The following is a 72,089-nucleotide window of genomic DNA, read 5'->3' on the forward strand; positions in this document are numbered from 1 at the left end:
TATAACATATGCCCTGTACCATGTGTATCATATTTATGCTTGCATCATGTGTTTCTCATTACTATTATCTCTGTCCTGCATCATGTGCTTTTAAATAGCATCATCTCTGCCCAAAGTCATGTGTTTTTAACAGTATTATAGTTGTCCTGAATCATGTCTTTTATTTAGCTCTATATTTGCTCTGTATAATGTGTATATACTATTAACATATTTGCTCTGCATCATGTACTCCTATCATGTGTTAGCCTAGGTTCATGCACTATGAATTGTCTCCCCATAAGTATTATTACTCATATACCACCATCTGTTTCATATGTAAACCAAAAGTTCATTGCTAATAATTATTTGCAACTTATGTTATTATCTGTCTTAAAACTGCCCTGCATCATGTGTTTTAATTAGTATACGCGCGTGCTTTATATCTGGCAATGTTACACGCGTGCTTTATATCTGGCATGCACCATGTGTTTTCACTAGTATCGCAGCTTTATCTCTGCTCTGCATCCTGTGATCTTTTATTACACGTTTTTATATGTCACATAGTATTACATCTGCCCAGCATTATATGTTCTAACAGCATCACATGAATGCATTATTAGTACTCTACTTAGCAGTCTGTGAGTATGTTCTGTGTATTTTAAGTGTGTTGTTATGTGTATTATGTCTTACATTTTTATGCCACCTCCACCCCCTTTTTTTTTTTTTTTTTTTTTTTTTAGATTTCCTGTAACAACCACTGTATTCCTAAAACTTTCAAATGTCATACACATCACTTGTAATGTAGACTATGTCAACCGCCCTTGTATGGCCATGTAACTTTCTTATTAAGATTCAAATATACTCCCGAGGCAGCCTGATGAGGCTCCAGGGAGTTGTTGCCACTAGATAGTGGAGGACGCGGGGCATATGCCTGTTTACCTATGTTAAACATCAGGCGCCCTCGTCCTCCGTCACCTGTCACCTGTCCACGTCCTCCATCGCATGTCGCATGTCGGTACCACAGAAGACTCCCCTAACCACCATGCCGTCTGGGCCGCCCTTCGAAGTGTTCCTCATGATGGAGCTTTTGTTAAGGAGGTAGATCTCGATTTTTTTATACATGCCTTTTACGGGATTCGAACATGGATCCTTTATAGCAGTCAGCGTCACTAACCACTATCCCAGTTCGGCAGCGTAGTAATATATATTAAATTTGAAGAATACGGGCAATATATGTAGTGTCTTCTTTTTATGAAGGGAAAGGGATGCAGCAAAGAATATCTGCATTATAAGTTCACTCATATTATAATGTAAATAAGAAGTATTGAAAAGAAAAGGATATTTTTAATGTAGGAGAAGATCAGAAAAATGTATGCTCTTAAGGAATTTTACAATTCACGATAATTAAAATCACTTCAGCAACATGCAGTGATATAACTAATATTTCTAAATGCTTGACTTATAGTAACAAATCTGCTATATTAATATAGCTTTAATAAGGAACGAAAATCTGGAAAAAAAAAAGAAGTACTCAATTGCATCTAGTTTTCTACCATATGAGGGTAACGTTGCTAATAAGGAAAATTAATTATATAAGGTTTGGTTGTGTAATTGCGGCAAAGTCTCGAGGGCTATTTGCCTAAGTGAAGGGATGCCTTCGTGGATGACTTTCTAAGGAAACTTGCTCGTATACACGTTACATATGGTGAAAACACCGATGCAACCAGCCCGTTTGCGGAATTCGAACCTCGGACCGAACTACCAGTGCTCAGCGATTTTACCGCTCTGCCGCTGATAGGTTAATTATATAAGGAATTGAAAATTCTTTAACATTGTTAATCATCGATTTCTTATTTGAAATCCTTTCTTATTGCGTTAATATTTTTTTGTTTCGATTTTTCAATTCTTCGCTTATGTTTTTCAAGGTTTTTAAACGCTTGGCTGCAAGCCCAAGTTTGTACCAAAAAGCTCTCACCGCATTCGTAACTCCGGAACCAACACATTCATCTGTTACGTATTGCGGCGTTTGTTGCTCCCCATGTGCTCTATTGTAACAAATAGAAACTTTCTGTGACTTCATAATTGAACATCGTTACCTAACTTTGATTTCAAACTTATAAACTATCATAAAAAGGAAATTCAGTTACTTTCGCTTGCAAAGACAGATCAATCATTTTGAGGTGGTGTATTTAATTATGGCAAAGCACACTAGGGCTATCTGCCTAAGGGGAGGGATGCCTTCGTGTAGGACTTTCTAAGGGAAACTGGCTCGTATACACGTTACGTATGGGGAAAACCCCGAAAGCGTCCATGCAGCCAGCCCGTTCGCGGAATTCGAACCTCGGACCGAACTACCAGTGTTCAGTGACTTCACCGCTTGGCCGCTGGTGAGCCCAATCATTTTTGAGAAAACTATTCATGGACATTGTCTAGAATGAATATTATGGACTCGCCATTAAGTTCTGAAATTAATATAATAGTAACACCACGCGAGATTTAATCCATCTGATGTCTTCAAACACAGAAATAGACACTGCAGTAAAGGTTGTTACATTTCTTTTGATTTCTTAAAGGCACAGTGGTTTTCCCCATGTGTAATGTGTATACGAGCCAGTTTCCCTTAGAAAGTCCTCCACGAAGGCATCTCTCCCCTTAGGCAGATAGCCCTCGAGGCTTTCCTATAACCACACACACACACTCTTAAAACACAGAATATATCTCAACGTCCCATACCCAGCGTTATATAAAAAATGATGATCCAGACAATTTTAACGCATTTTTCTTTAATACGAGTGTGATACACATGTATATTTAATACTCAGTTTAAAAGAAAAAATCTGAAAGGTTTCGAATTTTAAATTACGTCTAAAGGGGCGTTTTTTTTAACGCTTTGCGTGTTAACTTTATTTATTAAATATCATGTTCTTCGCATTTAAACCATAAAATTCAGTTCAGCAATATCGGAAAATGGTTTTAAAATGAGCATATCTTAGAACTTCCAATACGAAGTCTCACGCGCTGGAGATAAAAATGTTTTATTCTGTACAACGTTGCCATTGCTCGCTTTGAAATCCTTGAGTTTGTTAATCCAAAATTCGTTAAAGTTTAACAAAATATGAAATCTCTACATATAATAAAAGAAAAAGTCTGTGTGGCTTCCGTTCGCGTAAGCTAATAGGCCCAGGGCTATGAAATTTAGTATATAGGTGCATATAGACAAGAGTCAGTGTACCTCCAAGCGATTTTTTCAAAGTTCGAATTAGATTGTGTTTTATTTTATCTTTTCGATTTTATTGCATCATTTTGAATAGTTTCATTCTTTTAGAAATGTGGTTTTGGCACCAGTTTTTCATCCAATTGTATACTGGACTGTTGAAAATCAGTACTGTTGCCACTTGGAAAAATGAGGGCGATAATTCTGTGCAGTTTTTTAATTTAATATTTCTCTTAGATGCTGGACTTTTGTTGAGAGAAGGCTACGGGAAGTTGGTTAATTTATTTATTAGGGTAATTAATACTTGTGTTAAGTGATATTGCTTATTTAATTGTAATTTTGTTATATGTAATACATTTTTAAATTCATGTTTTTGTTTCTTTTATGAAGTTGTTCTGCAGAGTAAAATTCTGTGCAGCTTTTAAATTTAACGTTTGGTGTTCACTTCAGGCATTTTTTTGGTACATTTAAAAGCCAGACGAAGGCTGGCCGTATAGCTGCTAGTAGATAATAAAACCAATTCTAAATTTATCACAATGCGAGAAACATACATATATTTATGCAGATTCTTCATTATTTAATTTCTTTAAATATAATACAGGGCGATAATATTTGGAGGCAAGAACTTAAAAAGTGAAACAACGCTTGTAGTGAATCAACGCAAAATGTCAGAATAAAATTAATAGTCATTCTGGACAAATTTTCTCTTTGGGCTAAAAATGTTTTAGCCTTTCAGTTAATATATTCTGTGAGTAAACATAAAATAAACAAAATAGAAAAATATTACGTATAATGGACTGATGCAGGGGAAATAAATACCTACGATTGCACTATGTATGCAAAATCAATCACTTCTTGCGCAGTTTTTGCACATATTTTTTATCTTAGCTTGTATGCATCTTAAAATTACGCGTGTATAATTTATTTACATAATTAGAGAGATGAGAGCTTAACACAAAAGTCTTGGGTAACTTGCGCAACAACTTTTTGATACTATGTTCTGGCTAGGTATCAGTATTAATTCAGAAACTCTGCTTAAAGCGAGAAAATTTGTATGTGAGGAAAGAAGCGCTCCTGCTAAAGTATTATAGCTCTTTTCAGATTTTAAATCGGAATAAAGTCATTGGCCCAGTCCTTTCTTGATCGGAATCTAATCATCAGAATTTTGAAGATTCTGTTATGAAAATTTCCAGGTGCACGCAAATTGGTGGTGGAGTTCCAAATAGCTCTTATTGCAAATTCGTGGTAGAAAATTAGTGTGCCTGTGTTGCAACGATCATAAGCTTTTCCTGCCAGCTTTGAAAGTTCTTTGAGGCGCTTTTTCTTTTTCTGATAATAACCAAAGCATATGTATCCTATGACCAGGTAGGATCTTTTCTTTTGTAGGCACACTGAAAATGGAAGAAAAGCAGATGCACTTTTCTTTCTTTGGATGTTTGTTCACCAGATAGAGAAACACCTTACAGTTTACGTTGTACAAGAAACAGAAGGACCCAGATGAATAATTCTGGAACCACTAGTCGGGTTGGGCAGTTTTATTTTATATTATATCTGACAGATTCATTATTCCTAATTAGTTCAATTACAACTTAAATTTCATTCTGAATAACTAAGATATATGCCTTCACGTTATTTTCAATTTAAATCAATAAATATTATTTACTTATCTAGTAGATGCATTGCGCCCGAACTAGTAACTTTTGTACTCTGTATTTGTACTTTTTACTGAGGTGCTAATTTTCTTTTTCTTTCTATAACCTTTTCACGTCAAGAGAATATTCGCGCAACATTCACTTTGATTCAACATTCACTTCGTCATTTGTTTTTTTTTTTTCAAAGCCTACTAGCGGCCGAGCGGTAAAATCGCTGTACACTGGTAGTTACGACCTGGGTTCGATTATAGGCAAACGGGCAAACGTGCATGAGCGTTTTCATAGTTTTCCTCGTGTGTAACGTGTTTCCCTTAGAAAGTCCTCCACGAAACATCCCTTTCTTTAGAGAGTTAGCCCTAGTGTGCTCTGCCATAATCAACTAAACCAAATCAAACCTGTCCTTTTAAGTTGATCGTGAAAGAAATTCTTTGTGTTTTTTAATGTTTTTATTTTTGTAAGCTGCAAATATCAATAACTTTATTTTAACTTGCCGTCAATTTGATTGCCAAAATCTAAAAAACAGAGTGGTATTAGTTTAGATTTTCGTTCTAAACTATATCTTTATTTGGTGGTATAAATGGTATGTTCAGTGTGGTATGCATTTTATTTCAAGCTTATACAGCGGACATCCGAAGTTAACAAATTTACCCAAGAGGATAGAGCATCATATAGTCCATGTAATCCATGGGAAATTATAGTCCAGTTATAGTACAGGGGGTTACAGCTGACCAGTTAATAGAAGAAATCCTCGATCGTCATCTGAAAAAAAAAAGAAATCATCAGCTGAAAAAACCTTGCTCTGAAAGTGAATTAAATAATACATTTAAAAGTTAATTTATCGCTGTTTTTTTTTTTTTTTTTTTTTTTTTTTTTTTCAAATCATAATACATCTAGAAAGAATGGAAAGGGGGACGAAGTCTCAATCATGTATCACGGAATTATGAGGAGAAAGTGATAAATCTTGCGTAACACAAACGATAAAAAAATATTTAAAAAATCTGAAAGTTTTCAGATTTTATATTACGCCCAAAGGGGCTTTTTTTTAGCGTTTTGTATGTTACCTTTATTTATCCATTATCATGTTCTTCACACTTAAAACCATAAAATTCAATTCAACAGCAATATCGCAAAATAATTTTAAAATAGCATCTCTTTAGAATTTATCGCGGCGCTGGATATTTTTTTTTTCCGTACAGTGTTGCCTTTGCTCGCTTTGAAATTGTTAATTTTGTTAATCAAAAACTCATGAATTCTCTACAAAATATATTGTAGAAAATAAAGCAAATTCCAAATTTGGGCTTCCAGATGCCCATATTCAGGTGGAGAAGTACGTTATTCAGAATTTGATGGCTCTAGATACCGTTGTTTTATCACAATGCGAGAAACATACATACATTCATGCGAATTCTTCATTATTTAATTTCTTTAAATATAATATAGGGCTGTAATATTCGGTGGCAACAATTTGAAAAGTGAAACGCCACAAAGTGTCAAAGCAAAATTTATAGCCTTTTTGGGCTAACAATAGTCGACTACTTTCAGTGTATTCAAAATAAAAGTAAGCAGGTGAGAAATTAACAGCACTTTCGTTTTAAAAGAAAGAAAGAACATTTTAAAGGAAATAGGTAGTATTCATGTTATCCCATAGGTAAAACCATGACACTTCCGATGCATCCAATCGGTTCACCATCAATTGAAAGGACATCCAACTCCGCATTCAGCCGTTTTACCTCTCGTCTAGCATTGTGTAAAATTTTATGATTCAATTTACGTCACAATTTTAAGTTGGTGTAAAACAGATTATTACTTCCATCATTATTTTTACTGCACTCGTCTGGGTCATATATACAATATGTAATCAAATTGATGTGGATAACTGTTTGTATGGCTCTAAAATGATTAAAATATGAGAGATCTTTTTACAGTAAACGATTTCTAGCTTTGTTGTATTTTGACCCAGTTTTTCAAGAATTAAATTTCTGTCAGTTTCTATTTAATATTTCATTTTCAATTACTGTGTATTAACAATTAAAACATATTTCTTTAGCTTTTTATAATTTCATTCACTATTTTATATTTTCAGATTGGCAACTACTATGTTCAACTCCAATCTGCATTTGACTTTCCAATCTGCATTTTGTAAATTTTTTATACTTGGAGATAGCGATGTATCAAAAAAATCTCCTTACGTTTTAAGGTTTTTAAATACCACTCTAAGAATATTAACAGTTATTTTTTTTTTACTATGAATTTCTAGAGCAGTAGATTCTACGACATATTTCTTTTAATTGAGACTTCAAGGTTGGAAGATCTTCTTTGCTGCATTGTACACTTATTGCATAGTTACGTTTTAATTAGGGTCACAACTTCCCTGAAATCTAACTATATAGTAGATTACTAAAGGTGTTAAGGCGGTAAGAATCAACATAATATGCTTAAACCTTCTTCTTCAGCTGCAGAAATGTAAATGACGAAAGAGAAGCCCGTGCTCAGGCGATAACAACGAGAGGAATGAAGTCAAGCTACTGCCGCTATCCATCAATGGAATATAGAAGCAAATATGAAAAAGATTTCCTTAAAGGCTAAGGGTAAGCATGGATTGGAATTGGAATCGTTAACTAGGCCTGAACAAGATTTTTGTGAATGTGAAATGCCTCTAAAAAATCTAATTCGTCAACGGAAGATGCCTTTTGAGTAATTTTAGTTGCTAAAAAATGGAAAATAGGATTTTCGGACCAACAGTATTGGGCAGCAGAAGATTTATATGTTTCTTTTTTCCTAACATATGCCTCATGTTCCTTAACGTGAATTTTTAAGTGTCTCTTAGTTTGATCAACGTTAATTAAAGCACATTGGCAAGGAATCCTATGTATATATACCCTAAGAATTTGTATTCAGAATAGGGTCTTTAAGTATGGAGCTGAGAATTTCATTGATAGAAGAGAAAATGACCACAAAGTGGAATTTCTATAAAATATGTGCAATTTTATAGCTGATCGTGAAAAGAAATTACTCAAAACAGAATTTTTTATAATCTCCTAAAACAATAAGATGCTTTTTGATGTCTTGAGATGAAAAATATTTAACCGCTTGGTTAATAATATTAGGTAAAAAGCCTTTGTCACTATCAACTGCTTTTAAGTAGTTTAGTTCTTGGTCAAGAGCCGACTGAGAGGAGTTAATTTGAAGTGCCCGGAAAATAAAGGAATAAAATGAAACTGACCTCTGTTTTAATTGAATGTTAATATCAGAAGTATATTGGACAGCAAGCAGATAACTACTGTACACAGTAGTACTGAAGTTGGATATGCTGCGTGTGTCCAAGATATCAAGGAACGGAAGGGAAGATGACAAGGACGTCTCAAATTCAAAAATTTATTGACTAACAAGATAAATGGAATTCATTATTGAAAGAACTTTAATTAAATTATCTTTATTACAAGGAATCAGAGTAAAGGTATCGTCAAAGTAGGAAAGTTTAAAATTTCAAATAATTTGTATTATAGTAATTCACATAGACATCAGCAAGGATAGGACTAAGAGGGTTTCCGATGGCTAATCCCTCAGTAGATTATACAGATTACAGAGGAAATCCGATCTTTAGGGGTTACCTATTACATTATTCTTCTTATTTTTCACTATTTGAGACAACTTATTTGATGACCTTAATAATTATAAGTGACCTAACTTCTTTTATTCAGGTAAAAAATAAAATAAACTGCGTTAAAAAAGGTTCAAGGAAAATTCTTATAGTTCAGTTTAATTTGAAATAAAAAACTGTATTGTCCGGATTCCTTCAAAATAATATCCATCGGAAAACACGCATTTGCTTCAACGTTCCTGATATTTCTGAAAGCATTGATAAAATTTCGTCTTCATTTGTATCGCTCACAGATTAATCGTTGTCGTTTCGGATAGCTTAAAATGTCTGCAAACTTTGACTCCGAAGAACCATCTTTATAAGAGAGAACATCAGTGTATGAAAATCTGGCGAATAAGCAGGAACAGTTCAAAACAGGATCAGTTCAAACAAACCCAATAATCTTTCTTCAAACATCTTTTACCAAAAATGCGACATCGCATCGAATGATTTAAAGATGCTTTAACTCCGTTTGCCTTATATCAAGAACTATACTGCCCAGAATGATGTCCTTCCCGAAATGTATTTTATACAGAGTATGCTAATCATTCTTAACAGTCAAATTCAATTATTGCCAGTTTCATAGATGTGACGTGATTTTTGCGTGATTTTACGAACAGAGCTGTATATACTACTGTATAAACTACAAATGTAGCTCACGCTACAAAAATTAAAACACAAGAGTATATAAATGTACAGTAGGAGATACAAAATCTGGAAATGAAATAAGTCAGTCTTTCGTAAAATCAGAAACGTACCTAGCAAGAACCATACAAAACTTAGTATTTTTCATAAATGTAAATCTAATAAGTGTAAAATCATAAATTTTGATATGAATACGTAAAGAATTTATCACAGGGCTTTAACCTCTAAACACTTATCAGCTATTCTGCCAACTATTATTTTAAGTTCTTAACCATTACGCCGATTTTAATGATAATGTCCTCAATTCTTCGAATATTTCAGTGGACATGTCATTTACCTTCACAGGCATAATCAGCAGTCTAATTACACTAATCTTTGAATGCTCACGTAAAAAAAGAAAGAGAGAGTCGTAGCCCAAACGCTTAGGGCTCTTGCCCCCTTTCTCTTTTCTTTCCTAACTTTGTATCTTTTTTATGAAACCCAATTTCTGAAGTACTACTCTCTTTATAATGCTGTTGTTATTGTTGTTTCCATCATCGCCTGGATTAAATTGAAGTCACCACGAAAGATCTCTTTCTAACTCACTTCCTTGTCCAGAGATTATGACCTGGTTGTTTCTATCGAGAAGACGACAGAGATCATTTCTTTTTTCTTCTATGACTTGAGCGGAAGGTAGTTGGTTCCTCTCCCAGAGGGTTTATACTTGAAAAAACTTCATTCAATTACTTCATCCAGCACACAAGCGAATTTGAAATAATATAGGTCATCAAATCTTAGAATATTTACTTTGGATGGCGTATGAGTAATGGGTAGTTTTCACGTCAGATGACACAATCAAAATGATAAATAATATGAAACAAGTAACTTCATTTGCGAACTTATATGAGAGCTTAGATTCACGAAAGGACTGACAGAGGCTATTCACACATTTTCAAATGATTTTACTTCGTTGTAAATAAAAGAAAAAAATCTTTTTTAGAATTTTTATTATTAACTGAAATTATATTTTTGAAAGTATAAATTATCGTCTGCTACTTGACAGTTTAGTTTCCATACAAAATCGCGCTTTTAAAGAAGCAGGTAGGCTATGTTTGTGTTTTTTTCAAAGAAAAATTATTCGTGTCTAGTTATTAAAAAACGTTATGAAAACCATTGTTTTTCGATATCTTAAGCTACGATAGATTATGCTGTCAACAACAAACGAAACAAAAGTCAAAATTTAACTTCAAGTTGAAAAGTTGTTCCAAACAGGAAAGAAACGGAAATGTTTCGAATGTTGCAAAAGTAAGATCTTAAATGTTAAAAATACTCCACCAACTCAAAGGACAGTTACAAAATCATAAAATGCTCAGTGGTAAATGTAAACAAAGTGATTTATGCTAAGCTGTATCTTAAAAAGGCGAAAAAATAATAATTTTTTATGAGAAAGATTTATCCCGACAAAAATAGAAAACTGTCGTCACAATAGATGAATCTCGGGTATACTTAAATGACTGCAATAAAAAGAGATCCATTTATTATCATCAAAAAGGATAAAAAAAATCTTAAAACTTGGTTTAAGGATTCTAAAGAAAATTTTTCTAAGGGACTTATGATTGTTGCTGGTTTTTCATATAACGGTAAATTAAAAATAAAGAGAGTGGAGAAAAATGTTAAAATCAACTCCACATATTATCAAACACACATTTTGTATCCAATTTTTAAATATAAAATACCTTCTCTTTACACGCCAGTGTGATCAATCAGTAGAACTGCATCAACACAAAGCGAGTAGCGACCCGTCAAAGTGAATGTCAGACAGTCAAATCCACGTCAATAGACTGGTAATTTCCTGGGAAAAAAGGAATAAGAAATATTTATCAAGGCCCTTCACTCATATCCCTATTAAATCTCTTCATCTATCACTAATGTATTTTTGCACTTTTGGACTTTTAAAATGCGGGTTGTCCAAATGTCGACCTGCAACCTCCTTAGACACTGAAAGTTGTTCGAGAGCAAGGGGATAAAATAACTCTTCCGATAATACAAAAGGCTTCATTGTCTTGGAAATTGCGATGTGTAAAGATAATGAAGAATAAGGGTTATCAAACAGAACATTACAAACATAAAAATTTTAGGTAGAATATTTTCGTAATTACAGTAAAAATCGCCTAAAAATGTGTGAACAGCCTCATAGTAAACGAACATAGACAACTTGTTGTGTCTGTAATACAGACACAAATCCCATCCCAAAATTTTATCTCTAAATATTTTTATCAAGCACCTTTATATTAATAATTAATTTATTATATTTTTTATTTTAACTCCCTCCTTAATTTTTTAGCTTACGCGAGCACTCACCTGATTCTGCTAGGCAAGATGCAACATAGATTTGGACCTATTGACATCCAACATACTTGCAATAATCTCAGATATTCAAAATGCTAGTATTTTAAATTATCCTTAAGTTTTCGTTTTTAATCTGTTTCCATAACATGTGAAGGAATTCTCTAGCATTCCGAGTTATCTGGTTGGCAAGAAAATAATTTCGGTTTTTATTGTTAAATAAAGCTCAATTATTTCTGCACAAAAAAGCGAACTTTAATCAGTCAAATACCTTCCATTCTCTTCGATGAACTTTCACCATCTGTCTAACTTCTCCATAATTCAGCGCACTTAGCTATTCTGGTCTTTATCAGAAAAAAACTCAGCCAAATGCTATTTGAGGTCATCGTTTCGTAAGCTTTCAAATAAATGACAATAAGACGGTGCAAGGTCGGGGTTATATGGGGGATGGGACATAACTTCCCAACCGAGCTCCAATAATTTTACACATTTTGCTAAAGGTATGTGAGGCCTTGCATTGTACACGATTTCTTTGCGATTTGCCCATTCTGGCCCTTTGTCTTTGATTCCTTCCTCCAATTCCGTAAATTGTTGGTAGTAAACATTTGCGTTTATCGTTTGGTTGCTTGCGAGCGGCTCAGAATACACAACACCTTTCCAATCCCACCAGATTGACACCACGACCTTTTTCTGGTGCAATTTAGCTTCCGATATGATTTGTGCTGATTCACCATGCTTGGACCATGATCTCTTTCGATTAATGTTATTGTAGAAGATCCATTTCTCATCGCCAATCATAATAGGTTTCAAAAAAGGGTCGACAGCATTACATTTTAAATGCGTATCGCATATACTGAAATGTTGTGTTAAGTGAATTTCTTTCCATTCGTACTGAACCCAAATATCAAGCTTCTTAATGAGTCGAAGATACCCTATGTGATTTTCAGCTTCAGCTGCGTGCGATATATTTAACTTTTTTGCAAGGTTATACGATCATTCAATTCGATTAGGACATTAATTTAATTAATTCGATTCAATTAGGACATTCGACTCAATTAGGACATTAATCATCAACTTCAGACGGTCGGCCAGAACGTTGGTCATCTTCAAATGAAAATTCTCCAGATGGAAGTACTTTAAACAATTCTGACGCATGCATTCTGTTAAGCAATCAATACCATAAACTTCACATATCTCTTCCTCAGCCATTTTTTTGCCTTTATGAAACAGCCTCAGCCATTTTTTTGCCTTTATGAAAATAAAGAAGTAAAATGTCGAAATTGCTTATTTTTCCCCACCCCATGTTAAAATTGACCGTAATAAACTAACAGCTGTAAACAAAAATACACGGACTTTATTTCTATAGAAACCTAAAACTGTCAGTTGCCAAATATCAAAAATTATATATATATATATATATATATATATATGTAATAATAAAATTCCATAGTCAAGAATACACTTAAAAATTCTAACTGCATTGAAAGTACGTGGAATTAAATCCACAGCCCCGTAGTCAAGTTGTTTTTCCCGCCTTTTTCTATACATACAGTTATAGAATGTTCTGGAGATATTTAAAGCGAACTGGAACGGCTGACAAGACTGACGTCATTTCTTGGAAGCTTTGCCTTTCCAGAGGCTATAAAAGGACTCGCAAAGGAATATCGGGGTGTTTTCTTTAATGTAAAGATTCAGTAAACTTCATACAAATCGTTATTAGTAGTTCTTTTTTATTTACTCCGGAGAGCTAATTTTTGTAACTGCTATTTCTCCTGAATAATAATAAATGGATCCTGTTTTTACTTCCTTGTACGAAGTAAAAAGGAAGTATTGTAATCGCGAAAAGTTTCAGGCAACATATTTCAACGAAAATATCCATTTTGACTGCTATCCAATGCAATTTAACGATGTTTTTGAGTGATATCTATACGTAAGGACAGAATAAAATACTCTTTTCCTTCAAAAAAATTATAAAACTGCTTTAAAATTAATCCTGAAGAGAATTTTTCGTGGCGTCTGTACGAACATATGTACGTACGTGCGTATCTCGCATAACTCAAAAGCGAATAGCCTCAGAACGTTGAAAATTTGTATATAGGACTGCTATAACATGTAGACGAGCACCTCGTATTTTGGTCGCAATCGGCCGCACCAAACGTATATAAATATATTTATATATATATCCACTCTGTTACCTGGCTCAGTGATCTCAGTTTCTTTACTCTTATATGTTGGTAAATTGTACATATTTTGCTTTAAAAATGATTGAATTATGTTGTTTTTATCTTCCGGTTAAGGATTTTATGCCTTTAGTAAATCTGTGTGCAATATTTTTAGAATTATCAGCAATTTAAAAGTTGTTTAATTGCCGCTAAGCCTTTTTTAATGGCGGCCATTGATGTTTACATTTGAAACAGGAGACTAGTGGATTTGCTACCAATCTAGAGAAACTTAGCTTCGCAACAACAAAGATAACGCCTTCATTTATTATTTAAATCACACTTAATCCTTTCTGGAATTTTTTCGAGGAAATAAGCGTTTAAAATTTACTTCGTAATTTTTAATATAGATATGAGTTTTTATGTATTTTTGCCTTCTCGCGAAGTGAGAACTGAATTAATTGAATGAGAAATACTCAATCATCTGTGAAAAAGTGTTTCTTTTTTGTTTTGCTTGCTTAATTTCTTTTATACGTTGTTCTAGATATATTAGAGTATTTGAATAGAACATGTGGCAACGATTAGATAATTCTATTCTTTAAATGATATAAATTTTGTGCATTATGACTTATAATATGAACGAAATTTATAAGTTAACTGTTATATAATTATTGGATTATATAACAGTTAACTTAGTTTCCGTTATAAAATTATTATATAAGTTAACTGTTATATAATTATTAATACTGTTAAGTGAATCTAGCGCCAGAGTGTCGCTATGGTAAACAAATACTAGAGTGAATTTTAAAGAATGCATTTATTCTATTGTGGTTTATGCGCTGTCGGCGAAGTAGATTTAATTCAATCCAATAAGTTTAAATGAAATGCAAGAAAAAATGCGTATAATTTAATATTCCAATTTAATATTCCTATACAAGGAAGTCATGTGGTGTACACATCAAATTTTTTAAACTTATCGTTTGATACTTTGAGCTACAACTACATCTATGATTCTTCACCAATCTATTTATTCCGGACAAAAGCTGGTACATCATATATATATATATATATATATATATGTATGTATGTATATGTGGGATTTTAAATCCATAGCTTAATATTTTTCCTCGCGCGTTGTTTAATTTTTAGCTGCTGACTGCACGAGTGAAATTGATAGAACTCTCGCCACTTTGTTTTACGAGAGGAGATGCAAGGTGATATAGATGTAGTATTAAGTCTTCTTTTGTCAGTCTTATATATATATAAAACTGACAAAAGAATAACGAAACGAGCATAAACTCTATCTATTTGTGCAAGCCTAAAATACTCTCTTGCCAACCCAATAGATTCTCTGCGGCTGTGTTCAGATCTACCCACTCTTAATATGCAGCATACACTGTTACAATCTGTTATTTAGGGATTTGGCGACAAAAACTATTTCAAACAAGTTTTGTGACACTTAATTACATTACTTACGTTTAAACCTTTTTTTTTTTTTTTTTTATATATTGTTAGTCTTGTAAATTTATTTAAGATGTTTGAATACTAAGAAAGTTCGAACAACTGTTCAAAAATGACCAAAAAAATTCAAAATGTGTAATGAATGATTATAGTTACGATGCTTTTGTAGAAAGTACTTTTTTCAAAGAAACTCTTTGTAAAGATCACAGCGATTTATCACTGCATACAGCTGACAATTCAAAACTACGAGGAAGTCCAACCTAATTCATTAAACCTTCTTTTTATAACCTAATTAAATACAGAAGCTAATTAGTGTAAGTTTTCGGAAAATGGCCCACGGGATATCTAGTAAAATTAATTTATACAAACGGCACAGATATTCGAAAAACAGAATTGAAAAAATAAATAAATAAATAAATAATGAAACGGAATTAAGCTGAAACTATTATAGTGCTATCGGAATATTATAATCCCAATTCCAATTTTGTTTTAGTACGTACATATGGATAAACTTTTATTACTCACGAAGGTAAAATATCGTTCAGTAGTTAAAGGCTGAAAAAGGGTAATTTCGAATAAATTTAAGATAAAGTACATTTTACAGAAAAGCGCCGTCTAATTTTCTAAAAACATTAACACTGAGCCTTCCAAACAGTACAGTGGTTAAGGGAGGATACTGCGGAACCGAAGGGCCCGGGTTCGAATTCCGCAGAAAGCACAGATGTTCGTAAATGTATTGTGTCAGTGCGACATGAGGGCACTCTAGATATACGGCGAGTCGAAAGTCGTGAGGTTGCTAGTAGGATAGGAGGAGTGGTAGACTCTCGGACCCGTTCCTGCAGGGTGCTCTTCATCAGTTTGGGAGGCGAAACTGAGCAAAATCGTACTGTACACCTGTATTGTGCTCAAGGCTCTTGCTAGTGACAGGGGTCAGTCTTGCACTCCTTGGCACGATGAATTTTGTGGGCTTGTTCTGACAAGTCTGACTGTCAGACAAGGGAAATAAGTTACAACAACAACAACGTAAAACTGATCATACATATCAATCAAGCTGTAGTTTGAATTCATCTCGATTTCAGTAATATTTAAGTTATTTAAATCAACTAAAAGTTCTGGAATCTTTGAAGATCATTATTACAAGGGTTATTCTTTTCGCCGAGTTGCGGGCGTACGAATTCTTAATGGATTCAATGCATACAGAATCTATGACAGCTCGATAAAGAAATTTTTCCCAAAAGAAACATTTTACAGATTTGGAACTTTATACACAAAAGCACTCGTACTTTTATTCTCAGTATCACGATGCACAAGCAGTAGTTACCATTTCAAACTACTAAGAATGCTAAACACAACGCAATGCAAAACGCACCTGAAGAGAGAAGCTCGCACGGAGATCTGCTAAAACTCCGAAGTCAACTATGAACTAAAAACTGTGAACTGATGCTTTCTGCGGTCTTAGTTTTCCTCCGTCCACCGAGAAATTTTCACTACCTTTCATTTCTCAAAACTATTGTAAGGAACATACAAATAAAGTTACATATAAGGGCAAGATACAGTTACAGTTGCATATAAGGATTGACTGTCGTTATTCAATTACGGTACTAACTACAATTATACAAGGATTAGATGAAATGTCGCCAAATCGCTTGGCGCCCATTTAGTGATTTCTAGGCAAATTTAGCGACACTGCCATCTTGGCGATATCTTGCCGAACTGGGAAGATAACCATTTACATCCTTTGTTAAATGGACTTGCCTTTGTGATCCTTTCCTGTGGAACGGTGCTTGCAACACCAGGGTGCCTCAGCCTAGGCTCTACCCCTTGTAAAATTAATTTAATTGCTTCGAAAGTTGATGGAAAATAACCATTCAATTAAGCATTTAAATTATTATAATTATGATAATGTTTTTTTTTTAAATAATTATTTTTAAGAATCTGACTTGAAAAAGTTATGCTAATTTAGTCCTATTTTTCCCGCAAAGCTTCATACTTGAGTCTTTTCATATTGCATTTATTCAAGAGATACTACTCACTAAAATTATTCACATATGCATGAAATTCGTAACAGGCCCTAGCAATATGATGGGATATTATTAGTTGAATCTTTATGATCATATTTCTGAGGAATAAAAGCAACTGCGTATTTACCATACGTTCCATTCGTATATACTTTAACCAATAAAATAACCAATAATAAATTCCGTTTAAATTATTGAATTAAAGTCAAGGAAATTATTATAAATAACTCATACTAAATATAACGTTTCTGAACAAAATAAACCAAAATGAAAGCTTCCAGACTATTTTTTTTTTAAACATCTTCTTCCTATCTGGTGAAACTTAAACCTCCACAAAAGTGCTCAGTTAATTGGGCAACATTCTCGACCTTTCGGCACAGCTAAGATTTTTTTTATGCTGGAAAACCGTTAAGCAGGTATATATATATACTTCAGTCATTTATTTATTAATCAAGAAATGAAATAAAATATTTAAAAAAATTACCCCTCTCAGAATTTATGCAGAGAATCAAAATTTCTGCTTTATGTATAGGTGCTGTCAACGATATGCTATAAAAGTGAGTTTCAATTATGTTACACACTGTAAATTTTCGACTTGATGTCAAGTAATATTTTTTTTTAATTTGAAAATGGGAATAAATGACAGTTCTTTCAGGAACAGATCTACGCTCGCGCTACAGTATTACCATCTCTGTACAAGTGCACCTTTCGTCATCATGATACCTCGCTGGTTGTAAGGATCTTAATTAAGAAAATCTTTGTTTAAATTATTTTTAACATGCAGTTGCGTTTAACATTGCATGTACTTCATCCTGCATTGTAAGTAACGAAAGTCATTTACATTTCTCAAGAACTTATAGCTTTGTTACTAGAAGGTTTGAATTAGAAGCTAAAGTAATACAGTGCAGGGTGGTCATAAAAGAAATTCCCCATTATATGAAGCCCTAGCAGCTGATCCGCTCAATTAATCGAAATGAAATTTCAGATATTGTTACTTTTGAATGGCAACATTCATTTATTGATAAGGGCACTGAAGAACCATACACAGCGTTGGAAAGAAACGCGTATGATGAAAATCGCCGATATGAAGCATTTGCAAAGAAGAGCATTGTAAAGAACCAATGACGACACAAGAGAAAAAAAAATCTGATGTGTACATTACATGACTTCCTTGAACGAAATATTAAATTATACGCATTTTTCTTGCATTTCATTTAAACTTATTGGATTGAATTAAATCTACATCGCCGAGAACGCATAAACCACAATAGAATAAATACACTCTTTAAAATTGACTATATTTGTTTACCATAGCGAAACTCTGGCGCTAGGTTCACTTAACAGCGTTAAATTTCTTTCATATTATACAGTGGATGGACAAAAATATGGAAACACCTTGTGAAATGCATGTTTGAAACGAAAGATTGATTTTAATGAAATATGTAGGTGGCGCTGGCGTTTTTGACTACTGACGCCACTTATACAACTTCGTAAATGTTCTAAACAGTTCAGTTGTTGTCGGAGTGCTGTTATGTGAGGTTGTCATTGCATTATGTCAGAGTTAACAGACTTCGAACGTGGGCAAATTGTTGGAGCACGTATGGTAGGTGCTTCCGTAAGCAAGGTAGTCGAGGTGTTTAGTGTTTCAAGAGGTACTGTATCGAAGATTTATTCGGCATATTTGAAAAGCGGAAAAACATCATCAGCTAAATCACAGCGAGGACGAAAGTGTGTCCTGGGTGATCGCGACAGACGATCATTAAGGGCAAATTGTGACGAAAAATAAGAAGACCACAGCTGCAAAAATTACTGCTGAAATGAATTTTGTGTTACCGAACCCTGTGAGTACCAAAACAATTAGAAGGGAGCTTCATAAACAGGGAATTGCTGGCCGTGCTGCAATTGAGAAGCCACTCATCAGTGATGCTAATGCCCGTAACAGGAAAAGGTGGTGTTTAAGTCATAAAGGCTTGGACTATAGAGCAGTGGAAGCGAGTAATATGGTCTGACGAGTCTTCTTTCACATTGTTTCCCACTTCTGGCCGAGTTTACGTCTGGAGAACGCCATCTCAAGCCTATAATACAGACTGCTTGTTGCCAAGAGTGAAACATGGCGGGGGTTCTGTTATGGTTTGGGCAGCCATATCGTGGTTCTCTGCTAGCCCCATGATAACTGTGTCAGGGCACATGACTGCCAAGACTTATGTGAACATTTTGGCCGATCAAGTTCATGGTACAAACTTTATTCCCCAATGGTGATGGTGTCTTCCAAGACGACAAAGCCCCTGTTCACACAGCTCACATTGTCCAGGACTGGTTTTCTGAGCACGAGGATGAGTTGTCCCATCTCCCCTGGCCACCACAGTCACCAGACCTGAATATTATCGAACCTTTGTGGTTTACATTGGAACGGAAAGTGCGTTCTCGTTATCCTCCGCCAACATCGTTATCTGAACTTGCCACCGTTTTGCAGGAAGAATGGTATAATATTCCCTTGGCAAACATACAGGAACTGTATTTATCCCATTCCGAAAAGACTACAAGCTATTTTAGATGCCAACGGATTTCCTACACCATATTAAGGAAAGAAACATGTATTTTTAAAGGTGTTTCCATATTTTTGTCCAACCCCTGTAACTCAGAATGCACAAAGTTTATATTATTTGAAGAATTATTTAATCGTTGCCACATGGTTTATTCTAATACTATAATAAATCTTGTAATAAAACAACGGTACACAAAGCCATCGAATTTTGAATGACGTGATCCTCCTACGAATATGGGCATGTGGAATCCCAAATTTGAAATTTGGAATTTTTTTTATTATCTATTTAATATTTTAACGAAATTCTGAGTAACAAACTCAACGATTTGAAAGCGAGCAATGGCAACAATCTACGGGAGGGAAAAAAAAAATTATCTCCAGCGCGCGGAACTGTGTATCGGAAATTCTAAAGATAGGCAACATTTTAAAATTATTTTGCGACATTGCTCTTGAACTGAAATTTATGGTTCAAGTGCGAAGAACATGATATTTAATAAATAAAGGTAACACACAAAACGTTAAAAAAAAACACCCCTTCGGACGTAATTTAAAATCTGAAACTTTTGAGATTTTTTTCTTTTTACTATTATAGGTTTCTGTGTTAACTTTATTTATTAAATATCCCGTTGCACTTAACCCTCCATAAAATTCAATTCGATAGCAAAATCACAAAATGTTTAAAAACAGCATAACTTTAAAATTTCCTATCGACGGTCTCTCGCGCTGGAGGTAAAAATGTGTTATTAGTTACAGCATTGCCACTGCTCGCTTTTCAAACAGTTGAGTTTTTTAATCAAAAATTCGTTAAAGTTTTATAAAATATGAAATAAATAATAAAAAATATAACGTCATTTTTTGGAATATTGAATAATTGACATGAAAAATGAGCAATGCCTTCCCCGGGACTCGAACATAGACCCCCTTGAATACTCACCGAGTGTGCTACCGTTACACCCCGAAGGTAATGCTGGGAGGAGGGAGAAAATACCTTATAAGATAGTTCCATGAATTAATGCGTTTCTACTTATCCGACTCAAAAGTAAGAAACGAATATTCTTAAGAACTGAATTTTTTGCTTTCATATAGCTTAGCTTGTTAACCCACGGCAGTTAGATTCAATTTGAAAGATCAGTATCTTACATCTCTCCGAATGGCAACGGACTCGAAGGAAAAGTGAAAGGAGATTATAAGAATTTGACCTAAAATTCCATTTAGAGACTGATAACTCTTTTGGACTAAAAAAAAAAAAAAAAACCGTGCATTTTGAGTCTGAGACTTATGATCTATTTGACATATTTTGAATTTTGCGTATCATATGAATGCATATTTAAGTATACAGAATGTATGAAACAAAATTTAATTGAAAATCCCGTATTAACTGTATTTTTATGACTCAAATGAAAAGAGTCCGCGCGTATTAAAAGGGATCATTAAGAAACTGCGGTTTAAACAGCTGTGATATCTAGTAAATAATAAACATATAGTTATAAAATTACTTTCCACTAAAGTATATGAACTTAAAACCACATCTCGAAAATCCACTTACTCTGAAATTCAGAATTACGTTACGAAAAATGCTGCGTAATTTGTAGGAAACAGTTTTGTTACATATAACAACTTTTGCAACCTCTTCTTTTTTTGGTCAAATTTCTTAGAAAGACCACTATTACATGAAAAAAAAAATTATTATTTTCTTAAGGTGGGTATCTAAGTAAGAGATTTGTAGCTCAAGAAAGTGTTGTTTCTAAAGAAACAGTAAGAAATTAATAGGTCGAAACGGATCATTTATGCTACACTGCTTGAAAAATGCAGTTATTGAATTCCAAGTCAAGGTCTTGCCCCTGCGATGAATATGCATTTGAGATCAATAGTAAGGCAAGTTTTAAGCCTGTTTCTCATTTTCCGAAGAATATCAGTCAAGAATGTGCCATACTTCGGTGTTCAACTAAGTAAGATTTATGGCGTTTCGGTATATAGATAAGACACAAAAATTTCTTATCTGCGCAACGAAGCTTTTTTTCCTAAACATTTTTAATTAAAACATTATCGAATGATTTTATTCAAAACAATTAAATTTTGGGGTAGAAGTTGCAAAATCTCTCGGCATGTTTCATTGGAATTTAGTGTTTCGTGGAATCTACCTTAAATGTTACTGTTCACGGAAAATTTACCTGGAGGGGGAGGGGAAACAAAAAAGAATCAACCTATAAAAACATCTTTAAGCCTAAAGGGGTATTAGCCCAGAAGTTATATTAGTCTCAAAACGGCATTTTGCGTCGAATCACTGTAAATGGCAGTATCACTTTTCAAATTGTTCGCACCAAATATTATCATCCTGTATTACATTTGAAGAAATTAAATAATGAAGAATCTGCATGAATCTATGTATGTTTCTCGCACTGTGAAAAAACAATGGCACCTGCAGTGCACCTGGAAGCCCAAACCTGGAATTTCGAATTTATTCTATAGTCTGTTATATATTTTTTAAACTTTAACGACTTTTTGATTAAAACACTCAACGATTTCAAAGTGAGCAGTGGCAACAGAACGTACGAAACAAAATATTTTTATCTCCAGCGCGAGAGACTGTCTATCAGAAATTCTAAAGATATGCTGTTTTTAAATAGTTTTAGCCCAAAGGGGAGTTAGCCCAAATGCTCTCAAAACGTGTATACATGTGTAAATGAAACAAACGCCCCTTTGGGCGTAATACAGAATCTGAAAGCTTTCAGACTTTTTTTATATTTAATTATTTGTTAATTAAAATGAAGAAGAAAACAACAGTATAATTATTCAGTTCTGCATATTATAATTTGGAAAGTTCCTTTTTGTTAATTTACCAGATATTTTATGATTTAGACCTTTACTGTAACTTCTTCCTTCCGCTTCCACGCCAGAATACAAATTAGTTTGAGTGTATTTAAGATGAGGTTTTTAGATTGCAAGACAGTGCCTGGTCTGCCTCTTGAAACCACGTTGCTAACTTGCTGCTAGCTGAGATTTGTAGTCTGAGGTTCTATATATCTTGCAGATATTTGAACGCCGGTTAGGTTTGTGAGCTAATTTCCAGTTAAACTCTTTTATATAGCTTTCGCCTACTTGTTTAAAATTTGTACATGTGACTGCTACTTTAGGTTATCTCGCCATAACTGCTGGCTGAATTTGTAAGCACCAAATGTGCCTTTGGTTCTTCCTTAGTTATAATTTTGGATGGTGCTTATCAGCCTGATGAAGCTTTGCCAGTGATTCTAATTTTGTTCCCTGATATAGCAGTCATGAGTAGTTAGGGTAAATACATTAAAACGGGAGTTCATAATACTTCATTCTAGACACCGCTTTTACCATCTAAACGGTATAGTGCTTATAGGAGCCTACTGCAGTACCGAAGGGCTCTTGTTTGAATCCCGGAGAAGACATGGATGCTTTTAAATGTGTAGTGTCTTTGCGACTTGGTGGCACTCAAAATATGCGGCTAGCCGAAAGTTCCCTCGTGTAGTTTGGTGGTAGAGGGAAAAGGGATAGAGTGCTGTTCCTCAAAATTGGAGTGGAAATATAAGGCCAACCTTCTTGAGATTCTGGCAACCAATCTTCCATGAAATTTATGGAAAAGACAACAACAATCTAATGGTAAACAAGTTTCCTAAGCAGTAATAATTTTTTAATTAATTTTAATTAATAAAGAAAACTATTGCAGCTGATAATTCATCATAAAATTTTTCTGCCTCTAGATTTTTGTTGATACTACCATCAACTCTGATACTCAACGTGTCTTCCATCTACGTGCATTTCTTTAAAGGTAAAAAATCGTGATTTGTTCCTTACCAAAATCGGCTTAACTCTAATCAGTGAAATATGAAACTCAGCATTAAGCACTTAGAGGAAACAGAAACACTGTAATAAATTGTCCATGTAAAGGAACAAAATGTGTCAGCGTTTTGCATACGAAACGCAGTGAAAGCATACTTGAATAAAGATCATAGAATCATTAAAGGAAAGAATTTAGAATTTAAATAGACTGTCTGATTAAGAATTTGTGAGCAGAGTATTATGAGGTAAAATGAGGAAGAACGATAATGTGGCATGTTGAAAATCTTCAGGTAAAAAACAAACCAAAAACGAATTAATATTTCGTTATTAAGGATCGTTTAAAGGCATTTTTTGTTAACCTATGATCTTTGTTCTGCATTTAAATTATGAAGAAAACAGCAACTATGGAAAATGCTTAGGTCTGTAATTATGTCCTACGTTATAATTACATCGAAAGCTGTAATTACGACAAAAGCCTTATGATTTGTAGGCAGCAATACAAGAAACCTGTTTGTCTTGCTATAACAATAGAATAAGCATCAATGAAAGTAGACTAGACTATAATATTCTAATTTATATTTCTTGATTATTAAGAAAATAATACCTACGGATAACATGCTCAATGATAACCATATTCTTTTGGTGTTAATATTTTTAATTAGTTCAAAAGACGTTAGCCCAGAAGATCGTTTTGGTATTTTGCGCCGAAAACTGTAAATGTCCGTTTTACTTTTCTAATCGTTGCCACCATATATTATTATCCTGTCTTAAAGAAAATAAATAATGAAGAATCTGCATAAATGTATTATTTCTCGCATTGTGATAAAACAACGGTACCTAGAGGTGGAGGATAACGTAATCCTCCACCGAATATGGGCACATGAAAGCTCTAATTTGGAATTTGTTTTATTATCGATTTCATATTTTGTAACACTTTAACGAATTTCTTATTAATAAATTCAACGGTTTCAAAGCGAGCAATGGCAACACTGTACGGAGGGGGGGGGGGAACATTCTTATCTCCAGCGCACGAGATTGTGTATCGGAAATTCTAAACATATACTTATTTTAAAATTATTTTGCGATATTGCTGTTGAATTTAATTTTATGGTTTAAGTGCTTAGAACATGATATTTAATAAATAAAGGTGACACACAAAACGTTAAAAAAAGCCTCTTTGACTCTTTGAATGAAAAAAGCTTTCAGATTTTTTTTCTTTTCCTTATATATATATATATATATATATATAATTATTTTATTAGTCCAAAGCGATTTGAATCCCGAAGGACTATTAGTTTCGTTTTGGCATTTTGCGTCGGACTCATAAATGTCGGTTCACTTTTTAAACTGTTGCCACAAAATGTTAGAGTCCTGCATTATATTTGAAGAAATTAAATAATGAAAAATCTGCATAAATGTATGTATATTTCTCGTATTGCGATAAAACAATGGTACATAGAGTCATCGAATTTTGAATAACGTAATCCTCCAACGAATATGGGCATCTGGAATCCCAAATTTGAAATTTGGAATTTGTTTTATTATCGATTTCATATTTTGTAAAACTTTAACGAATTTTTGAGTAACAAACTCAACTATTTAAAAGCGAGCAATGGCAACGTTGTGCAGAAAAAACATTTATATCTCCAGCGCGTGAGTCCCTGTATCGGAAATTCTAAAGATATGCTCGTTTTAAAACTATTTTGCGATATTGCTGTTGCACTGGATCTTATGGTTTAAGTGCGAGGAACATGATATTTAATAAAGAAAGGTAACACACAAAATGTTAAAAAACGCCCCTTTGGACGTAATTTAAAATCTGAAACATTTCAGATTTGTTATTTTTTTATTTTTTTGTGATCAACAAGAAGTTTAGATGTTAATTATTTTCGTTATAGCTTGCGATAAAACTCAGAAAACTCTATTTGTCCTTAAGGTTACATTTGTGTCACTAAAATATCCACTAATCCTTTAAAGTGAGATGTAAAATTCTGTTTTTAATTTCTAAAATTTCTAGCTTTTTCGACTTCGATTATTTAAGTCAAAATTGAATATACTTATTTCGAACAGCAGCACCAAAATATTATGACGTAACATTTTTAGGACTGTGCATATTTATTTCGGATAACTATTTATATATAATATAACGAATTTTTGATTAAGAAACTCAGCGATTTCAACGCAAGCAGCGGCAGCACACTGTACGGAATAAAGTACTTTTATCCCCAGCGCGCGAAACCATTTGTACGAAATTCTAAAGATATGATGTTTTTAAATATTTTTAGCCCAATGTGGCGTTAGCCTAAATGCTCTCGAAACATGTATGTGTCTATAAAGGAAAAAAAAGCTGATGCGTACACCAGATGGCTTCCTTGTACGGAATATTAAATTATATGCATGTTTTCCTGCATTTCATTTAAATTTATTCGCCGAATTTCACTAGAGATATATTTCTCATTCAATTAATTCAGTTCTCACTTCGCAACAAAGCAAAAATACATAAAAACTCAAAATATTTTCATTAAAAATTAAAAGCTATAGAAAAGCATAAAACATCAAATACATTTAGAACAATTTTAAAAAAAAATTTACAATTAAAATTACAGTTTCTACGCAAAAACAAGCAATTCGGCTACCGAGCAAGAAAGCAGATTTTTTGGTGTACAAAACTAAAAGTTTCCTTTTGGTCCCATTCGGTATAAAGACACTGAAGGGGCAGAAAGAAATAATTCACTATTCTGCTAAGTTTCAAATGGAAACATATATAGCTTCTATGATAAAAAAAATTAGGCTTCGCCGCAATTAAACTGTAGAGACATTAGGTATTTTTTGAAAGCAGGAGACTTGAAAAATAAGCAACGCCCTCGCCGGAAATCGAACCACGGACCGCTGGAATACGCGCCCAGCGTGCAGACCACTACACCAAGAAGGCGGAAGAAATACCTTATAAAACAATTTTTAAATTGTTGATAATTCTACAAATATTGCATGCAGTTTAACTAAAGGCCTAAAACCTTAACCGTAAAATAAGAACAGCAAAGTTCAATTATTTGTAAAGCAAAAAATGCACAATTTACCAACACATAAGAATAAAAAAAACTGAGCTCATTGAGCCGAGTAACAAAGTATATTATATGATATATATATATAGTATATACTTTCGGTACGGCCGATCGAAACCAAAACGTGAGGTGCAACTACATGTTATAGCAGTCCTATACACAAAATTTCAACATTCTGAGGCAACTTGTTTTTGAGTTGTGCGAGATACATACGTATGTACGTACAGACGTCACGAAAAAATCTTTTCTCAATCCATTTTAAATCAGTTTTATAATTCGTTTGGGGGAAAAGAGTCCTTTATTCTGTCCTTACGTATATATGTTACGCAAAAACATCATTAAATTGCATTCTAAAGTGGTCAAAATGGATATTTTCGTTGAGATATAGTACCCGGAATTTTTCGTGATTACAATATTTCCTTTACTTCGTACTAGGAAGTAAGAGATCTGATGTGTACACAGTACACCACATGACTGCCTTGTACAAATTATTAAATTATACGCATTTTTTCTTGCATTTCATTTAAACTTATTGAATTAAATCTACTTCGTCGATAGCGCATAAGATGCAATAGAATAAATGCACTCTTTAAAATTCACTATATTTGTTTATCATAGCGACACTCAGGCGCTAGGTTCACTTAACAGCGTTATATTTCCTTCGTATTATTTGAAGAACTATCTAATTGTTGCCACATGTTCTATTCAAATACTATAATAAATCTAGAACGCTGTATAAACGAAATTAAGCAAACAAAACAAAAAAGAAACAGTTTTCCACAGACGATTCAGTATTTCTCATTCAATTAATTCAGTTCTCATATCGCGACAAGGCAAGAATACATAAAAACTCAAAATATATATATTAAAATTAAAGCAAATCTTAAACACTTATTTTCTCGAAACATTCAAGATAGGTTTAAGCATGATTTAATTCGCAATAATAAATGAAGGCGTTATCTTTGTTGTTGCGAAGTTTAGTCTCTCTAAATTGGCAACAAATCTACTATTCTTCTGTTTCAAATGTAAACAAATACGTCCGCCATGTTATTTAAAAATTAGGCTTAACCGCACTTAAACAGCTTTTAAATTGTTGATAACTCTACAAATATTGCTTGCAGATCTCCTGAAGGCATAAAAACTTTAACCGGAAGATAAGAACATGATTCAATGATTTTTAAAGCAAAAATTGCACAATTTACAAACATATAAGAGTAAAGAAACTGAGATTACTGAGCCGAGTAACAGAGTGGATATATGTATATATATATACGTTACTGTGAAAGACCGAAATTGGAGAATGTCAACTTTCACTGGAGAATATCAACATTCACCAAATACGTCGGTGAAAGACCGAATTATTTCAGTACATTCTTGTATATTCGGACTCTCACCGGTATATGTCGACAATTACAGATATGCTCTGGTCAAAGTCGAAAAGAGAGGTAAAAAAAGTGCCATAATAGTTTAAGTTGTTGCAATAAATAAGATTTGAATCACATAATTTTGTTATTACTGTTATTTTATTTTCTCGTTTAGAACGTACTGTATAACTAAGTAAGTTTTTAACTTCTATTATTTTCTTGAATGTATTGTGTGTTTTAGGTTCTCATGTTCTTAGGTTCTTATTTCAAGTCTCAAGTGAGTTTATTCGCGACTGAATGACGGAGAAGAAAATATAATATTGTTATATGTTTAACATTCACCATTAGTACATGGTGAATGTCGACATTGACCGGTGTAAGTGAGAAATAAGAGTATTTGGAAAATATTTCGGACATACACCAAGAGACTATGTGAATGTTAACATTCACCGGTGAAAGTCGACATTCTCCAGATTTCGGTCTTTCACCGTAACATATATATAAATATATTTATATACGTTTGGTGCGGCCGATTGCAACCAAAATACGAGGTGCACATCTACATGTTACAGCAGTTCTATATACAAAATTTCAACGTTCTGAGGCTACTCGTTTTTGAGTTATGCGAGATATATATAGAGAGAGAGAGAGAATGTTTCGTGATGTCTGTACATACGTATGTATATACATACAAAGCAATTTTATAATTTTTTGGAAGAAAAGAGTCTTTTATTCTGTCCTTACGTACAGATGTCACGCAAAAACATTGTGAAAGTGCATTCGATAGATGTCAAAATGGATATTTTAAAATATGCTGCCTGAAACTTTTCGCGTTTACAAGGAAGTAAAAAGTCCCGTTTGAAAGTAATAAAATCTGAAAACTTTCAATTTTTTTTTCAATTTTTTTTAGCTTCATAAACACTTCTTAAATTTCCAATTCTGAGTATATTTTACTCTATTCCTATTTCAGCAGTAAGCAAAATTAATCAACTTACTCATTTGTTTCTGCAAAGTACAGTTTCTCACAACAAAACCAACATAGAAACGTCCTTGTTTCTAGACCTCGACGTTCTCCAGACTTAAGCATTATCTCAGCTATCCTCAGGGCTACGCACGCCAGAAAACAACAACTGAAAAGCAGTTTAAGAGGAGCTGATGGCCTTAATCTTGGATAAAGGAAGAGAAAATCGAACTATAAATTAAAAACAAACAGAAACAACCCTGCAATGTCATATCATACTCGGCATGACATGAGGAGAATATAATACCTGAAAGTTTCGTCTGTGACGTAAGGAAGCTTGGAAATCCTCAAGGAGATCTACAACCTAAGACGTTGTTGTTGTACATGACTTATACAAGTTATGGACTTCTAGAATAACTTTCGAAGGGCACATAAACGTCCTTCTTGCTAGGAATCTCAATTTCAAATACGTCGAATGGGAAGAATGCCCTTTGTGTTCTCAATTATATATCAGTTTTGGAAAGAAAGGAATCAGAAAGAAATAAAACTAATAAAAAAATCTGAAAGTTTTCAGATTTTAAATTACATCCAAAAGGGCATATTTTAAACATTTTTTGTGTTACCTTTATTTATTAAATATCATGTTCTGCGTAATCAAACTGTAAAATTGAGTTCAACAGCAATATCGCAAATTAATTTTAAAATGAGCATATCTTTAGAATTTCCGATACACAGTCTCGAGTGCTCGAGATTAATTTTTTTTTCCCCGTACAGTGTTGTATTGCTGGTTTTTAAATCGTTGAGTTTGCTAATCAAAAATTATTAAAAGTGTTACAAAATATGCAATCGATAAAAAAACAAATTCCAAAATTAGGGCTTCCAGAGGCCCATATTCGGTGGAGTATTACGCTGTTGAAAAATGGATGGCCCTAGGTACCGTTGTTTTATCACAATGCGAGAAACATACATACATTTATGCAGATTCTTCATTATTTAATTTCTTTAAGATAGGATGATAATATATGGTGGCAACAATATGAAAAGTGATACAGCCTTTTAAAATTTTCGAGACAAAATGCCAGAACGAAATTAATAGCCCTTCAGGGTAAATTGCCCCTTTGCAATTTGGCCTGACGGACTATTATTTTGTTTTCGATTTTTTTCTTGGAAGATTTTTTTTAATCTTTCGAATGTTAAGTTTTTGAAATGCATCTTTGAACAATAATAAAAAAACGCTTTACGTTATGTTAAATATTTTTAATTTGAGCGAAGCTTCAAATCTACATTTCATGAATACAATTTAAAATTTATTTAATATTTATTATAATTTTTATTTTATTTATTAAATTTTAATTATTGTTATTGTTTTATTAAATTTTAACTATTGTTATTGTTACTTATCTCACTTGTCTGACAGTAACCATACAGTTAACAGTACGACTTTGTTCGGTTCCGTACCCAATTTTAATGAAGAGCGCCCCGGGAGGACAACTCCGGAGGTTTCGCACCCCTCTTGCCCTAGCAAAAAGCTCTCGAGAGGACTTTCAACTCGCCGCATATTGAGAGTACCTTCCCATGCCTCACGGCACTATACATTTACAAACATACATGTCTTCTCCGGAATTCTAATCCGGGCCCTTCCATTCTACAGTCAATATTGCTAACCGCTATCTGGTTTAGGAGGCATTTTTAAAAATACAATATTGATAAAAAGCTGGAAGTAGAGTTCAGCAGCTGAAGTAAATTAAAACTCGTAAATTTAAAAATTCATTTTCTCAGTATGATTTAACAAAACAGTTTGAATAACGTATGAGGTATGTTTCCCGACTTCTTAGCGTGCCTGCCCCATGGACCTTATAAGAAATAGACTAACCCAGTGGGCGGGGCGTGCGTCACACACATGTCGGGAAGAGAGAGTAGAGACGATTTAGTTTATCGTAACATTGAAACATACGGCGTTTGCATCACATAACTCTTTTTAATTATTAAATGTGACACGTTGTATAAATGATGAGATAATAAAAATCACAGTTTTTACTAATAAGATTTTATATATCTCATGAAACCACTTTTTAGTGCATTTTGAGTATTTTTTTTACTGCATAAGCGTAATTCTTGTCTAAACATCATTACCTTGATAAAACGGTAAAAACTCTAAACAAAAAATTTATGAATTTACTTTTGCCTACAAATAAAGTAAAATTAAGTAAGATTGATAGTACATGATGCTATGAAACAAATAAGGTAAAATTAAACATGATTTGGTAATTTTTTTTTTTTTTTTTTTTTTTTTTAATTTTATGAACATTTTCAGGCAGTAGTAGCAAATATTTATCATTTCAAATGTTTATAGAAACCAAGGATTGTTTTATTTATTTTTTCTGTTTTTAAAATTATTATGGTATTAAAAGATGATCATTTATGACAATATTAATAACTCATAAAATTCGGAGCATAAACTTTTCTGAGCGTAATGAAAAATTTTAAAAAAATTCGCAGTAAATAAAAAAATCTTATGCGGAACTAAAAATAAATTTAAAAATTAATTACTATAAAATACAAGATATTATATGTCCAATCTCAAATTTTTATTAATGCGCCTAAAGTAACCTTGTAGTTTTATATACCTGTAAATACTTTAAGCAGAATGACCATACATCCATAAATACATATGTATGAAAGTAAACAATTTAGGATATTTGTTGCATTAAAAAATTCGCTTACTTAACTTTTTATTTCAAATATTTGTGAAAACAAGATTATATCTATTTATCTATTAATGTAAATACACACCCCTATATATATATATTTAGAGAGAGAGAGGAAGAGAAACAGATAATATGGTTTATTGATGCTTAAATAAAATTAATTTAGTAAATCTGCTTCGAATATTTTCTCTCTGTTTAGATTCATTGTAACATGTAACTGCATGATGCATTCTGATTTTTAAATATTGAAATATCACTGCTTTAATTAATTTAATCAGGTGGTTTTTATCTGGCTCATCATCATAAATATGGTCTTGAAGAGAAGGAAATATATGTGTTTCTACGCTTTTTAAGACTTTTAGAGTCATGAAATTTATAATATTTTTTTTATTCAATTTAAACTTCTTTTCAGTCTGCCTAAAAATTATTTCTGCATTTTTGCAGATCATTCGGACGTCACTGGAAGGAGAACTCAAACCTACACATCCAGATTTATAATATTTGAAACCTAGCAAACCAACATATGGTTCTGTTGAAACTAAAGCTGAGAAACAGATATTATATTTTACTTTATAAGCTAAGCTTTTAACAACAAAACCAGCTATATAAGATGTATACTTTTCGTTCTTAAATATTCTTATTTTTGATTAGTTATAATGCTAGGAATTAAAATTTACCTATAATTTAAAAAAGCAGAAAAAAATTCTAAATTTTAAAGAAAAACTTTCAAAAATTCATTTTTAGGCATTTTAGTATTTTAGCTATAGTTTAGCAATAGTTATAGTTTTAGTAATTGTAAGAGAAAATTACTTGGTTGAATTTTTCTGTTAGTTGAGATTTAAAATATTATTTTCTAAAAGAAGAAGTTACAAATTCGCTTACATCATAGGAAAAGCTAAAAATATATACAAGCCTGAAAGCATGCAACAGCTTTATAATTATTTAGAACGTTAATTATGCTTGAAAAACATGCTAAGTATTTAAAAAGCAATCTCAGAGTCAAAAATAAAAATATTTAAAAATTCTTACTTGTGAAATGAGGCACTACCACCAGCTTTTTCGTGACAATTGTACGCGCTGCAATAGCCAACCATTGCTAATTTCTGGAAGTCGTCCCTACTCCTCCGGATGTGATCAAGGTGACAGCCGGGAACGCGCCAGACAAGGGAGAAAACGCAATTGGGTTAGTCTATTTCTTATAAGGTCCATGGTCTGCCCTCGTGGTGCAGTAGTCTGCACGCTGGGCGCGTATTCCAAAAGTCCGTGGTTCGGTTTCCGGCGAAGGCGTTGCTCATTTTTCACATCTCCTGCTTCCAAAAATACCTAATGTCTCTACAGTGGCGCCTGAACTAAAAGGGTGGTGGATGATGATTCTCCACACCCATTATTTGGTGATTGGGCCCCCTAAACCCCAGTCGCCCTTTAAAAGGGGGGAGTATATAAGGTATTTTTTCCGACTTCTTAGCGTGCCTTCATGGTGTAGTGGTCTGCACGCTGAGCGCGTATTGCAAAGATCCGTAGTTCGATTCTCGGCGAAAGCGTTGCTCATTTTTCACATCTCCTGCTTCCAAAAAATACCTAATGTCTTTACAGGTTTTGTTGCATTTTATCAAACTGGAAAAAGAAGAAATAGGTACTTTTGACACAGATAAATATTTATATGGAAAGCTGAATTCTCTTCAGAAAATTAGCAGTGTGACACTCTTGTCTGTCACTAGACTGTAGTGGAGATCTAAATCCTCTGAATTTGCAACAATTTCGTTTTTTATTTTTTTAATAGTTAGTTGTCAGTTAAACTAGTATTCTAAAATCTTAAGCTAAACGCTTAACCATTTAGGATTGGAATATTTCATTTGCAAAAAATCCTCTGAGCTTCGAGCTTTTGCAAGATTTATGAGTTTCGAAAATTCTAATGTTTCATCCCTAGAATCAAGTACAATTAACCTTTAACCTTTCAAGAAAAGTCAAGGTGTAACTTATGTGATTTCGCTTATGTATGGATTTTTTTTTTTTTTTTTTTTTTTTTTTTTCAGTGGGAGTTTTAAAAATTTTTTGAAGATTCACAGCTATTTTTTAAGCGAATTAGCAGACAACTACGTAGCCTACGAATGTAAAAGAAACTTAAAAAAAAAAAAAAATGCATTTGTCACAAAGCTATAATAGTCATTTTTTTTTTTTTTTGTATATTTTGTATCAAATTATATATAATTTATTACCATGAAATAAAGACAAATATATTACACAGAGTTAAAAATTTGTCCAGATTTTAGCACTCAGATAGTTTCCTATTTCACATGTTACTACAGCTCTTCGTGATGGTAAAAATACGTAAACGAATTGAATAATGCAACTTTAAATCACAGTTGGATAAATATTACTATATTATAATATAATTTGTTATTGTTACCATTTCGTAGTTTTCTCTTGTTTCTAGTACTATAGTTTAACTCAAGCATTTCGAGCAGATCCTTAAAACACAATTGATCATTTTCGCATGAGTACTTTGTCAAGCTACTGAAGTAAGCAATATAATCAAATATAACTTTTGTGATTTTAAATTGTGTTTCCTCGTCTAATTGCTTTTTAATTTAATATAATTTTGCATACCCTACATACAGAGGGTATTTACACATTTTAGAACGATTCCGGGGTCTTATAACTAATGTTCAAAATGCAGCCGCCCAACCAGCATAGTGGCACTGTAAATGCGGCTAGCCGAAAGGCCTCTCGAGAAGTTGATGGTAGGGGAAAAGAGGGGAGTCCCTCAGACCCGTCCCCTTCATCAAAACTTGGGGCGAAACTGAGCAAAGCCGTACTGTGTCCTGTATGATGCTCAAGGCTCTTGCCAACGGCATACGCAATATTGCGCTCCTTGCCACGCTGAATTTCGGGTGCTTGTATTGATGTTATTGTTAGTCAAGTGAGATAAATCACAGTAACATGTTAAAAATGCTGATAGAAATACAGTACTTCAGGTCACGATTCCTTATAGGTTTTCTTATCTGTATCTCCTTTACTATAAGTGTTACGAAATATACAGGCGCGTAAGATGGCTTCCCCACAAAGCAGTTTTAGGGTTGCCATAAAATGGCAAGGGAAATCAGGGTTGCCACGTTTGGCGAGAAATCGCCCATTTGGCGACAAAATTGACGATATACCATGGACGGATGGAGAATTTTCTGGAACGAATTCTTAGTCCAGAATGTTCTCGAACACCAGCCGAAAACTATATAAACCCTGCTGGTCCGCAGTCAGTTAGTGTGTGTGCCTCGTTGAGAGGGCGAGTGTGTGTGCCTCGTCTAGAGTGCGAGTTAGTTAGTATCGAGTTGGTGTCTCGTCTAGCGAGTCAATCCTTGCCGAGTCGAACGAGTTGACAGCCGGGCAAGAGAGTGCCGAGTGGGTCGTCGAGTGCACCGAAGGAGTCTTTTAGTGTAGCGCGGTTAGTGCATCGTCGAAAGAGCGTGTTGAACTCCGGGAACGACTGAACCGAAGAGTCCGGAGCTGTGCTCGTGTGTCGTCGAGTGCATCGCCAGTTGTAGCGTGGAAAGTCTCGAGAGTACGTGGAGTTCCGAGAACGACCAAGCAGAGTCGGGAGCTGTACTCTGGAAAGCAGAGACGGGTGCTTTGCAATGCTGTGTCGCTGATCGTGTCAGCGTGTTTATAGTAGTTCATCGACGGCTGTAAAAACGTGTTTTGGAGCTGTCCTGACAATCCTGGCTAATAAAGTGTGTTTCGATACTTCATTAAGTGTCGTCGTTATTCACTCCAAATCCACACGAACCGTATACGAACGCAACAACTGGTGTCAGAGAAGAAAAAAAAATCGTAACATAAGGAAAAAGAAATATATATATATATATATATATATATATATATATAGCATGCAAAGGTTAAAACTGGATCATTTGGATGAGACAAAGCACATGAGGGCTATCTACCTATTTTTTATTCATTTATAGGCCCACCAGCGGCCGAGCGGTGAAGTCACTGAACACTGGTAGTTCCGACCTAACTTCAGCTCCATTCGAATGCCCTGGCTGCATGGGCGTTTGCTTGGTCTTATCCATGTGTAACGTATATACGAGTCAGTTTTCCTTAGAAAGTTCTCCAAGAAGGCATCCCTCTCTTGAGATAGATAGCCCTCATGTGCTTTGCCATAGTTAAAAAATTAAGCCAAACTTGTATATTTATGTAAGAGATAGGCTTTCATGGAGGGTTTTCAAATGGGATCTGGCTTATAATTATAATTACATATGAGGAAAACCCCAAAAACAATTCCATGCAGGTAACTCTTGTATATGGTTTCGAACCCGTATCAAATTATAAGTCAACTGTTTGGCCCCTCGTGAGACTAGCAAAATGTGTGTTAATAAATTTACTGTGTTATAAATAAGACACTTCTAACCTGAGCAACAATAAGCTATTAACATTTAATTACTAGAGGGAAAAAAAGGTACAAGAAAAGTCCAGTAATCCGGCACGTTCTGGACTTCGTTAGTGCCGAATTATCGGACCAAAATTATATAATGGTGCAGAAGGACATTTTTGCGTTATAGAATTCATTAAGAACTTAGAAAACTTGCATGCAGTAATTCTGCAAACATATTTAATGAGTTGAACTTATTAGTAAAAGAATATTCCTTTTTTAATTACATTTAATCAATTTAAGCTATTAGTATTGCTATTTTTAGTAATTTACTCACTTGAGTGTATTTACTCATTTGAGTTACACTCACTTGAATCATGCGCACTTGCATATCACTCGCAGTTTACTCACTTCACGTAACTTGAGTAATTTACTCACTCATTATCTCACACTTATAAATAACTCACTTGAGTAATTTGATAACTTGTATAATTTGATAATTTGAGTAATTTGATAACAATATATGTCTATGCTGTTATCAAATTACTCAAGTTATCAGTGCTGCCAATGCCAAATTTTGCCAGTTTTTTTTTTTAAAAAAAAAGTTCGATTGTTCACTTGTTTCAAAAATTCTGCTCTCTTTTTAGTTATCTATTCTCAAATATTATAGTTTTTTTTAGATTTACGATGAATTTCAAAATGAAAGCTACGTCAGCCCTCAAGCTAAGTGATCTTGTTTGGCTCTTCTTCATCACTCTCATTTATTTTGTTGCCCGTGGATCCAACACGCTTTGAATTATGATATCGTCACTTAATTCTTCTACAAATGGTTATTTTTTATCGCTTTAGATCAATTCAACAATTTCGATCTCTGAAAGCATGATTAATGGATTGTGCGCAGTGAGGCAATTCTCTGTTTTCAATAACTCAGAACAGTTGGTCATTGGACCGTCATTTCTTGCACTGACTTTTGCTTCATGATTTTTACCAAGGATTTTGCAGCGTTATGGTACCACATGTTTCCAACTATAACAGCCGCGAAAATTGTATCTTTTATATCGAATTGAGAAATCTTTATCTCTGCAATAAAAGGAATCCTGTATTTCCATTTAAAACTTTAAAAAACTTCTTAATTTATAAATTGGATATTTAGAGTTACTTGTATTTTTCATCCGTATTTATAGTGTCACTTTATTCTGCGTAAATATGGAAATTTTTAAATTGCATAAAAATTTTAATCATCATTAATTAAATAGTAAAATAACATTTTCCTAAAATAATATTTCTGAATGTTTTCTGAAATTCTTTCGTTATTGTCTAAGAGAATTCTAAAATTTGCTTAAATTTTGATCATCTCAAATTTTATAATAATTTTGAAATATATAAAAGCTTACGAAAAAATATTAAAAATTAAACAATCGTTATTTCACGGAGTAATACATTTTCTAAGGAAAAAATAAATAAAAATAATCTGTCATCATACGGATGAGTGAATCGAAAATCAGCAAAAATTTTAAAACGTTCAATAATTGATAATGCATGGCAATTGGCCCCGTGCGTGCAAACTTCTAGTACGAGTAAGTCCACTGCGAATCCTGTCCAAAGTGAATCCGGATCATATAGCAATGCAGGGTTGGAAACACAAATGAGCATGCCTGAGAAATGAAAGAGCAGCACATAAGAGAAGAATATTAATTTATTCATCAAAAAATGTAACAATTATCATTGTAGCTATGAATGGCTAGCTATGATGAACATGCACTTAAATAGTCCACCAGCCAAAATAAATCTGGGCTTATGGAATGGGCAACCGGTAACTCCGCCAGCGGTGACAGAGTTCTTGATATTGGTTCATTGGTTGCACCAGACAACAGCAGCCCTCCGGTACCAGAATGGTAACTTGGGCCCCAGAAAGACTTTTCTACTCTGGATAGCTAGTGTAAGAGGCCTATACCTACTTACTCGGTGTAAATAATAGGTGACCCCTGCACTCGTACCTAACCTAACAATTGTGATAAGAGAGGTCACAGAATATGTTCAAAGTTTCGGCCATTTGCTGCAACACCAACCTGATATCGGCACTGCGTGGAATCACAGACTTTTTGAAATATTCCAGATGTCCTTCAGAAAGCAGCGGTAGCATGCGACAATACTTTTCTCACTGTCTACTGGTGTATCGTGCACCACACCTTTAAATCTCAGAAAAAAAAAATCTCAGAAGAATAAAGTCTGGTGACTACAGATGAATGGGCCCACCTTGTCTGATCCAATGCTGCCCAAATGTCGCATTTAAGTATTATCAACCACAATGGATGGCTGCCTCATTTTGAGTGTAAAGTAAATAAAGCTGTTTTCAGCCGTGGTGATCAGAAACGCTTAAGTGCGACATTTGGACAACACTTGAGCAGATATGGTAGTCCCATCCATTAGAAACCACAATCACTGGACCTGTTCTTTTGACAGAAGTGCCATCTTTTTGATTTCAGGAGTCCGTGCCGCTTACCACCAGTTCATTGGCCATCTCTCGAAGGAAAGCTTCTTATATAATCTTTAAATCAGCCATGAAAATATGTGGTTGTTCAGAATATGCCTTATCGAGTAGCGGTAAAAATGCACAGAGAGATTGGCCGTTACAATAACCAGCTTCATGTGTTAGATGCATGTCCGGCAAACTCCGCATTTGTGAACTTTTGATACTATTACTTCTGTAGGCGGTTGTTGAATAACAGTTTACCCACGCTGACATTTTACCGGTTCTTTAACAACTTCCTCTACTGCATTACGATTGCATTTCCAACTCTGCATTGAAATCTGATCCCGATTTGTCTTTGAGTAAATTATGCCTCACCGAAGTTTGTACACGCGGTAGCGAATCACCGTATGTATACCACATAAGTCAGATAAAAGTCTAACCTTAATTTGTAATATTGCATAAAATGTCTTTGGGTATTTGGTTATTTCTCCTATCCGTTCTAATAACAGTAAATTTTTGTGCATCATTCCAAAATTAATAATATCCGTATTACTCTTATGTAACCAAGTGACGCATATACTTACATAACGATAAAAAAAAAGAAATTCCTCAATTATTCAAATCGTTGCTTTACACACCAAATCTAATTTAGAAGTCAAAAAACAAAAATCAGCGTTACATTTGAAAATTTTCCAGGACTAGTTTCGATGGTTTTACCAAACCAACTTCCTCAGCTGCCAAATTGCAAATAAACGAGAATCTCGTTCATATTTCATTTTCCCATTTTCATGCCTAGTTTCATTAATTTTCTCGTTCTTGTTCATTTGTATTTTGGCAGCTGAGGAAGATGTTTCGGTAAAACCATCGAAATTACTCCTGGAAAATGTGCAAATATAACGCTGATTTTTGTTGTTTGACTGCTAAATTATTCTTTTTTCGGCATGTAATGTAAACCTAAGCCAGATCTAATCAATAGATACTATATCTTACTATTGAGAAATAAAGTGAAGCCATTTTCAATCTAACATAAGTTCTCACGCCTTGCTTTTGTCTACCTAACACGGAGTTTGTAATCTTTTTCCATCACCAACTGTAATGCAGCTATGCGATAATATTGAACAGCAGATACTCCCGTCCCAGCGTTTGAAATTATAAAGCTATCATTTATAATTTAAGTCTAAATAAAGATGGTTTTTGCAATATCCACAACTGTCTATCAGTTACTGCTCCCCCCCCAAATCATTTTCATCTTCTATTTCACATCCAAAATTTTTATCACATACATATCGGTTATAAATAAATTTTACTGTGTGGATATTTCAGTTATGACTACCGTCGTTAGATCGCGTTGTACTGTGGAATTCTGCATCCATACCAATGTTTTTGAGTTATTAAGTCTCAAATCAAGAATACGTTAAGTTGAAACAAAACATTTCTATTCGTTGCTTTTTGCAGCTCTTATTATTATGGCAGTGTTCTGACGTTGTCGTTATTAAAAGTTAACGTATTCGATGCAAAAGAGCGATTCCTAACCTGGAAAAAAACAAACTTTGGATTTTATCGCATTCACGGAAGATGGAACACCACATATGGCGTCTTACAAGAAAAGATAGAGTTATAAGATATTATATATATATATATATCTTACTTTTGGGAAGAATCGTTATATAAACTGAATTTTTAGCATAAATGGTTACCTCCATAGGTTAAACACTGTTATTTTATGAAGGTGAGGTTAATTCTTGGCTATTCTGAGTTTAATTACAATCATTATCAACATAATCACTGTTGTACAGTATATATGAATGATCAAATATACAAATGTGCTGGCTCATGCCTTCTATAATGTTTTAATTCGTCTTCAGATAGTGTTCTACAATGCTGATTGTCATATTTCAAATTTATGATGCAATTTAAGCTCCTTTAAAGATGAAGTGCCGCCTGATCAAGATAATTGTAATTAAAAAAAAATTATTTAAAATTCTTTAAAAAATAAGCCGTAATTTTTTGCGTTTCTGTACTAACGTCATTACTGTATATTGTAAATTTATTGAAAACAGTTTTTTTTAAGCCTTTTGGAATTCTATATATGCTAAATGTCACTTTTGTTTAATTTCAATAATTTCAGAACAGTTTTGAAAAAGTAAAATGATAGCCAGCTGAAATTTGTAATTTTTGCACCGTATCGTTATTAAAAAGAATATATATGAAGCACAGTTAGAAACAGAATTAAAAACAGACATTCATATAAGCAATGATGCTTTCAAAAACTCGCTGTCTTCATTATTTACATAAAATATCAGTTTGACTAAACTATTTATACCCTAATAGGAGTTAATAAACATAATGAAATAACAGAAATTTTTAGTTTAAAACACTAAAATTTGCGTTTTGCATATCTTTTTGTTTCCAAAGCTGTATTTGTGTGTGCCCGCTAAAGCTGTATTCTTCGCATTTCAAAATTTTAAGGCACACTGGAAATTTTACAACGCGCAAAAGTAAATTTCTGTAGTCGTCGTGAAGAAAGTTGTCAACAGATGGCAGCACGTCCCGCTTTTTAATCGAGTCTAATTTCATTCAAGCTATTTCTTCGCTCATTCTTTTATCTACTGAAATACGTCCGAAGCATGATAATCTAATAGAGAAGATACGAAGCAACTAAGGCTCAAATAATAATTTTTCACTCTATTGATAAATAGGTTTAAATTCATCTCACATAGTTCTTTGGAATTCAGATGCCTTTCCCAGATATATGTATTTTTCATAGAAATTTTCCTTAAGATGTTTTTCTTGATACGGAGAATACGGAAGAGTTTCCCTTTCATATATTTACAAGAAATATGCTAATATACTAGAGTCTGATAACCAAATATTCGAGTTTCAGTGATAAAGTTCTTTAACATTATTTTCATATTTTGTTTTGTTAAGTTAAACTATAGCGGTAAAAATTACGCGTATATTTTTAACCCAAAGGCCGTTAGCCCAGAAGGGACATTTGGCATTTTGCGTAGAAAAATTTAAATGTCCGTTTCACTTTTCAAATTGTAGCCACCAAACATTATCAACTTTAAAGGAGCTTAAATTGCATCATAAATTTGAAATATGACAATCAGCATTGTAGAACACTATCTGAAGACGAATTAAAACATTATAGAAGGCATGAGCCAGCACATTTGTATATTTGATCATTGATATATACTGTACAACAGTGTGTTATGTTTAAAGAAATAAAAAAAAAAAAATTTTTTTAAATCCGAAAGGTTCCAGATTTTAAATTACCTCCAAAGGGGAGTTTTTTTAATACTTTCTGTGTTACCTTTATTTCTTAAGTATGATGTTCTTCGCATGTAAACCATAAATTTTAGTTCAAAAACAATATCGCAAAATAATTTTAAATTGAGCATATCTTTAGAATTCCCGATACACAGTCTCACGCACTGGAGATAAAAAGGTTTTTTTTCTGTACAACGTTGCCATTGCTCGTTTTGAAATCCTTGAGTTTGTTAATCAAAAATTTCTATAAAGTTTTGCAAAGTAGGAAATCGATAATAAAACGAATTCCAAATTTCAAATTTGGGCTTCCAGATGCCCATATTCGCAGTAGGATTACGTCATTCAAAATTTGATGGCCATTCAAACTTTGAAAATTTGTACCGTTGTTTTATCACAATACGAGAAACATACATACATTTATGCAGATTCTTCATTACTTAACCCTTTGTTGCATACAAATAATCTGGAGAAGTTAAACAAAAATGTTTGTATTTTTCTACTTACAATAACCTTAGTAATAATAAATAAAAAAAATAATTTTATTCAAATTTCGTTTTAAATAATTGCTACAGTTTGTTCACTACAGTGAACAGCATGCATATAAGTACATGCATACAAATCTCTTCCCAACTATTTACGGTCATAGCATTTGAAATCATTTCCTGCCTTGTTTGCAGTGATCATTACCATCTTCTAAATGGTAAATCTACAACTGTCATGTACATACGGATCCCCCAAATTACCTTCATTTCGTCGATAGTGATTGAATTCATTTTGCTACGATTTTGTAACCTGTACCTATTGGATTTAAATGTTAAATGTTCTAGAAATACCTTGCCAAACGTAAACATTTCCAGTAGTGTTTTGGCTTGATAAGCAGTACATTTGGGTTTCAATTCACTCTTTTCGGTAGATCTTTATCTACCCACTCCACAATTTTCTCAAACTAACATTTAAAATAAAATGTCTAAAATGACTAATTATGAATAAAAAAATGGCAAGTATAAGAAAATGTAAGCAATATTATATAATGTTTACTATGAGAAACTGTACTAACTTGGAAACAGAAGTAGCAGCCATTTTCCAAATAGCAGTGCTTTACTTAGTGATGCTATACAGCCTTCTATGATCAACAATTAAAAGTTCTAATAATATAGAATGAATAAACACAGGAATGGAATCTGTTAAGGCATTTACAGGAGAATAAACAAACTTTTGTCTACTAGAGCAGACATGATGCAACAAAGGGTTAATTTCTTCAAATATAATACAGGGCGATAGTATTTGGTGGCAACAGTTTGAAAAGTGAAACGGACATTCAGAGTGATTTGAAATGAAACGAAAACAACAGTCCCTCAGGGACAAAGCTCCTTTGGACTAATAATGAAGAATCTGCATAAATGTATATATGTTTCTGGCATTGTGATAAAACAACGGTATCTAGAGCCATCCAATTTTCAGTAACCTAATCCTGTACCGAATATGGGCCTCTAAAAGCCCTAATTTGGAATTTGTTTTTTTATCGATTTCATATTCTGTAACACTTTAACAAATTTTTTATTAGCAAAACGAGCAATACAACACTGTAAGGGGGGGGGGGAATTATCTCCAGCGCGCGAGACTGTGTATCGAAAATTCTAAAGATATGCTGATTTTAAAATTATTTTGCGATATTGCTATTGAATTGAATTTTATGGTTTTTAAGTACGAAGAACACCGTACTTAATAATTAGAGATAACACACAAAACGTCTCTTTGGACGTAATGTAAAATTTGAAAGCTTCCAGATTTTTTTCTTTTCTTTTTTAATAAATTTATTCCAGTTTTAAGAATTAAAAATATCCTTAGTTTCCTACTTTCAAACTATCTGTATTTCCACATGCATTATCAATATTAGTATATGTATACATAACCTCAGATGTTATAAATCCTTGTCTCGAGTGTAAATTACAATAAAATATTTGTCATTATTATCATAAAAATTAACAGAGAGCATAAATTTTTAAAATTTTCCTAAGCAGTGTTCAGTCATAAACCAATACATTTTATGGATTTCGTGCTCTTCTCCTTTGGTAACAATGATAACATTCAAATTTAAGTCTTAACAAAATGAAGTCGAGACTTATGCAGTAGTAATAAAGCGATATTATGGCTCTGTACTGAGAAATAAAGAAATTTCACAATTCTTATTCCAACATCAGTAATATAGTTTATCTTTATTTAAAACTGTCTTTGTCTTGCTAACACGTAGTGTACTATCTGCTTTATCGCAAATTACATTACTATGAATATCTCATAAATGCGCCTGTAATTACTGAATAACGAGTGCGTTTCTTGCGCCAAAAGCTGTTTGTTAATAGAATTACCTGGTTCTTGCATAATAAAAAACTGTTAAACAAAGCACAGTTTGGTTTTACTTCTCATAAAAGCTGTGAAGATGCTCTGTTCTACTTAAAAGACATAGTGGACGAAGTTAAGAAGAGAAATTTACACACAGTTTGTGTTCCTTGATATCAAAGTGCATTCGACCACGCCTGGTGTCCTGGGATACTTGATTTTTAAGGAAAGCTGGTATTCCGTGTAATATTTTCCGCCTTATTAAAGATTTTCTGCATGACAGTTTCTGCACTGCTTTCCCTTGGCCACGTTTCTTCCTCCCGCATTTTGGAAAGAGGTTGCCCTCAAGGCTGGGTTTCCGGACCTTTACTGTGGAATTTAATTGTGAATGATCTACTCAATAAACTCTCATATTGTCCGAGTTGTAAAGAAATTGCTTGTGCTGATGGTCTACTAATTTGTTTTCAAGAGACGTGTCCCGTTACTGTCTTTAATACACCTCAGAACATCCTTAATATTATTTCCAATCGATCCAGAGAACAGAAATTGGAATTCAATCCTTATAAATCCAAAATTATGATAATTAAAAGAAAGCATGTCAGCTATACAAACCAACAATTGTACTTGGATAATACCTTACTCGAAACGGTGAATGAAATTAAACATTTAGGCGTTATTCTACAAGTTTTGTTGGGAAAATCATATTATGTATTTATCCAATAAGTTTGAAAATATACTTAGAAGACTTAATCGTGTGTCTTGCAATACATTTAATTTAAAATCTAATGTTATTGATATGATTTATAAGCAGGGTATTGTCCCCTTTATTTGCTATGCTTCTAGAGTGTGGGAAACAACTTTAGAAAAGAAGATTATTTCATAAGAGTTGTGAAGTATTATATCTTGTATACTTCGCAGAATTCAAAGAAGAATTTTACTAAGAGTTGTGCGTGGCTACAGAACAATTAGCTATGAAGCCTATTTCGCAATTTCAGAATTTCCTCCGATTGACCTTCATGTTTTGAATGACAAAAAGTTTAAAGATATCATCAGCAAATTTATGTTCGATACCAAGGTATTGTTTGAAGATCTTCCACATCCTGCCAATCGTTTGCCAATTCAAACTATCATTTACGACAATTATGTTGATGATCATTTCCCTGTTGTGTGTTATACAGATGGCAGTAAAATTAATAATCGTGTTGGATTAGCTTATGTTGTTTTCCATCATGGTTCTGAACTGGAATACAAACTCTTTCGAATTCCCAATGAATGTAGTGTTTTCCAAGATGAATTACTGTGAGTCAGTTAAGTGGATATCTAACAACTGTCCGCTAAGTGCTAAATTTCTTATTTGCACTGATTCTCTTTCATCCTTATATTCTTTTAGGAATATCTTCTCATGTAATAAATTAATAGTCACTTCTCATGCCCTTCTTAAAGACCTTAATAATAAAGGTGTTTATGTTCTAAATAAATAATGTTATAAATAATGTTATCTTTTCTCATGTACGTGGCCACACTCGCAATCAAGGAAATGAAAAGGCTGATTGGCTGGCAAAACAAGCTACACATTTTTAAGTAAATACTCCAATGATACTGCCCAAGTAATTTTTCAAGAACAAAAATAGGGATGATACAATATTCAAGTGGAATGAACTATACAGAAATTCTACTACTGCCTCTTTGACTAAACTATATTTTCCTTCCATTCTTCACAGATTGAATAATAAACACTTTTTCTGCAATTTTGAAGTTACTCAATTTTTAACTGGACATGGTAAATTCAATTCATATCTGAAGAGAATTAGATTATCTAGTACAGACTTGTGTTCATGCAGTTTCGGGGGGGGGAGGGTGCAAAATGTCGAACATTTGTTGTTGCATTGTTCAAAGCTCAAGGAAGGACGAAAAGAACTCATTTCTAGGTTCTGTGAATATTACATTTCCTCCCCCTCTTAACGTATTTGTCCAACATAAAATGGCTTTCTCTTTCTTCTGTAAATTTATCTTTTACGTGTGATCTGTGAATTTGTAAGTTTATTTTATTTTGTGTTGTGTTGTTGTATTTGTTTTTTTTTTTTTTTTTTTTTTTTTTTACTTACCTCTGTAAGCCTTGTGTAATACTATGTGGTGCACAAGGAATTTAAAATGTTCAATTAAAAAAAAACTTAGTTGTTTGAAATCTGGATATCCAGTATCTGAAATAATATAAAATCCGAACCTTGAAACCACTAGCTACCTTATTTTTTATTTATCTATTTTTATGCTTAACGCTTGCCCATTTGAACCTTGAGAAATAACTCCACAGATATCTAATCATTTTTTTTTTAATTTCAATATTAGGAATTAAAAACCTTTTATGTTGGCATTACGCTTGGCGATAATTACAAACTTCAGCTAACTCCGCTCGAATTTGATGAGGAGAAATTTAATAGAAATTTCTTTCCATACGAAAATAATAATAATAATCAACTGAAAATTTTCAGATTTTGTATTGCGCCCAAAGAGGCGTTTATTTATTTATTTATTTTTCATTTACACACACATATACCTTTCGAGAGCATTTGGCTAACGCGCTTTTGGTTAAAAATATTTAAAAACAACATATAATTAGGATTTCTAATAGCGCGCCGGAGATAATTTTTTTTTCCCCCGTACAATGTTGCCATTGCTCGCTTTGCAATCGTTGATTATGTTAATCAAAAATACGTTAAAGGTTTATAAAATATGAAACAAACAATAAAACAAATTCCAAATTCAGGCTTCCAGCTGCTCATGTTCGTGCGGAGGATTATGTTATTCAAAATTTGATGGTTCTAGATGCCGCTCTGCATACATTCATACATTCATACAGAAACAGCATACATTCGTGCAGATTTTTCATCATTTAATTTCTTTAAATATAATATACAGCGATAATATTTGGTGGCAACAATTTGAAAAGTGATATAGCACTTTTAGTAATTCAACGCAAAATGCCGTTTCAGGGCCAATAGCTCTTATGGGCTCACGACCCTTTGAATTAATAATAATAAATGACGCTCGTACACCCAAAGATGACATTTTAGGGCTGTTTGAATTGAGAATAAGGGATTTGTTTTTCAGTTAAATCCAGGACCGAAGCCAGATGTGGTGCGGTCCCACCGAGCGTCTGAAATTAAGAAAGGCAAATTTTTCAGAATTTAGAGAAGACACCGAGAAACAAAATTTAGGGATGACAAAATTTTTAGAAATTAAGGAGGCGTTTGGCAGCAGAGTTTCGAATCTGCAGGGCACCGGACTGCAAAACAATCTAGAGAGAAGAAGACACAAGGTGTCAGGCCAAGTACATCATTGAACATTAGATATTCAGCATCATGGTGTAGATGGAAATTTCAGAGGAATGTCGCCTCCAGATGCACATCTCTGACGACGGTTGTGTGACAGCTATGCCATATCGTAAGTCCTGCACCCAATTTGGTGTATTTGCTTTTATTTTGATAGAAGTTTTATTTGGCAACCAGCAAGTATAAAACTACGAAAGTTTCTTCCAAATTTTGAAGGCGATAGCTGATGAATATTCCCCGATGTGAAAATATAAAGTCTAAAAAATTTCAGATTTAATAGTCGCCCAAAACGTTTCTTTTGAAGTTTAATATGGATTATCAGTAGAATTAATTAATGGAGATGGCTTAGACACATAAGAGAAACTAGATACATATATATTTGAATTAACGTGAGAAAGTTATGCATGTTCTATATGCTTGAAACAAGAAATCATTCTATAAAAATATCTTATGTTTTTAATTAGATACATCATGAATTAAATGTATTTTTATTTAAATCCAGCAAACTAAAATAATAATAATAAAAAAACTGAAAGGTTTCAGATTTTAAATTACGTCCAAAGGGGCGTTTTTTTAACGTTTTGTGTGTTACTTTTATTTATTAAATATCATGTTCTACGTACTCAAACCATAAAATTCAGTTCAACAGCACTATCGAAAAATAATTTTTAAATAAGCATATCTTTAGAATTTCCGATGCAGAGACTCGTGCGCTGGAGATAAAAATATATTTTTTTTTAAATCCAAAGTGCGTTGTCCCTGAAGGACTTGTTTTCGTTTTGCGATTTTCGCTTGGTTCGCTATAAATGTTCGTTTCACTTTTCAAGCTATTGCTACCAAATGTTAGAGACCTGCATTCTATTTGAAGAAATTAAATAATGAAAAATCTGCATAAATGTATGTCTATTTCTCGCATTGTAATAAGAGCGGCCGAGCGGTAAAGACGCTGAACACTGGTAGTTCGGTCCGAGGTTCGAATCCCGCGAACGGGCTGGCTGCATGGGCGTTTTCGTGGTTTTCCCCATGTGTAACGTGTATACGAGCCAGTTTCCCTTAGAAAGTCCTCCACGAAAGGCATCCCTCCCCTTAGGCAGATAGCCCTAGTGTGCTTTGCCATAATTAAATACACCAACACACCAACGCATTGTAATAAAACAACATAGAGCCATCGAATTTTGAATGACGTAATCCTACAAATATGGGCATGTGGAAGCCCAAATTTGAAATTTGAAATTTGTTTCATTATCGATTTCTTATTTTGTAATACTTTAACGAATTTTCGATTAGCAAACTCAATGATTTCAAAGCGAGCAATGGCAACGTTGTACAGAAAAAACATTTTTATCTCTAGCAAGACACTGTATCGGAAATTCTAAAGACATGCTCAATTTAAAACTATTGCTCTTGAACTGAATTTTATGATTTAAATGCGAAGAACCTTAATTTCATAAATAAAAGTAACAGACAAAATGTTAAAAAATGCCCCTTTGGACGAAATTAAAATCTTAAACCTTTCAGAATTTTTTTTCTCCGTACAGTGTTGCCATTCCTCGCTTTGAAATCGTCGAATTTGTTAATCAAAAATTCGTTGAAGTGTTACAAAATATGAAATCGGTAATAAAACAGATTTCAGATTCAAATTAGGGCTTCCACATGCTCATATTCTAAGGAAAATTACGTTATTCAAATTTTGATGGCTGTAGGTACCGTTGTTTTATCACAATGCGAGACACATACATGCATTCATGCAGATTCTTCATTATTTAATTTCTTTAAATATAATACAGGGCTCTAATATAATACAGGGCTTTTCATTTTCAATTGGTGGCAACAATTTGAAAATGATCCAGTACGCAAAATGTCAAAATGAAATTAGTTGTCCTTCAAGGTAAATTGCCTCTTTGGACTAATAATCCTGTTAATAACTGCATCTACTATTTTTAAATAGCTAAGTTTTTTTAATCAGTAACAGATAGATTCTATTTGAAAAATTCCTTTCATTTTGCAACGGTCTCAGGTGAAAAGTAAAATGACAGTTATAATACACGACATTTAAAATGAATCTATTCAGAATCGTGCGGTCGAAACTAAGAACCTTTTTGGGCTAAAATTCAAAGATTTATATTTACAATAGTCATTTCCTCAAACCCAAATATAGTCGATACATTGTGGTAAATGGTATGATCCCACGTCTGTGGAAGAGCATCCATTCTGTAAGGTGTACATTGAACCCACTGATAATGTGAAACGACGTGTAATGAAGCAAGAGTAAGACATTTATACAGGCTTCTTTCAACTAAATGTCATTTGATGAACCTTGTTTCCAAACATAGCATTATCTATCAGCAATTTTTTTTTCTTTTTCCCTCCTTTCTTCCTTATTCAATATATAGGAGCTTGAAAAATAAAAAAGCTAATATTAAGCTGTTTCTAATAGCAAAAGAACAGATAACTTTTATTATACTTTGCTCAGGTTGTGACAGACAGTCACAATTTTAAATATAATTAAATCTGATTTCTGAAAAAGGCAAATGTTAAAAAGGGAAATTGGAATTTTTTTTTTTTTTTTAGTCCAAAGGGATTTGAATCCCGAAGGACTATTAGTTTCGTTTCGGCATTTTGCGTCGGACTCATAAATGTCGGTTCACTTTTCAAACTGTTGCCACAAAATGTTAGAGTCCTGCATTATATTTGAAGAAATTAAATAATGAAAAATCTGCATAAATGTATGTATATTTCTCGTATTGTGATAAAACAACGGTACATAGAGTCATCGAATTTTGAATAACGTAATCCTCCAACGAATATGAGCATGTGGAAGACCAAATTTGAAATTTGAAATTTGTTTTATGATCGATTTCCTATTTTTTAAAACTTTGACGAATTTTTGATTAACAAACTCAAGGATTTCAAAGCGAGCAATGGCAACGTTGTGCAGAAAAAACATTTTTATCTCCAGCGCGTGAGTCTCTGTATCGGAAATTCTAAAGATATGCTCGTTTTAAAACTATTTTGCGATATTGCTGTTGCACTGGATCTTATGGTTTAAGTGCGAGGAACATGATATTTAATAAAGAAAGGTAACACACAAAATGTTAAAAAAACGCCCCTTTGGACGTAATTTAAAATCTGAAACATATCAGATTTTTTTTTTTTTTTTTTTTTTTTTTTTTTTTTTTTTTAAAGCAGCAGAGATGAAAAAATGAGCAATGTCCTCGCCAGGACTCGAACCTCGGACCTCTCGAATTCGCTTCGAGCGTGCCGACCACTACATCATATACTATGAAGGCGGGAGAAATATCTTATGTACTCCCCCCTTTTAAAGGTCGACTGGAGATTAGGGGACCCAATCGCCCAATCTGGGTGGTGGAGAATCGTCATCCACCACCAAGATTGGGCGATTGGGTCCCCTAATCCCTTACCCTTTTTTGTTCGGCAGCTAAAAGTAAGGTAGAGTCATTAGCAGTTTACAGCAAGAGAGATTAAAAATAAACAATGCCCTTGCTGGAACTCGAACCTTGGACCTCTCGAATACGCGTCAAGCGTGCTGACCACTTTACCATGAAGGCATGCTAAGAAAGTAGGAGAAATATCTTATAAAGTTCGCAAACTCTTTATTTTCAAATTTATTTTCTTGAAAATCCCATGTCTTATCTTCTGTTGATCAAAAAGGAAGTGGTGTATATACTTAAAATGTAATTATCGGGCTTAATATTTTCCTCCTTGTATGAATTAAGTGAGCTTAACATTGGATTTTACTTATCAGCATTTTAAAAATACTTTTATATTGCTTTTGTGATATACGAAATGGCAATGATGCAGAAGAAACTGAGTTATTTTTCTCCCCTATGAAAATTGTTCTATTTGCAAAGCAGATGTCGGTCGTCACATTCAACCTTAAAAATTGGTAATCGTTTCCATCGTCATAATACAATTAAATATTTTTAATTAAAGATCTAATCAAAATGACAGAAATAAAATGCATTACCATGTTTATACAGAGCGTAACGAAAGAACACATTACAGTACACTTTTTAATTGATGTAAAACTTCTTGCAAGGCTTCCGATTAAGTTTTCAAAGTAGAATAAACTAAAATGCTACTTTATGTTACTAATTCCATTTCGATCTCTGGTCAAGAAATTAATATCATTTATAAATATAGAAAGCTAGTAATAATTTGGAGTAAAATTATAAACGTATGTCCACCAGCAAGCTGAAAGTTAATTACTTAGTTTATATATCGTACTTTAGATGGCAGCACTAAAACAGAAAGAATTTCACTGTTTTAGGGAAGAGCGTTAAAATAACTTACATTTTTAAAAGCAGCTTTAAATATATTTTATTTTACTAATGAAATAATTTCAGTGATAAATATGTGAATTAAAGCTTTCTTCGAATAATATTTATTGTTTAACATTAATAAAGCTCAGTAAAGTTGAATTATTTTGGCCATAAAAACTTAAGCTTCCTTCTTTACAGCTAACAGTAGTTTGGAATGAATGTTTATATAGAAATTTAAGGCACCGTATCTAAGATATTTAATATTAGTAGTAATAACCTGGAGTAAAATTATAAAAGTATATCCACCAATAGAGCCAGATTTAGACTTGATAAGGTCAAAAGCTAGCTGAGACATGGGGCCCTTTATAAATCTTTTATAATGTATTTTAATACTATTTACACTATATTTTTATTTGGGGGGGCTCCCAATTAGGAGGTCCTAGGCTATAGCTTGTGTAGCTTATACATAAATCCGACCTGAACCAACAAGCTGAAAGTTAATTAGTTTACATATCGTCCTCTGGATGGCAGCACTAAAATAGAAAAAATTTGCCTCGTTGTTTTGGAGAAAAGCCCTGAAATACATAACTTACAGCTTTAAATATATTTATTTTTTACCAGTGAAATAATTACGATGACAAATATGTGAATTAAGGCATTATTGGAATAAATTTTATTGCTCAAAATTAATAAAGCTCAGTAAAGTCGAATTATTTTGCGCCATAAAATCTTAAGCTTCCTATTTTACAGTTAATCGTAGCTTGGAATGAATGTTGACAAAGAAATTTAAGTCACCGCATCTAAGATATTTTGATGAGAAACATTTTGGTTTCAATGCCTTAAATTTCTAATAATGTAGAGCAAAAGCAAAATTACCCTGAAGAAAAAGGAGGAAAAGTGGAATTGATAATTCGTATGTATTTTCCAGGAACTGGTTTTTTTTTACGAAGTTAGAATTTCTTAATCTTAAGTTCGAATTTTAGATGCAGAATTTTTCATTAGTACTATTTTCTACATCAGCGATTAGTTCTCAATCTGAATGTCCACTGAGGCTTAAAAAGAAAAAGAAAAAATGTACAGTTTTCGAAGAATTTGTTAACAATGCTCGGCCCTCACATTAATTGCTGCCTCATTTACTGCTTCAAAATTGTCTGCATCCTTTACTATTCGTAGACTTTTCGAAACTCTGGATCCCTCTGTAGCTCTGTATTAAGTGCTTCTGTCGAATCTAAGACGACGTATATTAATATTGTTACTTTTTTTATTCTTCTGACACCAGTTGTTGCGTTTTTCACTTCCTTCACGTTCGTACGGGGTTCGTAGATTTGGAGTGAATAACGACGACACTTGATGAAGTGTCGAAACACACTTTATTCAGCCTGTGATACTTCTTTGGCGAAATGAAGCAACTCCAATGATGGAACACAGCAATAACTTTTATTTAAAACTCAAAAAAATAGCGACAAACAAGAAGAGAAAACATATTCTAACATTTAAAAATAAATTACATTCTTCGTGCGAGAGTCGCACGTGGCACTCGAGTCCGGTTTCAAATATTGCCATTCAGAAATAACTTAATGTTCATCTATTTAAATTATTTAAACTACAAGATTTTAATACTATTTAAAGCTGTTACAACCTCTCCCCTAACGGAGAGACTTTTTCCGAAGGGAAAAGTTCTGTAAAATTTGACAGTTTAATAAGCTCGGCTTGCTCATTTGCTTAAAGAGCAAAGGTTATTTCTCTTATAAATTTCTAAATTTCAGGCCAAAAAATTTTAAGTTTTAAACAATACTTTTACACTACATTTAAAAAGAAAGAAATGGAGAACGTTCAAATACATTAGTTGAGCATACATTAAACAATAAAATTAATTCTAAACGTGGGTACATACACTAAGAGTTACATTACTTAATTCTACTCAGAACATCTACGTTCTTGTGCAAAGATCCTTTGCGATGAATGACCTTAAAATTATAAGGTTGTAATGAGAGTGCCCAGCGCATCAATCTAGAGTTACATTTGGCGTTGGATTGTAGCCAGACCAAAGGATTATGATTAGTTTGAATCAAGAATTCTTGCTGACCATCCAGATAAAAATGCAGTTTCTTGATAGCGTAGATGATAGCAGCGCACTCCTTTTCAGCAGTACAATAATTCTTTTCAAACTTAGTAAATTTTTTGCTTATATACAAGATAGGATGTTCACGTTGTTCATCATCTAATTGGCATAGTACTATACCCATGCCATTGTCTGAGGCATCGGTTTGTATAATAAACATTTTATCAAAATCGGGAGCATACAGAATTGGTTTCTTGCATAGCAACTCTTTTAAATTTTTAAAAGCTCTGTCACATATTTCAGACCATTGTATATTTCCTTTTTTTGTTACCCCCTTCAAAGCGTCCGTGAGGGGTGAAGCAATTTCTGAAAATCTCGGTATGTACTGGCGATAATACCCTACCAGTCCTAAGAAAGCACGTACTTCTGTTTTGGTTTTAGGTGTAGGATACTCCTTTACAGCCAGGATCTTTACTTCATCCGGGGTTCGTTGTCCACAACATGGCCTAGGTATCTCACTTGATCTTGTGCAAATTTACATTTTGATGGTTTTAGTCGTAAATTTGCTTTCTGTATTCTTTCCAGAACAGAAGTTAAGTTTTTAAGGTGCTCTTCCCAGTTTTCTGAGTAAATGGCAATGTCATCCAGGTATGGTACAGCGAAACCTTCGCATCCAGCCAGGATTTTAGTCATAACTTTGCTAAAAAAATATGGGGCATTTTTTAATCCAAAGGGTAAACGTAGAGGCCTGAAACTTCCAAAACTAGTTACAAACGTTGCATATCTTTGGGCTCTTTCTGTTAACGGAATTTGCCAGTAGCCTCTAGATAAATCTAATAGGGTAATATATTTTGCTTTTGCTACAGTTTCGATACGTTCTTCAATATTAGGCAAAGGATAGTATTCAGTTTTAGTAACAGCATTGAGTTTACGATAATCAATACAAGGCCGAGGATCCTTTGATGAAGATTCTATCAAAATCATGGGAGATGTATAGTCCGATTCTCCCGGCTCTATAATTTTAAGATCGAGCATTTTCTGTATTTCCTTTTTGAGAATTTCAGTCTGTCGGGGTGACAGTCTGTATGGCTTTATTTGTATTGGTTCGTTATTTAATAGCTCAATATCGTGACAAACTAAGTTTGTTAGTCCAGGATTATTTGAAAAACAACCAGAATATTTCCATAAAATCTTTCGTAAATCTTCTATTTGCTCGGATTTCAACCTTTTCTCGAGTTCATTCTCCTCTATGATGTCCGAGAAATTTAATATACTTGGATTGGAAGGTAAACGAGGAGTGTCCATTTCTAAGTCTCCTTCCACTTCAGTTATCATATTAATCATTTCTGGTCTTTTGTAATATGGTTTAAGCATGTTAATGTGATATACTTGATTTGGCTCTTTTGTTCCTCGAAACTTACAATATAATTGGTTTCTGAAATTTTCTGCTCTATTTTTCCAGGTCCTTTCCACTGTACTTCTAGTTTATTTTGACGATTCGTTGATAAAACAAGAACTAAATCTCCTCTAGCAAATTCTCTTTTTACTTGAACTCTAGTAGAAATGGCATTAAAATGGTATCACTAAGTTTACGTTCAAGTGATAAACTAATAAAATAAGGCAGTTCAATATTAACAGGAAGTAATAACCTGATATCACTAATATTACGTTCAGTGATGAACTAATAAAATAAGGCAATTCAATATCTATAGGAAGTAATAATGTGGTATCGCTAATATTGCGTTCAGTGATGAACTAATAACATAAAGCAATTCAAAATTAACAGGAAGTAATAATCTGGTATCACTAATATTGCGTTCAATGATGAACTAATAAAATAAAGCAATTCAATATTAACAGGAGGTAATAATCTGGTATTACTAATATTATGTTCAATGATGAACTAATAAAATAAAAATACGCACGATTATTCGATCTTGGTCGGTGCCTCCAAAATAATTAAGACTGTGATACTTCTTTGGCGAAATGAAGCAACTTCAATGATGGAACACTGCAATAACTTTTATTTAACACTCAAAAAAATAGCGACAAACAAGAAGAGAAAACATATTCTAACATTTAAAAATAAATTACATTCTCCGTGCGAGAGTCGCACGTGGCACTCGAGTCTGGTTTCAAATATTGCCATTCAGAAATAACTTAATGTTCATCTATTTAAATTATTTAAACTACAAGATTTTAATACTATTTAAAGCTGTTACAACCTCTCCCCTAACGGAGAGACTTTTTCCGAAGGGAAAAGTTCTGTAAAATTTGACAGTTTAATAAGCTCGGCTTGCTCATTTGCTTAAAGAGCAAAGGTTATTTCTCTTATAAGTTTCTAAATTTCAGGCCAAAAAATTTTAAGTTTTAAACAATACTTTTACACTACATTTAAAAAGAAAAAAATGGAGAACGTTCAAATACATTAGTTGAGCATACATTAAACAATAAAATTAATTCTAAACGTGGTTACATACACTAAGAGTTACATTACTTAATTCTACTCAGAACATCTACGTTCTTGTGCAAAGATCCTTTGCGATGAATGACCTTAAAATTATAAGGTTGTAATGAGAGTGCCCAGCGCATCAATCTAGAGTTACATTTGGCGTTGGATTGTAGCCAGACCAAAGGATTATGATCAGTTTGAATCAAGAATTCTTGCTGACCATCCAGATAAAAATGCAGTTTCTTGATAGCGTAGATGATAGCAGCGCACTCCTTTTCAGTAGTACAATAATTCTTTTCAAACTTAGTAAATTTTTTGCTTATATACAAGATAGGATGTTCACGTTGTTCATCATCTAATTGGCATAGTACTATACCCATGCCATTGTCTGAGGCATCGGTTTGTATAATAAACCTTTTATCAAAATCGGGAGCATACAGAATTGGTTTCTTGCATAGCAACTCTTTTAAATTTTTAAAAGCTCTGTCACATATTTCAGACCATTGTATATTTCCTTTTTTTTGTTACCCCCTTCAAAGCGTCCTTGAGGGGTGAAGCAATTTCTAAAAATCTCGGTATGTACTGGCGATAATACCCTACCAGTCCTAAGAAAGCACGTACTTCTGTTTTGGTTTTAGGTGTAGGATACTCCTTTACAGCCAGGATCTTTACTTCATCCGGGGTTCGTTGTCCTTGTCCCACAACATGGCCTAGGTATCTCACTTGATCTTGTGCAAATTTACATTTTGATGGTTTTAGTCGTAAATTTGCTTTTTGTATTCTTTCCAGAACAGAAGTTAAGTTTTTAAGGTGCTCTTCCCAGTTTTCTGAGTAAATGGCAATGTCATCCAGGTATGGTACAGCGAAACCTTCGCATCCAGCCAGGACTTTAGTCATAACATTGCTAAAAAAATATGGGGCATTTTTTAATCCAAAGGGTAAACGTAGAGGCCTGAAACTTCCAAAACTAGTTACAAACGTTGCATATCTTTGGGCTCTTTCTGTTAACGGAATTTGCCAGTAGCCTCTAGATAAATCTAATAGGGTAATATATTTTGCTTTTGCTACAGTTTCGATACGTTCTTCAATATTAGGCAAAGGATAGTATTCAGTTTTAGTAACAGCATTGAGTTTACGATAATCAATACAAGGCCGAGGATCCTTTGATGAAGATTCTATCAAAATCATGGGAGATGTATAGTCCGATTCTCCCGGCTCTATAATTTTAAGATCGAGCATTTTCTGTATTTCCTTTTTGAGAATTTCAGTCTGTCGGGGTGACAGTCTGTATGGCTTTATTTGTATTGGTTCGTTATTTAATAGCTCAGTATCGTGACAAACTAAGTTTGTTAGTCCAGGATTATTTGAAAAACAACCAGAATATTTCCATAAAATCTTTCGTAAATCTTCTATTTGCTCGGATTTCAACCTTTTCTCGAGTTCATTCTCCTCTATGATGTCCGAGAAATTTAATATACTTGGATTGGAAGGTAAACGAGGAGTGTCCATTTCTAAGTCTCCTTCCACTTCAGTTATCATATTAATCATTTCTGGTCTTTTGTAATATGGTTTAAGCATGTTAATGTGATATACTTGATTTGGCTCTTTTGTTCCTCGAAACTTACAATATAAGTGGTTTCTGAAATTTTCTGCTCTATTTTTCCAGGTCCTTTCCACTGTACTTCTAGTTTATTTTGACGATTCGTTGATAAAACAAGAACTAAATCTCGGTGGAGACAGCAATAACGGTGGAGACAGCTTCACTGCAAAGCACCCGAGTACAGCTTCCAACTCTTCGGTTCAGTCGTTCTCGGAAATTCACGTACTCTCGAGACTCTCCACGCGATGCTCTTGACGATACTCTCGACTCAGCACAGTCTAAGACAAGACTCGGCGATGCACTAAAAGGCTCTGTCGATGCACTCGACGACCAACTCAGCGCTAGACTTAGAGACACTCGCTCAATGACTGACTATCAGCTCGCTAGACGTGGCACACACACACTAACTGACTGCGGACCAGCAGGGTTTATATAGCTTTCGGCTTGTGTTCGAGAACATTCTGGGCTAAATCGGTAAGAATTCGTTCCAGAAGGTTCTCCAACCGTCCATTGTATATCGCCAATTTTTTCGCCAAATGTGGCAACCCTGCCTTCCCTTGCCATTTTATGGCAACCCTAAAACTGCTTTGAGGGGAAGCTATCTTACTGCGCCTGTACATTTCGTAGCAATATGTTACAACTCATATTATTTCCATTCTCCTCTATCTCATTTTCTAATCCGTCATGTGGATGAAAGCTGTATAGTTATGATGTCGATAAAGAAAATAAATTTATCTACAATTTGTTTTCTCTTTCCCCGGCAATATTCGAATTTTAAATTATGCTCCTGCAGCTTCATCTTTCAGCTAATCATTCTTGGGCATATTTTTACACTCACCAATTTCATCAATGCAACATGTTCCGTGAAAATAGACATCCCATCAAAATACACTCGAAATTTCTTAACCGCACAGACGTATGCGAGTACCTCCCGTTCCGTCACGGAATAGTTTCCTTCGGCCTGGCTCATAGTTCTACCGAAATATGCTACTGCATGCACCACTTGCGTTAAAACTGCTCCTACTCAATAAGCGCGCAGCGTGTTCGAGGCATCTGTATGAATTTGTAACGGTTTTACTGAATCTGAAACTTTTAATACTGATTCCAATATGACAATCTACTTTTGCGCTTCAAAGGTCTTATCCGCATCTTCGGGACTACACAATTCAAAAGGCAATTGTAGGAAGGTATGTGTCTCTGATTGCTGTATAAAGGCCGTTCTATTTACATCTGCCAGCCTTACTGCAATCTGAAATTAGCTAGACATTATACGCTGTCAAATTATAAGCTGGGAAACTCTGTTGTATCCTGGGCACTTTTTATCTTTCTAATAACTTCTTCGATAACAGGCATGAGATGAAAATGATTATTTGTAATGTTATGTAACAGGGGTGGCCTTAGGCTCGGGAGCTAAGTGGGACCTTCATAGGCTAGTGGTGCAGCTCATCTTTCGCAAATAAAACATATGCATCACATATGGTAAATTAAAGCTGCTCAATTCCTAAAAGGTACACTGGTCAATGTTCAAATATAATTATTTTATTTCGTTTCTTTTTAGTTATAAAACTTCATAATGTTGTTCAAATAAAATTATTATTCAAATCTTATAAAAAATAAAAATATAAATGTGTACTACTGATACTATAAAACTTTATCGTAAAGAAAGTCTTTTCTATAAAATGTAAGGAAATTCTTTAAGAGTTAGGTTAAGTAATAAAGTAAGAAAAAGAGAATAAAGAAAATCTTTAAGCGTTAGATTTAATAAAAAAGATCTTTAATAATGTTTGATTGTAATGTGTTGATTGTTTTTAAACCGCTCAGCCTCCCTTTCCATAGGCAATTATAGATTCACGAAACTTGTAAAATATATAAAGGTCTTAGACTTTGCCAAATAGTCACACTATGCATGGAAAGTAAAGATTAGCTTAAAGACATTATTTGTGATTTGAAGATAAATACTACGTTAAAGTAACAATAAGTATGTTTTAGTTAACGGTTTAGAAATTTTGTGAAGAATCAAAAACTTTTGAAATTTTATTTGTAAAGCTAACGAAATTAAGCTGAAAGGACTGCGTTAAACTTCAAAGTTGCTGGTCATCAGTGACTAACGGATTGAAGTTTAGAGCAGTAAATTTCAGTGTATTATTAAATAAATTTATGGCATTACATTATTAACCCTTTGAAGGCCAAAACGCCCGAGATAGCCCCATGTTCAAATGAACACAACCACCCGAAACTGCGATGGTGTTTACTTCCTACCTCCTAAGGTATACAGGAGCAAGTGCAGTTTCCTTAAATGCATTGTATCAATTTATTGCAGATAGCTTGTCCTAAAGGAAGCTTCTTTGTTAGGAAAAAGAAAGGATGTCATCTAAAATCTTCACACCTCTTTGCGCGTTAATAAACAGGAGGAAGGAAACGGAGGGAGTTGGTAATGGACGGGGACTTTCGTTTCGTTATTTTAAGCATACAGGTTAGCTAAAGTCTTCGGTTTTCTAAGGGTTAAAATAAAAGTAAAATGAAGGAACTCTTCAGAAAAGAACCTGGTAATTACGGTTCTAAAGTCAATAGCTTCCAAATACTTGGGTCCACCAGCGGCCGAGCGGTAAAGTCGCTAAGCACTGGTAATTCGGTCCGAGATTCAAATCCCGCGAACGGGCTGGCTGCATGCGCGTTTTCGTGGTTTTCCCCATGTGTAACGTGTATACGAGCCAGTTTGCCTTCAAAATCCTCCACGAAGGCATTCCTATCATTAGCATATAGCGCTCGAGTGCTTTGCCGTACTCAAATACACCGCCACCAAATTTGGATTCTGTCCTTAGTTATTTACTTTGCTGTATCTAATTCAGGTTAGATTTCCTTTCATCTTATTTGGTAGCATTTTAAAAATGCATTAAACAGACACGAGTCTTACGTCAAGATTGTTATTTCGTCAAGATTAATACCATCATAAACTACCGCATGAATACTAAAATCCATTAATGGTCTAAACTCCATGGGGCTTCTTTCGGTCGTTTTCCCAGGCCGTCAAATCGACTGCAAATGACTCTTGAATTACACCTTTCTCCCCATAACAAAGCGCGTGTCATCCGAAAGCATATGCAAGTACTCTTACTCGGGATAACTTTCAATTTCAATCCAATCTTGTTCATCTTATTATTTAATTGTTATTACCGCAAGCGCCCGGCGTGTGCTGCGCGCTTAAAAAATATTCAGTTCTCCCACGGTACACATCTAGCTCCCGGGGTGGGTGGGCAGGTGATTGTAATCTTTTGGCAGACGATTGCGGGCGCGAGCTTCGAACGGCACCCTTCTAGCCACTTCACGGTCAGCAGACCGTGTGAACTGCGCTTTGTTTGCCACGTGTCGGATGGGAAGATGAGGTCGAAACGCTAATCAGAGTTTTAATCAAAAACCGCGACCGTACCGCCGAGCGGTGGTGGAGGGTGGTATTTCTGGCGGCGGAGTGGTTACGGTAGAAGAGTTTTCGTTTTCAATAAGGATCTCGAGCAAAAAGAGGGTGTAACATGAATGGATTAACACCTTCTTAGAGAAGCGTAATGTGGAATAACACCATGCAAGTACCTTGAAGTATCTCTGTTATGATAATTTGAGTTCAGTATGCTATAGTGAATGATTAAATAAAAACTGTTCGATTTTTTATTTATTTATTTATTTTTTTCAAGTAACAATGCAGTTGGGCTAAATATTTTACATATACTCAAATATGATAGTGATGAAGAAGAAAAAAAGGAAGAATTTTAATATATCTATTTCTAACATTTGACACAAAGGAAAGATAAAAAAAAATTTCAGAAACGAATATTTGCATATGATCAATTAATTTTCTGCCATAGCCGAAGCAACTTGCACTGTTTTCAAAGAAAGAAATGTAATTCGAAAACTTCAATTTACAGAAGATTACAGAAATTTCATATTATAGATGAATGGCAAGCTTCGAGAAAAGTTCAGTATTCAAAATTTAATATTAAAATAAATTAAATACGTATAGAAAATAAAAATATAAATAATATTTAGGTCCATAACAACTGAAAATTATATCTATTGTTATTATAAGACTAATCTTTTTTGAAGAAAGACATGAAAACTTAAAATGAAAATTTAAAAAAAAAATTCTGAAAGTTTCCAGATAAAGCTCGAATGGGCTTTTTTTTTTTTTTTTTTTTTTTTTTTTTTTTTCATTTACACATACATACGCGTTTCGAGAGCGTTTGCACTAAAAATATTTAGAAAAAGCTTTGGAATATTTGATAGACAGTCTCGCGAGCTGGAGATAAAATTATTTTAATCCGCATAGTGTGTTGCCACCGCTCGCTTTGACATCATTGAGTTTCTCTATTAAAAATTCGTTAAATTAAAAAAAATATATATATATATTAAATAGGTAATAAAAAAAAAATTCGAAATTCACGAATCGGGCTTCCAGGTGCCCGTATTCGAGCGAAGGACTACGTTATTCAAAATCTGATGACTGTAGATCTTTTCCCAAAGCGAGAAACATACCTTTATTCATACAGATTCTTCATTATTTAGTTTCTTTAAATATGATATAGGGCAATAATATTTGATGGCAATAATTTGAAAAGTGATACATCGCACTTAAGTGATTCAACACAAAATGCCGTTTAGAGACTAAATAACTCTTCTGGGCTAATGTTCCTTTGAACTAAAATTAAATTCTTACATTTTTTTTTTCGAATGCCGCTTGAACAAATTAAAAAACAAAATTATGTAAATAAATAAAATTAATTAAATAAAAAAGATAAAAGAAACAACTAAAAAAACGCCTGAAGAAAGCTTCCCTAGGCAGCATGCATTCGTAAATTGAACGAGAAAAATACGTGCAATTTACGAATGGCCTTTCGTATAAAAAACGTTCAACTTGAACGTAAAAATATCATAAAAAGTGTCCAGTGGCAATTACTATATATTTACGTATATTTTTACGTTATACAATACGTAAATTTTACGTAAAATTTAGGTATACGATCGTAACTATATATTGCTGCAAATTTCATTGAACCTATTTTTAATATCTCAAGAACAGAGGTACTCAGATTCTATTACACATGTAAACCTATAATGTGTACGTATCTTGTAAACAATGCATGTTACCTTTTTTTTTTTTTTTTTCCAGGATTGCACTGTACTCTCTGGGGAAAATGTAACTAAAATTAAAGGCTGAAAGATAATACCTCAAAAAAGCTTTGTATCGGAATTCTATTGAATACGACATTTTTCTAAAACTGTAATAACAGTTGTGTTTTCCCCATTAAATGAGGACAGATGTACGAGACACTGAACTTGAATATTTTTTATTTTTAAAATTCGCTCACAGTGTTAATTACCTCCTTCTGTCTCTAAAATGATTTAAATACTATAATTCAATAAAAGTAAAATGACTGTCTTGTAATTTTTCAGAGTTTTATATGCTCAGATGGAGAAAAATAATATAAGCCTTGTCCAGAAACTACACCCTTGTCGAAAGCCTAAAACGGGTGAATCTGGTAAACCAGGTGAATGGAAAAAATTATTTCAACAGAAATCAGGAAGAAATAGGGCATTGTAAGAATTAAAAACTTAACAGTTAAGAGTTCAGGAGTCACCGCTTAATGGGACCGCGGTTAATGTTATTATTCGGATACTGTTCCGCCCGTTTGTATGCAAAAACATGGAAACTACGTCGTTTAGTGTAATCGTAAATGTTATCATAACCCTATAAAATGAATTTTTCAAACCGAAGTAAATTCTTCACCTACGTTTAAAATAAATTTTAAAAATCTGATGTGTACACCACATGACTTCCTTGTACGGAATATTAAATTATACACAATTTTTCTTGCATTTCATTTAAACGTATTGGATTGAATTAAATCTACTTCGCCGACAGCGCATAAACCACAATAGAATAAATGTATTCTTTAAAATTCACTCTATTTGTTTACCATAGCGACACACTGGCGCTAGGTTCACTAAACAGTATTATATTTCGTTCATATTATAACTCAGAATGTACAAAATTTATATCATTTAAAGAATTATCTAATCGTTGCCACATGTTCTATTCAAATAAAGCTAGAACGATGTATAAAAGAAATTAAGCAAACAAAACAAAAAAGAAACAGTTTTTCACACGATTGAGTATTTCTCATTCAATTAATTCAGTTCTCACTTCGCGACAAGGGAAAAATACATATAAACTCAAAATATCTGTATTAAAAATTACGAAGTAAATCTTAAACACTTATTTCCTCGAAAAAATTCCAGAAAGGATTAAGCATGATTTAATTCGCAATAATAAATGAAGGCGTTATCTTTGTTATTGCGAAGCTAAGTTTCTCTAGATTGGCAACAAATCCACTATCCTGCTGTTTCAAATGTAAACAAGCAATGGCCGCCATCAACAAAATTATTAGGCTTAGCGGCACTTAAACAACTTCAAAATTGTTGATAATTCTAAAAACATTGCATAGAGATTTACTAAAGGCATAAAAACCTTAACCGGAAGATATCATTTTTAAACCGGAAGTCAATCAAACATTTAAGAGTAAAAGAAACTGATGATCTCAGTTTCTTCTCAGTGGATATATATATAAATATATTTATATACGTTTGGTGCGGTCGATTGCAACCAAAATACGAGGTGCACATCTACATATTATAGCTGTTCTATATACAGAATTTCAACGTTCTGAGGATACTTGTTGAGACGTACGTACATGCGTTCGTACAGACACCACGAAAAATTCTCTTCAGAATTCATTTTAAAGCAGTTTTATAATTTTTTTGGAGGAAAAGAGTATTTTATTCTATCCTTACGTACAGATATCACGCAAAAACATCGCTAAATTGCATTCGATAGCGGTCAAAATGGATATTTTCGTTGAAATATGCTGCCTGAAACTTTTCGTGATTACAATAGTTCCTTTTTACTTCGTAGAAGGAAGTAAAAATTGCCAGGTGACTGTAAAATGTCACCTGGTAAAGAATTATGTCACCTAACTGGTTAGTTTTTATTTCAGTCAACTATTTAAAATTAAGCAATGAAGCAACTTGTTTAGTTTGGCGCAGATTTTGAATAACTCTGTTGATTTCGAGAGGCATGAGACACAGGTCTCTCTTCTTCAGACAGAAGAAAATGTTTGCCAGTGGCTTTTTGAAACAAATTCAAACACATCATGCAATAAAATTCCTAAAGAACATAAATTCTCTATAAATGCTGATACAAAGAACATCCTTCGATTAATAAGATTAGGAGAACAACAGCATATATTAAATAATTTCCAGAAACATTAGAATAAGTTCATAAAAAACCATTTGGATAAAGCTTGCAAACTTCCTTTTACGAAGTAAAGAAACTATCGCAATCACAAAAATTAAGGGTACCAAATTTCAACGAAAGTATCTATTTTAGCCGCTATCGAATGCAATTTAACGATGTTTTTGCTTGACATCTGTACATAAGGAGAGACTAAAGTTCTCTTTTTGCCCAAACGAATAATAAAAACTGATTTAAAATGGGTTTAAAAGAGATTTTTTTTTGTGGCTTCTGCACGCACATGCGCATGTATGTATCTCGCATAACTCAAAGATGAGTAGCCTCAGAACGTTGTATATAGGACTGCTATAACATGTAGTTGTGCACCTCCCTTTTTTCGTTGCAATCAGCCACACCAAAAGTCTATATATAAATAAAGAATATGTGAAAGATTAAATTAGCAGCATAAATTAATTTCCCTTCTCTATTCTAAAAATAGCAACATCTATTTGCACAGCGTCATTTCGAGAAAAATCTATGTCATATGACTCTTACGTAATTCTGGTGATGTAAATGGAACTAAAACTCAAGCAGCCAATAATAATTTTACAGCAATATTAACTATCCAATCAAAATGCTTTGAAAACCAAAACTAACTCAATCTGATTTGAGATTTCATCCTGAAAATTGCGCACTTGTTTTCCACGCTTTGGCCTAGCTAGACTGCTGCCTGTCTGCTGCTGCTTTCTTTCTAAAAAATTATCAAAAATGTAAAAGGAGATTAATTTTTATATTTTTATTATCTGGTATATTTTTCCCCTTTTGCGTTTTTATTTTTTGAGTTTGTGCTACTATGAATTTTTATTTTAATTTTGATTTGTTTAGATATTGTGTTAACCCCTTTTAAATGGCTCCAGTTATTAATATTGTTAAGGAATGGCCTTGCTTTGACTTTAACTTTAGTTTAATCTAAAGTTAAATTTACTTTTAACTTTAGATTCTTTAAGTTTATTGTACTTCAACCCTGCAGCTATAGCGCAGGACGAGTAAAAAAAAAATAATATTATTATTATTGCTACGAACTAATTAACAATATCATTTAAATTCTAAGAGCATATATAAATTAATTATATGTATCTAAAACCATGAAAAAATAGATATATTCAAAAAATTAAATATATTATTACCAAAAAATTGCTTAAGTGAATAGTTGTTGAGCAGGCAAGAGACAGTCTTATCAAGGGTAAGTTGCCCCCTAACCTAACTCTTCAGTTACTCAATTCGTGCTTCGTCAAGAAAGAATAATAATTTTTAGCCTCATATTATGGTTTTTTTATGTATATATATATATATATGTGTGTGTGTAAGATAAAAATGTATGAATCAGAATTATAATATAACTATAAACATTAATTTTTCCTCTCTATTCTAAAATCGTAATAACTTATCTGCATTGCGTCATTCAAATTAATCATGCGATCTTACATAACCGTTAATACCAGATGCCTCTTGACGACCAATCACCGAATTGTAAACCAAAACTTTTCTCTTCGCGTGCTTCCATCTTTCATAACTACGCACTTCAGCTTTTGCTCTCTACTGTGCTAAGATGTAATTTCGCTGGCTTGCTTTCTATCTCAACAATATCAAAAATGTAAATCTTCTGTGGAAAGGCACGACTAGAGTGCCAAATGATTGTGGCCACAAATATCAATTGGAAATAAAAATGGAATTAAAACTGCCTCGACTGCCAAGTTCTTTAAATATTACGCAATCAAAAATCTTCTTCAATATGGGTCTAATCACGCATCTACACTGCTCCGGCTTTTCCTTTCCTTGTGCTTTTAATATTACATATATATATATAAACCAATAATACATAATTAGAAAACCTTTTTTCGCTTCATATATGACGCCTCATATATCATCTCCAAGACTCAGTGAGAATTTTGAGAGCTGAATGAGCTGTTTCTTTTATTCTTATATGTAGGTAAACTGTAAAATTTTTGCTTTAAAAATGATTGAATTATGTCGTTCTTATCTTCCGGTTAAGGTTTTTATGTTCTTAGTTAATCTGCATACAATAGCAGAATAGTGAATTAAGTCTTTCTGCAGCGTTAGTGTCTTTTTGCCGAGTAGGACTAAGAAGAAACTTTTAATTTCGTGCACCGAAAAATTTGCCTTCTTGCTAGCCAAATTGCTTGTGTTTACATAGAAACTGTAATTTTAATTGTAAAAATTCATTCTTATTTGTTTTAACTGTACTTGGTGTTTCATGTTTTTCTATATCTTTCAATTTTTATTGAAATTAGTTTGAGTTTTTATGTATTTTTGCTTTGCCGCGAAAGGAGAATTGAATTAATTGAATGACAAATATATCTCCAATTAAATTCGAGGAAATAAGCTTAAATGAAATACAGGAAAAATGCGTATCATTTAATACTCCGGTACAAGAAAGTAATGTGGTGTAGACATCAAATTCTTTATTTAGAGATTAGTTAAGAAAATTTAATAATCTTCCCATTTGGTAAGAATTCTCGGTAAAACATGTACATGCATACCTAAAGCCAAAAACTACATTTCAAGTAATATAAGACATAAAAACATAAAAAAAGTAGCAGGTTAAAATAATCTTTTTTGTAAAAAGATAAAAAAGTAGCAGGTTAAAATAATCTTTTTTGTAAAAAGATAAAAAAGTAGCAGGTTAAAATAATCTTTTTTGTAAAAAGATAAAAAAGTAGCAGACATATAAAAGTAGCAGGTTTAAAATAATCTTTTTTGTTTTCATACCATCTGTATCTTTACTCCATTGCATGTGACTCAGCATACCTCTCGGATGGTATTCCCTCAATCTCCTATGCACCACATGTTATGGAGAAGGTACAAAACTGAACCCTGAAGAGAGACACAGGGAGAACCAACCTCCTAATGATAGGTATTAGGACACGCATTAGCTTTCCACGGAGCTGTGAACACGACACGATTTTTAAATGGCTCTCTCTCTTTTTGCAAGTGGCGATAGAACCATGTGGTGTACCTCGTCAGTGGTGATCGAGTGTTCTGTAACTGACTTTTGAAGCGGAACCCTCAGTCAGCTGGGACCTGCTCTCCATTTGATTTTAGAAGGGTCAATTTATTACTGTCTCTTTACGATGGGAGGGGGGAGAGGGACAACTTATTAAGTTATGCAATAACCTCTTTCAGATTTCAAAAATATGATTTTATGCAAAGATTTTGAGAAGCACGCAGAAGTTACAATGTACAGCAAATACAGATTATTTAAATAACGTTAAAAGTCTTGAATTTCTAATAAAAGATAAATGATGTTCAAATAAAATAACAAATTACAACGCATTAGTAAAAGGGTTATCAAAAGCTAATTTTTTAAATAATTTATCGGAAAATTTATATCTCAAACATAAATGTGACGCTAAAGATTTTTTTAGCAGAATCTATCGACATTTTTTTTTTTTTTTTCGGTTTTATGTAATGTTATGTTTCGTAAACTGACTGATCATCCAAGTAATATATTGCCATTGCGTGAAACGTAAAATTTTTAACTTCCTGCGGCGTTTCAAATAGCCATTTCTCAAGAGTGTTGCGGTTTGACAAAGCATAATATTTAAATTAATTTTTTTAATTAAATCAGTCCATAATTTTTTTAAGACCTCAGTAATGTCCATAATTGTCCATAATGTTCTTTAAGACCTGAGCATTTAAGTATAATAAAACTAACTGATAACTGTGAAATTTTGTAATATTGTTATAATTAATAAAAGAATTATTGAAGTCACATGTTATGCATCTAGGTACAGAGTAATACCTTGATTTCTGTTCACTTTCTCTCCCCCCTTGAAGGAAAAGGTATCATAGTTTTTAATTTTATGTTTATAAACAAAAATCACTGCGAAACATGCAAGATTTTGATGTTTACCGAAAATTAGACTTTAATTAAAAGTATGCTGTAGATTCAGTTAGGCAGATGTTTTCCAAGATATTGAGTGTTTGCTAACTTGTATAAAAAGTTACTGGTTACATAGAAGATCATAAGGGGTGTTAAGTTGTAGGGATTTATATTTATTTTGACTAATCAGTCAAATTTAAGTTACGCTTTCCTATAAGCCTTCGTTCTGCTAATTGTCAATGCCAGAATATTTATATTTGGTAGCGCGCTTGAAGAAATGCAGATTCTACCTCGAGGAGGAAAGGTTTAAATGCAGAGTCCTAGAAGGGAAGGTTAAGAGAGTGTTGGGCAAGCACTGTACCTTGGTAGCGAGAGCTTCTGGCTCTGCATTTATTGCTAGTTAAACTGGCGTAACAGCTGTTGCCACTATAGGTAACAGAAGTATCTGAGCACTGGAGAATAATTCTACTGTTTGTTAATATCTTTGAATTTTTAGTTTAGTCCTTGTTAGTTGAGCTACCGCCCGAGCGAGGACTAGTTTGTTGGCTTCAAGTCGACGCATTGTGAATTTTAAAAAGTTTTAATAAAGGGTTCTTTTAACATTTCACCTGTTTGGTTCCTACACGTGCTTCAGCTGTCACACCAAAGACTTAGCAAGTAGGTATTGCAAAGTCCTAATGTTTTCTAGTGGCCACCATTATAGGCATTGGCCACTACTAATGCTGGAAGCGATGGTCACTTTATTATGGAGGTGCCTAATAGGTAGGAGGGTCACGATTGCCTTCTATGAAGGGACAGACAATTTGCATCCAAACCTTATTCGGGATTCTAACCCGGACTCTTCGGTACGGCAGTCTGAGCCACTAACCACTCTGGGGGCACTTAATTTCAATATGATTTGCAAGGTATTTGGTTGAGAATTTTTTTATGTCATTATTCATGTTTATGTTATTATGCTTTTCGCCGTAGCCATTCCATATGCCTTCGTTATATTCATTGTTTGACTACTAGGGTTAAGTCTCTCATTTTGATTGGTTACAGGAGAATATTCCATTATTTTCAGCCAATCTTCAACAATGCTTAATGAAGGTGAGTAGGCGACAAAAATGCCTAATCAAATAAGTCTTTTTTATACTTTTGTCTTCTCTATACTGAGTAGTCATGCGTTGTACTTCTGTACCCAAACACACATTAAAATGGAAATTGAAAACCTGTATTTGGGAACAGATTTCTTAAGTCTTTTATTACAGCTACACAATTTCCTAAGTTTTTTAATCCACAAAAGGTATTTTCCATTTTAAAACCTGTAAGATTCATTTATGTTAATTAACCAGTTATTGAACCTTTACTGTCCTTTTCCTGCTAGAATGCAAATTAGTTCGAGTGTATTTAAGGTGTTTTTTTAGAGTCTAAGACAGAGTGTATTCTGCCTTTTGAAGCCACATCATTAGGTTGCTGTCTTAGATAAGGTTTTGTAATCTTCGGCCTTGAACTATAATTACCGATAGTTGTACATCCATGCCGGTTATGTTTCCAGCCAACTTCTCGTTAATTGATTTGTGTAGCTTTCCGCTACTACTTATTTGAATATAAATTTTATATCTGATTGTGTAGCTTTTAGCTACTACTTATTTGAATATAAATTTTATATCTGAACTTACTGTACTTAAAGTTATCTTACCACAAGTGTTTGGCTGAGTTGTAAGCACTAAGCGTGCCTTCTGTTCTCATTGAGTTTTAAATAAAGGGTCTTTCACACCCTTCTCAAACTTCAGTTGTTATTTCAGATTTAGCAATAATTCGCTGCCAATCTATTTACAGTTACATTTTATGGCTGCAAAGAAGGTTTTGAAACATATGCCGAAAACCTTTTTTTTTATAAGTTTACTGATATTATCAGGCAGAAGAGTATACAGGAATATGCTTTACTATTTCATAAGCAATGCTTTTGCAAGTAGCATTAATACGATACAGAGAGTTTTAAAAGTTTGCTTTTCTTACAGATTGTAATCTGTTATTCGTTGTATAAAATAATATTTTATCTGTCTCTTCCTCAACAAATACAGAAATGTTTCATATAACTAACTGGTATGTTATCTAGATTTGTTTCTTCTTCTTTGCAACGCAAGCAAGAATCGTAAAACCTGATCTTTCGCTGTAGAAAGGACTTCAAAGATCCAATTTCGGTATGTGTGTTGCGAAGTATAGTCTGGAACCCAGCACTACGGAAAAAAAGCATACTAATAAATTTTCGATGCACAGGTTAATGCTCGACCATTCTTTTGTAAGATTAGCGTGTTTTAGAATTATCCAGTTTAGCAATATCTTAAACCCAGATATGTTTCCTTTCTTTTAATATGTTATTGCTTTCAATGAGTAGCAAATTTCCGAAGTAGTTTGATTTTAGCTGTACCCATCTCGAGTTTCTATAAGTTTGTTTTTGTTTAAATTTATAGGTCTATTCTTTATATGTTATAGATGGTTTACCTTAAGCCTTTTTCAAATATTCAAATTCCTCCATTTGCATGAAAATGGCGAGCTTTGTCTTGACGAAGCTGTACTTAAGAAACTGAGTGTAGCTCTAAATTATATTATTACAAGTATTTTATTTAGTATAAAGTCTTTCTTTAAATATCTCCTATTAATGAAAGGTTAAAAACAGAAGGGCTAAAATGGTACAGTTTTTGATATTCTTCTCTAGAAACCCTGGAGAAAGAAAAGAAAATACCTGAAGTGGACGGATTTTTGTTGACATCTCCAGAAAGGCTGAAATGGGACTTAACGCATTCAACATTTCCTAACATTATTATATACCCACACCCGAACATTTTCAAGTAATGGTCCACAGTAATGATGATAAACGTTTTCAAGTAATGATCCACTTTCATAAAAATAGCCCACCTTTCTTATCTAATTGTTCCTGTTTATTCCAATTCCGTTTAAGGAAGTTATGTGATGCACACATCCGACTTTTAATTTTGGTTAAAATATCAGACGGTCTTTCATCATCATCTTTGTAACCTTTTGCATTCCAAGGAGTTTTCATTTCTAGGAAAAGTCGAGTAGGACCACATCAGGCGAAATGAAAGATCTTGAAACAGGTTGATTTCCAAAGCTCCAGTCTATAGCAACATCTTGATGGCGATTGTTGCTCCAGTCTATAGCAACATCTTGATGGCGATTGTTGCTCC

At 33.4% G+C, this 72,089-nt stretch overlaps 1 long non-coding RNA gene across 1 annotated transcript; it reads right to left on the minus strand.

The window, feature by feature from the left end:
* Window positions 1–5,430: 5,430 nt before the first annotated feature.
* LOC118181407 (uncharacterized) lies at window positions 5,431–29,065 on the minus strand. Its single transcript, XR_004756875.2, has 3 exons — window positions 28,867–29,065; window positions 10,846–10,961; window positions 5,431–5,604 (listed from the first exon to the last, which is right to left on the minus strand). It is a non-coding gene; the product is annotated as an uncharacterized LOC118181407 (long non-coding RNA).
* Between the last annotated feature and the right edge of the window lie 43,024 nt (window positions 29,066–72,089).

Source organism: Stegodyphus dumicola, chromosome 3 (assembly GCF_044657685.1).
Source record: "Stegodyphus dumicola isolate Sdum_Otavi_A_Nest chromosome 3, ASM4465768v1".
Classification (NCBI taxonomy): Eukaryota; Metazoa; Arthropoda; class Arachnida; order Araneae; family Eresidae; genus Stegodyphus; species Stegodyphus dumicola.